At 41.4% G+C, this 72089-nt stretch overlaps 1 protein-coding gene and 1 long non-coding RNA gene across 2 annotated transcripts; one reads left to right on the forward strand and one right to left on the reverse strand.

The window, feature by feature from the left end:
* Positions 1 to 3483: 3483 nt before the first annotated feature.
* On the reverse strand, positions 3484 to 6811 carry C3H2orf50 (chromosome 3 C2orf50 homolog). Its single transcript, XM_048298882.1, is given in 5 exon segments — positions 3484 to 3675; positions 4302 to 4341; positions 6549 to 6587; positions 6589 to 6686; positions 6689 to 6811. Coding segments are annotated over 5 exon segments (492 nt in total).
* A 28351-nt stretch (positions 6812 to 35162) lies between these two features.
* LOC125324236 lies at positions 35163 to 45892 on the forward strand. The gene is made up of 3 exons (XR_007202882.1): positions 35163 to 39506; positions 40672 to 40794; positions 45159 to 45892. It is a non-coding gene; the product is annotated as an uncharacterized LOC125324236 (long non-coding RNA).
* Positions 45893 to 72089: the final 26197 nt, after the last annotated feature.

A 72089-nucleotide genomic window follows, 5' to 3' on the forward strand; every position in this document is an offset into this window, starting at 1 on the left:
AGAGACCCAAACTAACTTTGGAAATTTAATGCTGGAGAGCTAATGCAGCAGGATAAAATAATTTGCATTTCCAGGGAAAGTGTAATAATTTAACAAAATCAGATGTCCAGTTCTAGACAATGTTCCCATATCACACAGATTATCTCATCTATTCCGCACAGGAAACTTTGGTTCTCAAGACATTCCCCCTTAATCATCAGGATGTCAAAGTGCCTAAGAGCTAGCATTGATTTCAGCAGGAGATAAGAATGAATTGGAGTTCTGTGGTGAACAGAGCTGGTCCTATCCAGTTGTTACCCACTCATATTTTAGCGTAATTTCAATTATCTTGAACTCAGACTCAGAAAGTCAAGATAGCTTAACTGCACATCAAAAGAGGCAGCACAGTTGTGGGTTGCTGTGATCTTGCAACACAGCACAGAGCTACATTTTCTAAGGTTGAACTCTGACAATTAAGCCAAAAATTGCTGCATACTTTGGCTCCTTTTCAGATATTCCTACAGACTTTCCAGTTGTCATCTGTTGGCCTGAAGTGACCCGTGCAAGGGAGTACAGCAGAGGGGAGTGCAGGGCTTTTCCTGTGCTGTAAAAACGTCACCACTGCACGTCCCCACTTCAGGAACTGGCACCTCAGTGGCTGCTTTATCTTATTAAGGACAGAGAACTACACATTTTTACTAAAGACTTCCTCAAATTTTTGGAAGAAAATTGGTTTTTGCCATTCACATGACATAATATGCTCTTTGAGAAGTGTCCTTACATGGCTGTCAAGAGGGCACTAAACAAGCCTCTCAGACGTGTGATTAAAAGACACATCTGGACTTCGTGAAAAGTATCCTTATACTTAAATGTATATGATTAATTAGAAGAATTAGAAATATACTTCCATTTTTAAAAAGTGATTAATCTGTATTTTAGAGCTGAAATCTTTTTAAACCTGTTATAATTAAAATAAGAATTTAAAAAAAATTCTTTGTCAATATGTTTGAAAAATCATGTTTGCAAAATTTGTTCTGAACCCAACAGCTCTGGTGTAGTCAGAGAATGGGTGAAAAACTCTTCGGACAGTCATTCAATTTTTACAGTAAAAGACAAAGCCTATTAAATACATCCCTCTTGATGGAAGTATGTTTAACATCCAAAGATGGAGATTCCTCAGGGAATCGATTCCAGTGCTGTATTATCCTCACTACTAGCTTTCCCAAAAATTAACATGATTCTTCCTTGCTGTAACTTAAGCTTGTTATTTTTGCTGTTGCCTGACACTCCCTCAAAGTGCAAATTATTCCTTTTCTCATTCCAGAGCTATACATGTATCTAAAGACTGCTATCCTCTTACAAGACTGCTTTTTTTCCTTCATGTTAAACTTTTAACAGTCTTTTTAACCTTTCCTTATATGACATGTCTTCCCATACCCCAGTTGCCATCGCTGCTTTTCTAGACTCTGATTAGTAGCCCACATCTTTAGGGTAAGATGTGGAAGGTCTTGTCCAAAACTAGAAGTGCTTCAGTTGAAACAATGCCAGTTCTAAGTGAAGTGGGAGGATTAAATCATGCACTGCTTAGACCAGACTGTAAGACTGCTCTTACCCTCCAGTTTGCGGGAACTCTCTGGGAGAAGGATTCTCTGGGTTCACACACAGTAAACAGAGTCAGGAATCTGGAATTATTTAATGTAATTAAAAAGGACTTATATAGCACTGCCTTAGTGTCCTTTCTGGTGGATTACTTGATGTGGAGTGAGTGCCATCTGGAGGTTAGGAAACATGGAGCTCTGTATGCTTTTGTGCTGAAAAACAAAATTGTGCTTTACAAATGAAATGTTCTTACATGAATAGGAGCTTGAGCCTGACAGATACTGGGCATACACCACCCAGTGTAAAATTTGTGACCCAGAGTAAGGCATGCAAGTGCACTGTCTCTTGGTGTTATGCAATCACCAATAAATGTGTAACCTCTGAGTAGCCTGTGAAGTTTTTGGAAAAAGCTCTGGACAGCACAGGGACAAGGAAAGTCTTGATCTGCTCTCTCCTCTCCTGCTTTCAGGTGTGTGAAGAAAATGAGTTCCTGGATAAATGAGTTCTCACAGGAGAGAGCAGAAAGCATTTTAGCTGAACAAGAAGAAGTGTGTTTTAAAAAGAATGTTCCGTTTTGGTGTGTCTGAACTCAGTTCTCCATCATAATTCATGTCTGCACAGAGGAATCAGCCCTCCTCACCTCAGCTGGTTGCATGATGTGGTCTTCCTCCTTTAGGTCACTTAGTGGTCATCTTGAAAGCCCTGATCCTCCAGTTCTTGCTGTGGTGAGGAAGCCAGGAGAACCACTTGGAGTCGTGACTTCAGGGTGTGGTACTTAGCTCTTCTTTCTACAGTGCCTTTTTTTTGCCGGAGACCACTTGGATCAGTGATCACACTGGTCACAGTGGTCACCTGGTGTGCTTCTGAGCTGCCTTCTGCCACTGAAGTCTAATCATATAAACAAATAGCTTTAATTGCAAAGTATGAGTGCACCCATCTCCATCTCAGTCTGGTGAGAGACTGCAGCCTGTTGTGCCAAGGCAGGACTAATGGCTTCTGTGTTGAGCTCCACTTAGGACTGAGCATGATCCTGTGGAAGGTACATACAGTTCAAAGGACAGGTACTGTGTACACACTCTCCATGCTCTGCTGCTTGCTGATTTTTCCCTACAGAACAACAGGCCATAAAATTTCAACCTCTGTAATGAAGATGCACTAGCTGAACAGGCTTTTGGTATTATGTTGATTTAGCTTGAGGATGGTTTCCCTGGGCAACCACAGATTTTAGGAACTATGAACCCTTTAAATTCAAGGTTGACAATTCTGAGGGTGTAAGACAGGTTGCTGAGCCAGCACGCCTTCAGAACAAAATGTGAAAGCCTGCTTCCTTGTTGAGTTTCCATCAGCTAAACCAGAAGAAAAAAAGCATAAGAGAAGGGAATTTGAGAGCAGCAAATCTACAGAAACAAAAATGAAAACTAGTGTGAAAAATATTTGGTCTCCCTCCCTCAGCAGGGAGTGGTGAAAAGCACAGAGAATGGCTCACATGCCTTAAGTATTATTCTTTAGAGCAAGTTTAAACATGCAGATGAGAGAACCTGATGAATCCTTGTCTAACTACATGAAATGCAACAAGCTGCTGCATTTTTGTTGTGCTGGCTTTCAGAGCTGAAAGTGTGTTGTTTATGTTATGACTCATCTGAGCAGATTTATATTAATTGTTTGTTTTCAGGAGATAAAATTCAGGCAAAAATGGTCTTTTGTCTGTAATCTTGTTCTTTCAGATGTTAGTGGCATCCTTACTGTAGATTTTCATGGGAAGGTTGATATGATCTGTAGTGCTGTCTGTATATGGCCTAGTCACCTGAAATACGAAGAGGATCATCTATTATGGCATTGTTGGACAACATCCATTTTTACCCTTGAAAGAACTTGCTTTGTTGCTGTTATATTGTTACTGAAGCACTAAGAAAGCTGGAGCTCACTCTCAAGTTTCCTCTTCTGTGCTCCACTGCTGAAGAAGTAATTAATATTTACCAGAGCCCTGCCAAGCTCAGTATTCATTTGATTGCCAATAATCTGGTTGGTCGAGTTGGGAACTTTGCTTGAGAGCACAGACATACAGCTTGGCAGTAGCTTCTGCTCCTTTCTCTTACCCTGAATAAAACGAAGACCATTAATAAGTTTTCAAAATTACATCCATTGCTTCCTACAAAAATACAAGTTACTGAAATTATTTATAATATCAGCACTTTAACTTATAACCTCAGCACTTCTGCTTTCAAAATTAGAATTTAAATGTACTTAAAAATATCATATTGAGCATACATGAAAGTGTTGTAGAAATAAAGCAAAACAATTGGGACTTTTTTCCTGTTGTCTTAGGATAACAGAGGGAAATGAATAATTTTAAAATGTGTTGCATAAAATGTTATCTGGGACGGAAGTTACCCTGCTCTAGAATGGTTGTGATGTGGGAGGTTTTTTCTTTCATTTTTAGTAAGTGCCTTAGGTTTCAGCAGGATGACATTATCTTACAAATTTTCTCGTAGGAAGTAGGTTCTTCCAACACTTGTGTTTCTGTCAAGTTGTTAACATTGAAACAGATTGAACACACATAGGTAGCAGATGAAGACACTTCAGCTCTTTCAGTTTTCCTAAAGATTTTAGTTATAAAGCATTTGCCAATAATGCCTAAATATGCTTCAATTTGAAATATTAGCCTAGCTCAAATTGACAAAAACTAAAAAGAGCATGGGTACAGTTGAATGTTCAAAACTCACTATTTGGTCATGGTCCTTTAGGAAACTCCAGTTTGGTTACCTTGGAATAGAAGTAAAAAAATGCAGTGTCAAATGTTCTGTCTTTAAATAAATTAGTTAATGTTGATCATAATTGAATGCCTGTTCAACTGCTCAATTTGACACTTACAACCCAGCTCTTATGCCTGCAGATTCCTTGTACTAAAACCTGTCTTTTCTGTGATGGAGCCCAGGGTACTATATGAGGAGTGGGTGTTATTTTTGCGAAGGGAAGTTAAGGATACCATGTCCACAATGTATTCCTTGTGCAAATGCAAATAAATTACTCATGTCTTAAGTCAGTCTAGAAAACATTTGTCCAATACCTTGAGCAAGACACAGCAGCTTATTTTTTAAATGACCAGTACTTTGCTGGCAGAAATATTCTGTGCAGGTAGGCAGCTGTACTAGGAGTGCATGGAGTCAGAAGACCTGAGTTTTTCTCTTCAACTCTCTTCTATACCTGGTGTGGGACTGTAGGGCAAGTCCTTTGCTTTTCTTGGCCTGAAATGGAGAAAACATCAGTTCACCCACTATTGTAAGAGTACTGTGAGTCAAGAGAGGAAACAGTTCCGTACAGCAGTATCTAGAACAGGGCTCAAGGGACACCTGGGCTGACTGAGCTACTTACCTGTGCTGCATCTAAGCTCATTGAACTAGTGCTGAAGCTGTACATCCTTCCGAGCTGAGCGTGTCTGTACAGCACAGACATGTACCATGTGCAGCCAGGAATGCTGGATTTCTGTGCTGCGCTCCCCTGTCCAGTCCAGATATGCCCCAAGTGCAAATAAAATCGAATTTGTGACTATTCTGTTTATCACTATATGTCTTGCTATACCAGCACAGCATTGAGGTCCTAGAATTTTTTATCTTGATACGCAGCCATTATTTGAACATTATCAGACTTGGGTGTTACTGGATGGTGCTAATTAGTGAGAAATGTCACTGTCTCAGGCATTGCCCTGCACCTACTTCAAGTCAGACCATTTAATGCATACCATTCTCCATCATTGTTTTTGGGACGGGAATGTGGAACTGAAGAACAGCCCCCTGCAGGCTGTAGGGTATATAGTTTGATGAATCTGGTTTTAGGCATCTTGTTCTTCACAAGTCTATCATACCCTTTTGCAAGAGTTTCTGTTTTCCTAGCTAACACTGGGAAGCAGAACATGCATCAGCTGTATGATGTGTTACATTACTCATGAAAGTGAGTTTGCACCAATATCCATGACTGAACCCCAAGGACAGGTGCAGAGTCCTTCCTGCTGCCTTAGCTAGGGAATGAGTATGGAACAGGCTGAGCCTGTTGAGCAAGAGCCTGAGTCTCCCAGCACTGGAGAGAGTGACATTGCCCTGGCTTTGCATGCATCAGAGTCCTGGCATCAGCTTGTCCATCCAGTAAATGGAGCCAGACAAGAGTGCAAATGCATCTCTGGGGAAATCAGGACTGTGATCTGTATCTCCTCCAGAAGGCTGAAGAAGGCGAAGCTTTTCAGATGGTTTCTTTTCCCATTTTAAAAAATCCTGAGAGTGATGCTCTTTTTCTTCCTTTTCCTTTAGCTTGGGCAGTGCATTGGAAATAGAGCTGATTTTTATTTTACCAAGGATATTCTTCTAATAGGCATACTGATGTTGTATACTTAAGTATGAACATAAACACTTACTCAAGATATGTGGCAGAGACAGGATCTTAATTTCGGGTTCTTTTGAGTCATGGTGTATGCACAGCCAAAGCTTAGGTCGTATGTGTGCTGCTCAGTCTGCTGAAACACCATAACAATGGTGCAAGTTCAGGAGATTTACAGACTGGGAATACAAACTCATATTTTGGCAGAACACTCTGTTCAGCTTCCATTTCAGCCATTTCCAAGAGTATGAGAAGAGGTGATAATATCAGTGTGTCTGCAATAAATTATAAAGCTTGGCACTTTTATGTCTTCATTGTGGAAATCTCTAAAAGCTAAAAGATACTTAGTGTGCAGTTCTTTGCATCTCTTTTCAGCTTAAGCCCAGCATGCTGGGAGATATTAGCACAGATTTTGTCCAGTGAGGGAGAACAGACATAATGTAACCCTAGAAAGGAAGGTATTAGGATTTGATCCAAAGCCCCTGCAGCAGCAAATTTTGTTTGATAGTGTTGGCTTTGGATCAAGCCCTAATGCTGTCAGGGAGTATCAGGACCATTGTCAAGACAAGCAGAAGAGGCATGAACTGGGACAAGTGACTTACCAGGTTTTCCTTCCTCTCTGTTCAGCCTCCACAGACTCTCCAGATCTTATCCTGTTGGACCTGGTCTGCCTGCTCGTCTGCCCAGGCTCAAGTAGCCAGTTGTGCAGTGGTTGTCAGCTCTGCTTGGTTGGGTGCTGTTGGGACACAGAAGGAGCTGGGGCTGGTTGCCCTGGAGGTGTGGTTGCTCTTTGCTGAGACCTAACCAAGGTATTTCTCCTGAATCCAAAACCCCTTTCCAACTTGTCCGTTTTGAGACTCACCATATATCCAGCCTTTTTAGGTATATTGTGACTTCTCAGAAAGTGAAGCCAATTCTTGTTTGCACTTTCAAAGCTCCTCCTCTCCTAACATTTTCTTTCAGCTGCTGTTAGGAGTGCTTTCAGAAAAGAACATGCACAGCTGCACTGACAGGCAGTGCTCAGCACTGGTTTACTTCCCTCTTAATGCTCCTTTTCTACTGCTTTATGTTGCATCTTTTCTCGAGCACTGAGGGGGTTTTCAAGGTAACAGGAATTTCATGAGAAGTGACTGTAATTGGAAACAATGGGATCTCCAGATGTAACCAGCAAACTCTTAGATTACAAGGTGATTACAGCGACTGCAGCTGAGATCAGCCTCTATTCAAAATCCTCAGAACAATAAAGTCTGGTTTAATAGCAAAGGGTGCTGTGGAGATTGCTGCTGAGTAGTCAGGAGGACTTTTGTTGTGGTTATGTAGCAGAAGGAAAAGCTCCTGAAAGCTGCTGGTTTCCCTGGCATGTTTACTGTTTCTATTGGAAATGTCTGACTTGTGAATATATTCCAGAAAAGGAGCAGAGACCCAGTGTGACAGCTGCTGGGACCTTGAACTCTGTTCGGGGCAGAAATGTTTGGTAAAAATTGTTTCAAGGAATCTGTTCTGAAAGCTTCTTATTTTCAAATTAAAAAATGAGCAGTCAGATCATCAGAAGTCTTTTCTAAGCACTTAGTTCTGTAGAAGGTATTAGGCAACTACGAGAAGTTTTAAAGTAACTTTAAGGGGTCATTAGTATACAAAGTGAGACTTTTCAAAACAGTGTCCAAAATGTCAGTGTTTGTCTTTACAGTCAGCCTGTTGGGCTTCTGTGGTATGAACTCACTTCCTCAAGTATTAGTGACCTTGCAGGAAAACAGAGTATTTCAAGTATAAATTTCCTCTGAAATTCTTCACTGACTTGTTTTTGAGTAGTATGGATTAGTTCCAGATGAATTCTAGCCTCTTGTTTCCTGTTTTTGGTAAATGCTAATGAACTTTGAATCTACTTTTTCAGGGGGCTTTTGGCAAAATTATTTGCTTGCAGTATTGGGAAACACATACTGAATTTGGCAAATCATTTCTTTAAAAATAGTTACAACTGTAGAAAAATCCAAACAGTTTAGACAAGTTTGAGCAAGAAATACTTCTATAATTCTACAATAATTTTGGAAAAATTATTCTGAATTTGAAGATTGTGATAACATAACTTAAGAAAAGGTAAATTCCACCTCAAACCCCAATGTTTGCTTTGGTTTTGAATTAAATTTTAGTAGACTTTTTGTTTCTTTGGTATTTTTGCTGAGATAATTGAAACCTGAATAGTGTTTTTTATCTCTTTCAGCCAAAAAGCAAAAGAGTCATGTACCCACGTAGCATTATCATGAAGTGAAGAAATTAGGTGTTTTCCAGCCTGGACTAATAGTTGTCCCTGTTCTTCTTTTGGAATCTGCTTATCTTGTTGCATTTGTTCCAGGGTCCTCTCCAAGTTGGAGTGTGTGCAGCTGCTTGGAGAATAGTGTTTTAGTGGCATCTGATTGCTTTAAAAGGAATCTGAGGCACGTTTGGATGACCCAATGCATTAATCACAGTGCATGGGATTTTAGCTCCTGATCACGTTGGGAAAGGATCCTGGTGGAAAGTCTGTTACTCTTAATTTTTGTGTACAAGGTTCCTGTATCAGATCAGAATTTTAATTCTGATCCTTCCTTCAAGTCAATTTCTGCAAATTAAACAGTAATAAGCTAAAAGTAGTTGTTGTACTGAGGACAGCCTCCAAATGACTTGCAGCCACCGAATCAACTGGACAGAAAGATTACAAGCAGATGTTTTAAGTCTGTGCCATGGAGTGGTCTCAGCTGACCTGGTGCAGATACTGAACTGTTTCCCCTCATTTTTCCCATTTGCCAGTTTAGCATTTTATTTGCTCATTTGAATTGGTACAACTGATTTACTGTGTACATCTTTTCATCCCATAGGTTGATGTTTATTGTGGCTTCATGCCACATGTATCTATGTCAACTGATTATAGCATCTTGATTTTTTCTGGCTGGGGACATGAAACTTAAGAAATAATTATGAGTGTGTCACTGTTGAAGATGGCCTTTGCTTAGGAGTTTGTTTTGTGATTAATTAATTTGACAAGCAGTGTCCGTGCCTGTCATTTTGAGGAAGAACTTCACTGAGGTTAGTCTTTTGCTTTTACCAGACAAGTGATGATATGCACTACAAATTAATCTGGGAAAAATATGGCAGTTATTTCCCTTGAGTTAAAGGAAAAGACGCCTAGGGAGGCTTTTTATAGAGGAAAAAGTTCAGGTATTGAGACAAAACCTTTTCATTTGACCACAAGAGGGTATTGCAGTATCAGTTATGCAAGACTTTGACTTATGTTTGCCTTTATTTGCTTTGACTTATTTTTAAAATACGTATTTCTCAAAACTGATCATTTATATTAAGTAGTAGTTAAGAAAAACAGGTTTTGTATGCCAGTATTTGATGTCTTTGTCCAAGGGCAATTTCTGAGCTGGTTTTCCCTAAAATTTATAGTAACAAGTTTCTTAAAGCTTAAGAGGTTCCCTTCACTGGACAACAGAGACTTAGACAGGTACTCTGAAACACTGAAAAACTTAATGGAAATGGCTTGCAAGAGTACATCAGTCACAGAAGGGAAATAATAACAGGAGATGAATGTGTTGCTGCTTTGTCTGGAAGTGCCTGTTGCTCCAGGATGGGAGCTGGCATGGTCAGTGAGACTCTGATCTGATTTTTCCATGTGGTTTTACTTGCAGGAGTAAGTTTGGAAATATTTTTTAGCTCACTTGTGTTTCCCAATTTTCTCATTTACACCCAATTCTTCTATAGTATAAATCCAATGTCAGTTTGCATTTTTTTTTATCAGTCAATACTGTGTTGAAATACTTTCCTACAAAAGTTGTATATTCTAAACTTTAAGGGCTGTGTTGCCAAATGTTCATGCCATGTTTTGTACAGCTCAGACCATGGGAGAGGGACCTAGAAGGATTTTTGGATTCACCCACTCCTAGATCTATTGCTGAATTTCGGAGAACATGCATGGGATGCCTGCACGTCTCTCAAAAAGCCCACCTGTAAAAGAAGAAGAGCAGCCATATCACATATTATCTGTGAGGAACACATTTCTGAGGGTTCTGATAGTGGTTTGATGGACAACAAAGCAATTTTCATATAGGAAAGTTTGTGAGATACTGCAGCGATTTAAGTAGCACACACATTTAGAAACCCGGGTGCAGTGCATATGTCGTACGCAAATAAGAGGCAGGAGCAAAAGCTGGAGGAGAGGGCAGCCCTCTGGAGACCAGCTTCTCAGAGCAGGTCACAATTCGGAAGATCTCTGTCACTTCATGAGGAGTGAAGAGATCCCCATGGAAATCTTTCAGTACAAGCAGTGTTTCCTGCCTGCCTCAAATAGTGGCATTTGACTTGTCATCATCATCTTCCTCGTGGAATAAAGATCAGTCAAGTCAGTCAGGGTTGCAGGCTGGGAGGTGGGCCATGGCGATGGCTGGCAGAGCAGGGTGTTAGGTGGTCAGTCAGAGGACGCTGAGCACCCAGCAGAGAAGTTACATTTGGCAGGACACTAACACAGTGCTTTTTCATCAGCCCTGGCCATTAAGCACCGAGGCTCTGGAAAGCCTGGAGGTGGCAGGTCCTGCCGGTGAGCCATGCCTTGGTCTGGGAAGGAGCAGAGTGCCTTGGGTCGCTGTATGCAGGCAAAATGAAAACAAATCCAGCCAGCTACTACTTCGGAGTCAAACTCCTTTTAAGCAATTTATGTAGCTGATTGATTAAAAGCATCATGCATTAAGTTTTGCTGTGGGTTTTTTAAAGAATATACTTATTTCTTGTCTTAGTGGAATTCTGCTGATAGAGCCTGGCAAGTGGAGTGTCTGTTGCGTCGGCAGCATACAAATACCATGGGGGGAATGTCTGCTTCCAGTGACACAGAGTCTGACACTTCAAAGTAAAACCAAAGCTGTAGTACAGACTGTAAGAAATCTGTTGTGATTTTTTTTTATCCCCTTATAAAGGTTGCAAAATATGTTAATTACTGATGTGCAGTTTTCCTTACTTGAAGCAAAAATTATGTATTTGAAAAAGTATTATTAACTTGAAAAAAATATTAAACACCAGCTATTTCACAGAATATGCAGGCCTGTTACATTAGAATCTTCTACTTAAACCTGCCACCTGAGCAAGGTGATGGGATTTCAGGGAAGGAGCATTGTAGGGCTGGTGATGAGTAGGGATTTGAAAGTATCTGGTTTTAGGAGAAAGAAATGTAAGTATGTGTAGTGTTCCTCACTGGCTGAGGAATGTTTTCAGTTGCTATTTCACATAATTTCAGTCTTAGAGGCCAGATCCTGTAAAGAAGTGCAATATTGTATGGACAAAGTAGTTTTTTTAGTCAGAGTTGAGTTCAAGTCACATCCTCACCACAGCAGGGAGCTCTGGTAACTGCACAGTGGAGCTTGGCTTTATTCTGTTCATCCTCACTGTTGGCTCGCACAGTTTGTTAACAGGTCCAGGAGAATTCCAGGATATAAAGTGGTTACTTCTGCAGAGGCTGTGCTTTGTGCTGCCTAAGCACCCACGGCAGTGGTTTGGCCTCTGAATGTGGCGTGGCCCTGATTCCTGCACTCCTGGGGTCTGCAGCTGCTCACAGTGCCAGCTTACAGGGTAGGGAAACTGCTTTGCAAATACTACAGAGGCTCAGTTTTCTCTCTCTGCTACCTGTAGCACTGTAGTACTTATAGAAGTATTTTGTCCTGTGAATTACAACATTCCAGCTGTGTATCATTTCAATGCTCAAGATGCTGCTCAGATTTCGGGGTTTTTTGCATTATTCTCTGGTTTTTAACCTGTCTGTCTCCTCTGGCAGATAAGAGTATATTTGTTGATCTGCATTTTGGTACACTGAATGTTTCATTTGCCATCTGCTCACCATATTCATAAAGGACATTAATTTTCTGTTTTGGTGTGAGAGACCAAAAATTCTCTGCTGTAAGTTATGCAAAGTTTTCAAAGCAGGATACTTAAAATTTATTTTAAATTGTGTGTCACTTTCATTCTCACTAAATGAAAGATTGCACCTGGCTTTTGAAATGTCCTTCACCTTTGCAAGTTTTGTTGGCTGAGAATTGAGCTACTTCCTCTTAGTGTTTTTCAAGGTAACTGTCAGAGTCTAAAATTGGGAAGCCTTGTCTGAATGTGTCAGTCACAAGCTTTGTCTATTTTTTCAGCAAAGCCTTTAGTGTCTTCATTGCAGCTGTTAGTGTGGGTTTCCTTTTTAACTGTAGAAGCTAGTGTTAAATCACACTTCAGGCTGATGTTTGTCCAGCTCTGACTGTTGGGGATTGGAAAGAAGTTCTCCCTGAAGGCGGGATGTTCACATAACTAGATGTAGGAGGGGTTGTGTATAACCTTTTCTTTGAACGGTGGCAGATTTCCTGAGATCATAAGGATTCAGGTCTGAGGGGAAACCAGTAGGTCTCTAGCCCAACCTGCTCCTCAGAGTATGAGCTATGATATCAGACCAGCTGGTCAGGGCTTTATGCTGTTGATCTTGAAAGCCTGCAAGGATGGAGACTGCACAACCATTTTGGGTAATGCATCTCACCAAGTGTTGCCTCTGTGATGAAGATGTTTTGGCTTACATACAGTCAGAACCTCTCCTGTTTCAACTTGTGCCCATTTTATTTCATCCCTCTACTGAGCCCTGCTCTAAGCAGCCTGATGTGTCTTTCCTATGACCTGATTGCAGGTACTGGGACACTGCTCTTCGGTCTCCCCACAGCCTTGTCTGCTCCAGGCTGGGCAGGATTTAATCCCCAGTTGCGTTGTCTGTGTTACACAGATGTGTCAGACCTTACCTGACCCTCTCTGTTCTCTGTCCCTGCCTGATTTGACCATTTACACTGCTCATGCCCGGCAGGGCAGATGCTCCATGAGACCTAGAAAGGAAAATAACAGAGTGTACCTGGAGTGCATAGTCCATTTTGGCATTCTTTTCTTAGATCACCTTCTATAGTCCAGTTCATCCTTATTCCTTCCATGGTTGTACAGAGCTTGATTGTTTTGCTATACAGCTGGAAACTTTTTCTCCCTGAAGAAATGGACAGCCAGAACAATGTGAAATCTTCCTGGATGTGTTTGGAACTTTTTATTTTTAGCTCAGTTGTGCAGCCATTCACATGCGGATGCTCAAACAGCCAGAACTGAAAGGAAAGCAGCTGCATCCCCAGACCTTTAGGCCAGAGTAGCCAAACAGACTTGGAAAAAATTTCAGACTGGATTTTCACTGTACCAGGTGCTTCATTAATGATATTGTTATGGTGTGATGGAGAGAATGGGAGTCCGCCTCTTACAATGGTCTGTATTCCAGTTTTCAATACAGGAAACCTTCTGCTTAGGTCACTGCTTAAGTTTAGAAACCTCCCAAAGCAGTAGACAGCCATGCAACTAAAAGTTGCAGAACTAGGATAAAATCCTGCTTTCTTACATTTGGTCACTCAATGACAAAAAGGACAAGACCTTATCCTACTTTCTGTATGAACTACCCACATAATCTACACATGTACAGTATGAGTATCATATATATCTCTCTTTAAAAATCCAGCTCTGATCACAGTGCTGACATAAGTACAGCTCCCAGCCTTTTCCATGTAGACATCATAAAACACTTCAGCCAAACTGAGATTATGGATAATTGTTGCCCTTTTTGACCTGAAGCATTTCATCTTGAAATACAGTGAGATCAACAAATCTTTAATGAGAAACAGGGCATTCCAAAATGCTTCCAGGTTCTGGAGGCCCAGGACAGAAAACAGAGCAAAGCCTGACTGTGTGAAGAACCACATTTCAGATGAGGTCTTCTACAGCTTCCAGCATTCCTGGTGCTTAACAGCAGGAATCTCAAAGCTCTGAGATATTGTGCTACCTGGGTCCTTGGTTTCTGGGCAGATTACTCAAGGCTTCTGTATGGTTTTTTTTAAAACATACAGAGTGGAAAAAATAGCAACCAAAATAGAGATACTCAGATGGGCTTCTTAATTCTTGATCTACTGCAGCATTCCAAATCCTTGGTAGATTAAACCATGAAAACAAACATTTTTCAAATCTTTGTTCTTGTCTGCTGAGCATCCTAAGGATCCTTTAAATGTACTCTAAATTGTTTAAGATTGGCTAACCTGTGCAAAATGAGTTGGGGTAGTGAGACACATAGAGGCATCTACTGCCATTTAGAAAGTCCTAAGACAGCTGAGAAGTCCATGATGGGCCACCAGATCCATAGCGAAACTGCAAGAGACCTGCATCTTTCTACAAAAGCAGGAGGGACAGGCAACAACGTCTGGCTGTCAGGTTGCACTGGATGACCATGAGTGTGTCAATACTTCACATCTTGACATCCAGTTAAGAGTGTTATTCAACCAAACTATCATTCATTTCCTCTTACTATATTATGGATTGTGCCATGATGTGATCTTGGAACATGCAGCCTGTGGGGACTCTCAGGCTGCTGCTGGGGAAGGTGAGGTGCACCTGCTCTCCAGCTGCTCATGGGTATCCAGCACTGCGGACCAGGGAAGGGCAGGCAGCCCCTGGCCAGCAGGGTGGATTAAACAGCTCTGTGGTTTCTTAACCATGGCCGGTTTCACTTCAAAGATCCACACTTCCTGCTGCTGCACACATGTTCCCTACACCTCCGTTACCTTCATGGTGGCAGAGATATCCTTGAAGGAGTCCTATAGCAGCTGTTGAACATGAGATTTACTGTGAAGGAAAGGTGTAACTACACCTACACTAGGAAAAGAGTTCCAGGGCCCACTCTCTGGATGGGAATCATAAGCAATCCCCACATTATGGAAGAAGTTTGTACTAAGTGACTATGTTATATTGCAGGATGTGTTCTGTTACTTAATTCCTGTTTAAAAATGCACTTAGCCAGGAGCAAAGGAAAAGGCTGGGTGAGGGTCTTGGTAGAAAAAATGGCTTAAATTTACAGTCTTTTTCTCTGTTTGATAAGGTTAATATTCCTAATTTCAGCCATTTTTCCTTCATAAAAGTTTTGTTATATACTCAAACCTCACAATTGGAGGATTGAGGATGTGTTTGGACTGCCTTTTTTGCAAGTCTGATGATGAAAACCACTTATGCCATTAGCATAAAATAAAAAGCCCAAACCTTCTTATACTTGTAGGGAAGCTAAAAGTTTTGCTGGTGAATGAGAATATCCATTTTGGAGCTAGCCCGCATGGGCTGTGTGGTTAAAATGAAATAAAATACTCTTGAAAAAGGCTAATACAGGTATTTTGAATAAAGCATCTCTGTGCTTTATCCATTTGCTCTTTGCCCTTTGTCTGTTTCCACTCCTCCAGGATCCCGTAATGTGAATATTCTCCCAGGCTGCATACCTTAGCTTGCACAAATGCACCATTTTGCAGCAGGACTAGAAAGCAGTCAAAGCAGATTTTTCAAACTGCTTCTTTTTAAAAACACTTTTATCCCCAAATACAGATTAAAATACAATTTTTAATCAAAAAAATTTCATCTTGCTTTTCTATATGTCTTTGTGGTGAGTGTTCAGATTCATCAGCGCCTTGATGTGTGGTGGCTGCTTTACTTTGTACGTTCTGTTTTATGGACTCCACTTTTAGGATTGTTGTTAGCTGGGAGAAGTAAATAGACTTTGAGAAAGAGATCACACCATAGCAACCTTCATCCTCTGTTTATGGTTCAAATAAACGTCTGTGCTGTGGAAATTTATGTTCTGAAGAATTTTTTTAACTAAGACATTAATTGGTTTAATAACGAAAGGATTAATGCAGATAAGTTGAAGACAAATCTACATTCAATATTTAAATGGTGAATAATTTTATTTTTTAAAAGCTGCCATTGGCCCTGGGATTATCTCAGTTGGTCAGAGCATGGTGCTAATACCACCAAGGTTGTGGGGTCAATCCCCATATGGGCCACTTACTTAAGAGTTGGACTCTATGATCCTTGTGGGTCCCTTCCAACTCAGAATATTCTGTGAATCTGTAAATAATACATCACAGGCATTTGGTAGGGAGAGAGTATTTTTCACTTATTTACAATACCAGAAAGTACATGACTCTTTTGAGAGAGAGGTTCATGTAAGGACCCAGCAGAATATGAGTTCTCCAATTAAAATCAGGATTAAAACTCCCCTTGTTTAACGGCAGCAACTCCATGTGTGTTTTGAAAACCCAACCTGTCATTTTTTAATTTCCTCACCTTTTTGTTAAGAAGTAGATTTTACTGAAGCAAAATGTCTATTGGTTGAACTGGATGTTTTGCTCCCCTTTAAACATCCTGGCTGCAGGGAGATCTGAGACCTTTAAAGGATATGCCAGGAAAGGACATTTTTTCCTTCCTCTGACTGATGCTAAGACATTGTTGCTGGCAGTACTTTGGGTTTGTTCTTTTCTTAATATGCAAATTGGCAAGATTTTATTCCAAAGTGTAAGCATTCCTTATTCCTTAGAGATTTCACCTCTATGTGTTTGTCCTTCAGCTTCCTTGCCTTTATAGTTGGCCAGTGGTGCAGAAACCAGGGTCAGGGGAAGGGTCAGTGTGGGATGGAGTCACCATTTGGGAGGATCATGTATCTGGTGAGGCCCTCGTGGGTTTTGGCACAGAGAGTGGCTGGAGAGGACAATTAGGAGGCAGAGCAGGGTAGGTGTGGTTTTAATATCAGGGTATTTCCCTCCAATAGAAATTCCATAAAAACCAATAACTACAGGACATCAGTGGAACATTAGTCTTAAAATCCAGGGATAGGTGATCCCCACAGAGCCCCCAGCATGGTGCTTGCTCGGAGCCCACCTGCAACACACACAGCTGCAGGTTTGTGCCTCTTCTCTCCCAGCTCCCTTATATCATGTGAAGATTAGCTGGGTGAGGGGAAAGCCAAGCTTTTTATATAGTGCTTGCTGCTATAGAAACCACGAGCTCTGTGACAGCGTGCTCGGCTGTGTGGGCACCGCCGGCAGCAGCTCCTGACCAGGGGATGCTGTAACTGCACCCTCAGCTTTCAGTATTCTCAACCAAAACCCAGCTGCCTTCTGAACTGTTGTGTTTCTGTCACTCTGCAATGTGCAGGTCTTTAACATAGGAAATAAGATGCCAAATGTCTGAAGTTAATTTGGTTGTTCAAAAAGAAATCCATCGCTCCCTACTATAAAGGTTGATCTGCTGTTTCAAGTCTGTCATAATGTGTGGATGACATCAAGCCTCTGGTGATTGGAATTATGGCTGTAACTTTGCCCAGAAAATCACTTTCAGCCGTCTCTGTGTCTCTCCAAACATAAAGAGCCAGCATTAAAAGAGGTGATATATGATAAGTATTGTGTCTGCTAAGCTTTTCATGATAATGTTAAGACAAAAAAGTCTAAAAAATTACTAACTGATAGGTATTCCTGAAGTCAGAGGAGGATGGAGCTGTCAGCTGTGAGGGAAGAAAAGTAATTTGGCATTGATCTTTGGTCAATAGGACAATGCTTCTTATCCTGGTAAGTCTGGATTTAGGAAAAAAAAACCAGAAGAAGAAGAGAGTAAACAAATACAGAACATCCCAAAGACATCTGAAGTGCACTCTGCTAAAAGTAAAAAGGAGATTATATTCATGACATGTATTAAAGCAATAGATGTGCTTGATTCTGTCAGGGTTACAAGATCTCTAGAGGAAGAAAAAAGGATCTGCTTTTTTAAAATCCAAATCCTGGATGTTATGGCTGAGGCAGTATCTCAAAAACATTTACCTGAGAGACAGATCTGAAAAAAAAGTACAAAAAACCAACACAGAAGATACAATACAAAATAAAAAATTTAGAAGCTGAACTTGGTTTGGGTTCCAAAACAGTCTTCTCAGAGGAACTCGTGTCCCATTGGCAAAGTATTGAGTGGGGCAGAGGCGAGTCAGGGGCTGTGTATGGAGACTGGGGAGCTGCTGTGGAGGGGAAGGATGAAAGCTTTGAGTCCTGACCTCTACTTCTGCAAGTTAGAAGCTAATTTTGTAAGCTTTTACATGATTTATCCAGTTCCTCTCCTTTCAAACACTAGCACAGGCTATAGTATATGCACAGCAGCCTCCCCTCTGAGGAAGACATGTCTCAGCAAAATGTTGCTGCTTCTCCAGGTCCCATTTTGTGCCTTCTGCAAACCCAGAGTTTGAATTTTGAGATAAGTAGAACTCAAAACACAGACAGCAGACACATGGGGTTGACAAACTGCATACCCCATCTATTAGAAAGTGCATGCTGAAAGAAAGGTGCTGACCCACCGCCTCTGCCTTGAAATCAGTAGCCAGTCAGGTGCTGTCAGAAGTAAAGATGCTCTGGAAGTATTGGAGTTGGGATAAGGACTCTAGACAAACTGCAAAACCAAGTCTTTCCAGAAAGACTGCATGATTTACACACCCACTTCTTCATTTTGAATAATCTAGGATTGTTGCTGCCAGACAAAGTAAATTGGTGCTGTCATAAGCTCTCAAAGCCAGGCAATAGCAAAACCAATTCAAGGGGCTTTGTTTTTTTCTTTGATTTTAGGGCTTTGAAAGCTGTGAAAATGATGAAACACCTAAAACAGTGTGAGAGAAAAGATTGTTTGGGATTATACTAAGTAATCTTTCTGGTGGGAAGCACACAATTATGTACTGTCAGCACATGGAGCGTGATGGGACTATAATTTTACCTATGTTATTTCCCCAGGCTGCCAAAGAAACCATAATAAGAAAAGTCAAAGTGCTCCTGTTCTTATTGATCTTCTTAACAAATTCTCACAAGCAGCATCAACTGTTATAATTATTTTCTCTTCTCTAAGCTGGTATCTGATGTCACACATACCACTGTCAGAATCAGCTGGTTTGCCAGTGCAGAAATCTAGCATAAAACTCTATACAAAAGGCTACACTGAAGGAAATTGAATGAGCACATAAATGTTTTCCTTTGCTGTTTCTTTAAAAGCTTTATTGATGTTGTCAGAAATGAGAAAAAAAGGCTGCCAAGCACCAGAAGACTAATCCTTGTCAATTTTAAGGTGGGTGAGATGACAATGAAGGTCTTCTTGATGGCTGGCAGCATGCACGCCGTGTTCAAGGAAGAGCAGGAGCTCTTTGGAAACATTTCTTTCCAGCCATAGGCCAAGGTAAGTTTGCTTGGCAGCCTTAGGAAATAACAGTGGTGTATCTTGGGTGGACTTTGGGAGACACAGGACAGGGAGGAGAGTGGCAAGGACCTGCTGGAGAACAAACAGTGCTAGGGCAGTAGTAGCAATAGGGAAGAAGGAAGCCAGAATGGCTTTTCAGCCCCAGTCCCTGTGGAACTGGTAGCTAAGCAGGTGGCTGAAGGCTTCCTCCTCATTCTCGTCCTCCTCCTCTTCCTCCCTGGCAGAGTCCCACAGGGAGTGGGATCTTTGGGGCTCTGTGGAGGAGTGAGGCCACACCAGGGGAATGAGGGAAAGCTGAAAAGCTGGCAGATGCCCAGAGTTAAAATTTTAATATGATTTTTCCCCTTTTCCTTTTCTCTCCTTTGAAAAGTGGTGCTGTGGTCCTGAAGTATCTTCATGATTGATGCAATCATATATTTTATCCAAAAAACTGAGTGTACAGATAAAGAGAGAGTGATGGCTAAAATGAACCTATAAATTGGAGTGTCTGCAAACACATCCCATGCTGTTTCTTCAGTCTCTTGTAGCAGCTGCCTGTGACCACACAGCTGAGAAGTTCTGCTGAGTAGTAGATGCAGACAAAAGAGATTTATCATTACAATATAAATAAAAGCCCAAGCAGGACAGAAAGAAGTTTATTCTGTAGAGGAAGCTGAGCTAAAATATTTGGGCTTTAGTTGTGAGACTAGAGAGGTTTTTGGTCATTTGAAGCATGAAATACAAGGGTGTTCCCTTCCTGAACATTTTTGTGTTCACTTGCAAAGTCTCTGTGTCCCCTGTTGCCCTCAGATGATGAGCAGTGACTTACAGATGTTGGGGGATGCTGGGCCTGGGAAGGCAGTTCTCTCAGATCAGGAGAGTGCATGGCAATGACAAGTGTAATGTAGCCATGGCTGGTCTGCAACTTTGGTTGGGAAGATAAAGCAGTTGTTCAGATTTATTCAGGGTGGTGAGTGCAAAGCAAGCCCGAGCACTTGGAAGCTCTTGGTGAAAGCTGAGAAGTGGACAGACAAGCAGAAATGTTAAAGTTGTGTCCATGTGGTTGTCTACCTTTTCCTAAAACTAGGAAATCCCAGGTTTTCCCCTCATTTTTGAAATAGTTTTCTCAAGTAGGTTTAATAGTATATGGAGAAGAAACGACAACTCCCTGCCTAATTGGCAGCCTACAGCTAACTTTTAATGAGCCTTTCTTAATAGCATTTCAATTATTCTCCTTCCTACTGACGGTGAGTGCAAGATATAACTTCAGTAAAATTATTACAGCCCTGTTTTTAATCTCTCTGTGCAGAGCAATAGTTGGAGTGTCAAGTAGCTCCGGTGTTTGGAAATTATGTCTGACAGCCCCAGGAAAGTGTGAAAGAGAGCTGCCCTCTCAAAGCCTGTGAATAGTCATCCCAGTAACTACTGTGTCTGAGAGCCCTTTAGGGTCCTTTGTTGCAATGGAGATTTGATGAAACTGAAAAGGAACCATTTTATGTAGGTGCTTGAGAGAACAGAAAACATTTTTCTTACTGTATCATATAGTTAGTAGATGAAACAAGGTGACCCCACTGGCCAACCTTCCCTCTGTAAATCATTTCCATCAGAGCTTCAAAAATATCTTGAGAAATCTTTCAACACTGAAGGAAAGTCCCTAAAGATAATCAAGTGGTTTTTGCATTACCACAGGGGCTTCTAATCCTGAGAGCCACTTAAGGAGTGGAAGTTGTTTTCAAATTATTTCAGCCTGACCTCGTCCCGTGCTGGTTTAAGTCTCTTCCCAGGCATCCATACCCACCACTGAGTGGGCAAGGCAGGATGGAATTACACATTTACTGCAAACGGGCTTCTGTGTCCCATAACACATCAAACAAATCATCAGCCACAGGACTATGGTCAGTGACTGCTGAAATTGGATCTGAAATTATTGCAGGATCTATCATTAGAAGCAGTTATTTCAGCTTATAGACTATCCTTTGCATACACTATTTTCCCATTTCAGTCTATCTGCTATGAAAAGTGTCTCTCTGTTGAACCATGGCATCTTCCCAATCGACAGCCCCATCCATTACGGCCATGCTTTGCAGTTTGCCTATAAATGGTAAAAGGATCATAATTGTGTGACTTGTGGCAGCAATCAATGTGGCCAGCCTTTTATCTTTGCATTCCTGTGGGCTTTTATGTTGGTGTTTGATTGGTAGCTTAGCTATGAATTTGCATAAACCTGATAATTTTCATGAAAATTTGTTTCAAACAACCAACACAGCATTTTGTACTATTTTTCTTTTCTTTCTTTGTTTCCTTGTAGATAGTGGTTCTATTTGGTGTTTAGATAAGCGGTGAAATTAAAGTTCTCTGCAATTTCAGTATAGTAAATATCTCTACATCAATGATTTTAAGAAAATTTCATTTACTCATTTATATATAATGGAACACATACCTGTTCTATGCTATGAGTACATCATGACACATGCATTGTGCATGAATGCTCCCGTATTACACACAGTGTTGAAACAAGCCAAGTTTTGACCAAAATACAATGAGATTCCAGAACCAAGGCAGCCTTTATTCTCATTTCCCTTTGAGTGTATAAAGTTTTGTGCCTGTGCCTGTTTCTGTTGTAGATCTGGGCTCCCATTGAGAAGTTGCTCACTGAACAGTGGGGGTACCTTGCCTGCAGACCACAGCAGGTAGTTTAGGTGCAAGAAGAAGAAAACCATGCAGAAGAAAATCAGCCCAGGTGTGTTCCCGGGCTGCAAAGCTCTGCCAAAGGGGAGGCATCTGGTCCTCCAGATAGAAAGTTGCTCTGAGAGACACTGTTCCTGGTATGTAGGATAGCTCTTTGGCTGTTCTTGTTCTCCAAGGTGATGTGTTGTGATGAACAAACAAACTTGTAGCTCAGGACTGCATCTCTGCATCTTCGGAAGACACCTTCATCCTGGTTGTTTAAAAATTTTAAGAGTCTATTATTCAGGGCATACATAATTTAATGCAAATAATAACAATAATATGAGTAATGGTAAGCAGATTTCTTTCTTGAAATTGAGCCAGGTAAGTGAGACTTTTTTATTTTTGTGATATGAGGATTGATTCAAAGCAGACCTCCTGTACTTAGAAAAAAAATGCCCTTCAAATATATAGTGAACTTTAAGCACTTGCCTTACTAAAAAGTCCTGCCCATCTCTCATGAAGTCAGTAGCAAAATCCCCATGGTCAGAAGAAAACCCCCAAATCCCTAACCAGGTACTGTAAAAGAAAAGGATGCTTCAGTTATAAGTGTTATTTAATGATACAGTCAAGCTTTGAAGATGCTGCCCTTTTCTCAGGATGTGGGTGGAGAGCAACTCTGGGCTCCTCATCTGGGCAGTTCCCTGCCAAAAGCACTCGGAGCTTGGCTGGGTGGGAGGGCTGCTGTCACATGTTCTCCCAGCAGGTCTGTTGAGTTGCTGTTGTCAGTAGGAAAGGTGTTATTACCTCCTTTAAGACAGTGTTTTGAAAAGATGCTGGATGTACAGTCTCACAGGAGTACTAAGCGGTTTGCTGCCAAACTCCCAGATCCCTTGCTACTCATGGGCAGAGAGGCACTTTTTGATTCTGAATTTTATGGCTTGGGTACATACGTTCTAGCTGCTGGTATAAAGCAATTCCTGAACATACAGTGCCAAATTTGAAGTTACATTGAAATTGTAACAAAAAATTTTTCTAGAAATATTGCAGGGAAAAAAAAGAAATTAGCAAATGACACGGAGGAAAAAAAAAAAGTACATTCCCTATATTCATTTACAGGAGTTGCTGAGATGTTTTGGTAGAAAGTTGAAAAGAATCAGGCTGAGGTCAGACAGGGAAATGTTCAGGCATGATGATTAAGGTTTATAATCACAGAATTTATAGTCACAGAAATTTATAATCACAGAAAACCTGGTGTTTACAACGGGAAGGTCAAGACATCCTCACCCCAGGCAGCATCTCCAGTCTCCCTACAATAAGTTACCAGTCTCAGCATAAAGAATTTGTAAAAATTGCTGTCACCATTGCTGTCAGCTTCCCCTTGCACAAAGTCATGCAAGGGCTGATCACCTGCTGGGAAAAACATCCCTTTGTGATTATTTGGGCAGTTTGGGGCCTCGTTGCTTTTCAGCTGGCGGGTGAGGGCCGCGGGGGAGGTCTGGCCACGGCTCCCTCCGTGCCCGGGGACCAGCCAGCAGAGGGGAGCCGACAGCCGCGCATCCATCTCCGCCTAGTGCAGGAGAGCACACGCTGCCAGGGGATGAATGAATGAAAGAATGATTGAATGAATGAACGAATGAATGAGTGTCCTCCTTTGCATTTCCAGCTGCTCTGGTTTTAGTTTCCTTCTGTGTTGTAGAGATGCTGGAAGTGGGCTTTATAGTGAGTTAGGATATTTAAAAGTGGTATGTTGATGAGATAAATATATATCAATTCCCAAAACAGTGAGCAGTACATTTTTTCCCCTGAACGTTTTGTACTAGATGACATGATACTGTCTCAGAGCCTCCAAATGAGTCTTTAATATATCAGCAGGTTAATGAACCAACATTACAGACAAGATCTTGAGACAGAACTGCATATTTGATAATCACATCCCTAGTAATTTTGTTTTACTAGAATATTCCAAGTATCTTTTTTCTTCACAAGCTATAAAGGGACAGAAGTAAACAGGCTGGAAAATATCATTTAACAATGTGTTTCTGTGCCTTGCTTATGCGATGACTCTTGCCTTCTACTGAGTTGTTTGAGGGAGGTTCTGGTTTGTTTTGCTGGCAGATTAAGCCTGCACAGAGCCACAAATCACTCACTAGATTTGAAGGGTGACCCTGCTCTGCTCGTATGTGCTGCTCCTTTTCCCAGCAGGAGCAGAGGAAAGGAAGCCAGCATCAGGAAAAGCTGCAGCAGTGTGGGTGGGATAGATGGAGAGAAGAGTACTGATTAAAGGTGAAGAGGGTGCAGGGTCAGTAGTTACTGTGCAGTATCAAAGGAGAAAGGAAGGGTGCACTTTTTGCAATGCACTAAAAGCACTTATTAAGGTGAGAGAGATGTTGTGGGAGAAGGGAATGACACTTAAAAATATTGGTGAGAAGAGATTTTGCAGTGGGGCTCTGGCGAGGGTAGAGAATGTGGATTAACAAGGTTAAAAGTGGAAGGCTGGAAGGAGGCAGATGAAAAATCAAGAGGGAGTAGGATGGATAATGTCTGTGAAACAGGAGAAAGGTGAGCACCATTCTGTGTGAGTTCCTGGTGATGCCCCAATGCCTGCAGGCAGTGAGTGTTCTCAGCTCTCACTGTTCTTCAGTTTGGCTTCTATAAGGTGATGGCTTTGTGGGTTCACAGGATTATTCAGGTTATTCATGGACAGGGCCTCATGAGATTATCTGATCTTTGGCATCATCTTCCCTTCTCCCTCTCTGCCTCATCTGATTAAAGCTTTTCTGTCTCTTACATGTAGTGTTACCACAATGGTTTTGAGAAGATCTGCTATGTTGCAAATAATAAAACTCCCTGTTTCCAGAGACCTCAGGTATGTGGATGCACAAGATCTCAGCACCTATGCAAGGGAAAAAGAAAGACAAACACGAGCAAAGAGAGTGTACCTTTTCCTCTGACTTTAATGAGGTTGCATCCATGCTTGCAATGTCTAAATTCCCTGTTGCTAACTAACTTCTGAGTTGCCTCCTTGAAGCTCAGCTCCTGGTCGTTCTGTACAAGCTTCATCACGGATGTAATGCCAGCGAGAGGTGAAGTGCTATACACATATCTTATAGCATGGAGGAGCTTTGCATCACAGCCTCTGCTCAGACCCCAATAAATATGATTCCTGGAATGTAGCACTTGCTTTCTGAGAGCAAGCAGTCAGCTTCCCTAAATTACCCACCACCTTCAGGAGAGGTGTGTTCCCTTTGTGTTTTGTATTTCTCTTCTCTTATTTTCACACTAACGTTTGCTTTCTGAGATTTGATAGGATATTCCTGTTAAACACCACAATTATTGCTTTAAAAACATGATGCCCTGCCATAGTCAGTGGGGCAGATGGGTTTTGGAGAAACCAGCTGTGCCTCGAAGGTGGAAAAACTGCTTCACAGGAGGAAGGAGGGAAGTGTTTCAGAAGGAATAGGGTGTGCTTCACCCTAAGATAGCAGGGTCATCAACATGGAGAGCAAGGTGGAGCAGTGATTGTCCTCTCAGCTGGGGTGGGGGCAGGAGCGGTGACTACCCAACCCTTCCCTTTTCCCTCACCAGTCCCATGGGAGGTTGGCAGCACTTCTCTGTCCAGACAGCTTTGCTGAAGGACCAAGGCAGTCCCTCTCAGGGCTGCTGGAGTTGTCTTGGCAGCCTGTGGCACAGTGCCCAGCACCACAACCGCTCAGATCAAGGCCAGGAACCAAAGCACTGACTAACCTGCTCCTGATTGCCTGGACTGCTGCATGTTTTGACCTCATCAGGGGGGGTTCATTGTGCCTGTTGGAGAGGCTTTATTGCTGTAAATTATGCACTGGAAAGGCAAAGTGTATATACTGTATGGAGAAGAAGGACACTGATCTTTTGCTTTCTGACATTTATTAATTTGTTAAATTCCCTTTTTCTCCTCAAAGTGAGCTTTGGTTAAGCGTGCCCAAGAATGAAACAGGTAAACACATGCATATGTGTTGCAGTGGGGATCCTGCAACATGCATATATCAAACCAGGAGTCCCGTGGAAAGGAAATATATATGGACAGACAGATTCTTGCTAGCTGTTTCAGAGATGTTTATTTCTCCAGCCGCATGGCCGGGGCTCTGCCCAGGAACTGTTCCAGTCACGGGACCAAGGGTCCTTCTGCCCGCGCAGGGAACACAAACCAACCAATGGGAACGAGGCTGAGCAGGGACAGGGAAGCCCCGTGTCTGTGCCCTCAGGGCCCCTCTCCCAGGGCTACATGGCAGGGGAGGGACCCCAACACATATGCATATATAGAAATAGTACCAGTGGTCATACTCATCATTCTTTCTGAAATTTTTAATTCCTTTCTCCATCTGCTATGGATGATTTTTAAAGACAAAATGTAATTTGCTCCAGGCAAGATAAAAAGCCTTTCTCTGTGAGTTGACTAAGTCTTTCAAGTGCCTTTGGTGGGCCACAATTAATGAAGCACAAAAGAATAATCATCTGGTTGTTTAGAGAAAATGGAATTATAGGCTGTTATGAGCCAAAGTGCTATGATTTTCTCAAACTCCCTCCACTTGATCAGAAAAAAAAATCTTGGTGGAAGAAAAAGCTTACACTTGAATGTTAGCTGCCATGACTGCTTAAACCTGGATGCAACATGCACACAATTTTTCATATTAGAAATATATATTCCCTTCCACCTCCTTTTCCTCTGTTATCTGCAAAATGAAAAGGAGATGAAGTTAGCATCAATTAAAATTTTGAGGATTATTAAAATTTGGAAGGATGGGTTCATCTACCCTGGGCATTTTTGGCTCAAATCCAGGAAGCACTGGAAATATCGGGGCAGGAAAAGAAAGACCCCCAACAAAAGGAAAAACAATGTACCAAAACCCAACAAAAATCAACCAATCAAACAAAACCAATAACCAAACAATCAAACAAAACCCTCAAATTCTTAAGGGCTTTCTGCCTGATATTCCATCCCTAACTGTGAACAAGCCTCTGGAATGAATTTTTAGAAATACAGCCCTCTTTGGGCTGCTCTTCACTACTCAGGGAGATTTCTCCAAGATACTTCATTATGTCAGGCAGGCAAGTGGCTGAGCAATGACTGAGTCACTGTAAAACATGAAAAGACAATAACTGGGGTTTATTGTAAAACAAAACCATTTCAAAAGTAGAAAGATACTGTTTGCATGAACTCTTATTGAGAGGGTCTTTGCCTGAGAGCCAGGCTCCAGCTGAAGGGCAGAGGATGTCATTGCACAGCTATAATCTCAACTATAATTTATCATCCAGATTACAATAACATGAGTGACTGAGAATTTTTGTTCAGTGCAGATTTACAGCCACAAAAACAAAATTTTTTTAAAAATCTTCTGTCAGCATTCCCTAAGGTTCTAACTCCATCTTTTAAATTTCACAGGTGTATTTCTTACAGGCAGCAGAAATGGAGTTTGGCCTTTGCTGAGAAAGAATACTGGTACCTCTTGCCTTGACCTTGACCTTTCTGTGTGATACATTCATCAGTTTACAGAGGTGTACTGAGATGTCTCTCTGCTTCTCCTTCCTAGCTAATCCAGTTCTGCATCAGTACCACTGTAAAACTTCTCTGCAGAGCCAGACTTTACTCATCCAGAAAGACTTTCTTTGTCATGCTCCACACGTCTTCATGTGTGGCTTTTTTTGTATTGTAGCTTTAATAAACTCTCTTAGGAATACACCTGTCAGTTTGGACATGTCCCTGATGCCAGCCATCTAACAGTAATCTCCAGTATTATTCTGACATCTGGAATGACTATTTACTGCAGGAATATTTGAATTTCTCCCAATCCCATCATTCTGGGCCAGCAATATGGGAATGTGTTACATTCCCCAAAATATCAATATCAGGTTAAAAGACAGCTGTATATTATTCTGTGTCTTGACTTGGGGCTGGGAGCTCAAGTGTTTACAGACTTCCACTTTATAAGACTCTTTCCATTATGGAAATAAGATGTGCAATTTAAAGTAAGTGCAAATTAATGAGATAAAGAGCTCAGAATGTTTCTCCAAATAAAGGAAGAACTAAAATTTTATTAGGCATGTAGGTGCAGTTAAAGTTAGCAAACCAACACAATTTTGATCCAGCTTGATGTATCCTTGTTATCCAACCACAGAGCACCGAGCAGTCCAGTGTGCAATGGGACTAGTCCCGTTTTGCCTGAGTTACAATTCCTCTTGCATATCTCTTAAGCAGTCATCTCTCCAACAGCTACTGAGGATTATGCAAATGTAGTTTTGCTTGATTGGAAATCCAGAGGTCCCAGGACATGGTTGCATTTTGGAGCTAACAGATGATCCAGAGATACGATTAATATGAACTCTTCGGCTGCATAATTAATTTGGTAACGTTCAGAAGGGTTTTTTTGCATCACATCAAGTCTAATTTTTCACTGTGGACATAGTATGTCTTGTGAGTCCACCAGACCTTTATCTGAGCTCCACTCCTCTTCAGCCCTTGCTTTATACCCCACATAAGTTTCTAACTGTGATAGTCTCTCTAAATGGACTTGGAAGTAATTGACTGACCAGTAGGTGGATTAAGCTAGTTTTTAGCTAAGTCCCTATATATCAAACCAGAATATATCTTTACTAATGTGTTCTACACCTTAGGAAGAGTGTAGATCTGAATCAGGGGGATGGGGAAGCAGAGGTTAAATGATTTACTTAGAAGTTGTTTGTTAGAAGCAATGCATACCGCTTGCCCAACACTTATTGTGCCTACCAAAGCAGAATAAGAAGATATGAGACTATTGATAAAGGGAAGGAATCTTGACCAAAGATCCTGTTTTTAACCTAAAGCTAACTCAAACCAGTCTTGGACTTAGCCCAGGGGCATAAAGAGCATGCACAGGGAAGAAAGGTGAAAAGTTCAGGATGAGAAAGACCCTTTACTTCATCTGAGGAAGACTCTTATTTCATCTCGGAGCCCCCCTGCGACCACCAGACAGCACTGCGCAAGCACAACGCAGATGTAAATGACTTTTGGGCTCATTGTAATATGAATCAAGGCTAGGCAGGGCTAAGTAATGAATATGTATAGGCGTATTGGGAAACTCAATGAATATGGAACTTGTAACCCGATACATACCAAGCTGAATGCAGCTGTTGGCACGCATGACTTTGGAGGAGCGATCCCCAGTGCATCCCATGGAATAAACACACCTGCTTTACTACTTATACCAGTAGTGGAGTCTTTCCAATGCATCAGATGGACTAACTTTGTAATGATTGGACATGCCCAACCTCATGCCACTGGCCACCATCTTACACAGGAATCTCCTGAAACAGTTTTCCCGTTTTGAATTCTGCTATGTGGGAAACTCTCAGAACCTGCAGAAATAGAGGAAAGTTTAACTAAAAATACTTGTCTCCTAACCAAACAGTTCCCAAATTGAAGGACTGGAACACATTGCCCAGAGAAGCTGTGGATGTGCCATCCCTGGGAGTGTTCAAAGTCAGGTTGGGTGGGGCTCTGAGCAACTTGGTCTAGTTGTCCCTGGTGTCCCTGAATGTTGCTGCCTTCCACACCTGAAAGGTATCCCTGCCTGTGGCAGGTAGGCTTAGAACTGGATGATCTTTAAGGTCCTTTCCAACCCAAACCATTCCATGATTCTATGAAATGCTCCTAGGAACAACAGCAGCAGTTGGGAGGAAGTCCCAGATGTTACTGCTCTAGTTTGTTTTGATTCAACCTTGTACAATCTGAGAACTTGCCAAACCGCCTTAGTTGTCTGAGTTTCCAAGGAGTGCTATATCAAAATTCAGCCTTCAAATCCCCCGTTTGTTACCAACCGTGGAAGTAGCAAGGAAAAAAAGAAAAAAAAGAAAACAATGGGAACAAATCCTGTCACCCCACAGCTGGATGAGCAGTCATCTTCATTCCCAAAGTTTAGCCTGCTGGAATAACAAGACCTTTATTGCCTGCAGCCTCTTCTCTGGGGAAGTCCTTACTTTCTGTAATCCAGACAGGAAGCTGAGAGGGGGATCAGTCTGATTGTGTTTGTCCTCTTATTTTTCTCCCATTATCCTTTATATTGCACTGCCCAGGAAAGGGAATTGGGATGTTATCCGTTCACAGCCTACCAGAAACACACTGAAACAGGTTTGGCCACTCAGAAACATGAACAGAATATTCCCGACTCTTGTTATTTTTTGTATTTTGTGGCCCACAGAAGGCCAAATCTAAATGTGAAATATTAAATTAATGTGGAAACATTTAAAAAAAAGATTCAGTGTGCCCTTGCCATGCAAATAACAATAAATGATCCTGTAAGCATCTGAGTCATTCAGGGTAGTTTCTAACATCTTTCTTAAGCCCTACAGAGGCTTATATTTATATCAACATTCTTAGTGTTAGACCAATCTAATCTCACAAATAATCTAATATTTTTTGTTTCCTAGATATGAAAACACTCTTCTGATCTTCCAGATTAATTCCAATATAACAAATTAACGCATCTTGGTACTTTTTCTCCTGTTGACTTAACTTGCTGAGGTTTGTTTTTGTGACAAAGGCAAATCATTCCTCCTTCCACTGTGATAATTAATGGTGTCCTCCACCAGTATGGGCTCACAGCAGTCCTGTCATTTTCTGTGACTGGTACAATTATGATCAGCATTAGAGAGTACATTCCTGCTTTTCTACTGGGACTGCTGAGGATGAATGGATGCTATTAAAAACAATAATTGATATGTACATTACTATTTATTGGCATCTGTTAAATGCTTATTCTTATATATTGGATAGCTGGTGATATTTTAAATTCTGCCTTGAACCTTTGGATGAAATGTCACTGTTTTTCTGAAAGCCTGAAGAGACACATTAGCCAAAAACTGCAGAAAGTCACACTTTAGCCAAACTCTTTGATAGGTATTTTGGGATTTCCCTGGTGTAGCCCCACTGGGGTCCTGTGGAATCAGGCTTGCTTTGCAATGTCCCTCATAATTTACTGGAATATGACTTACCGTGTTTCGAAACATCTGTAGGCTGTTAAAATCTGCTGCTGTTATTTCAAACCTACAATCTTAGATCCTGGAGACCTTCCTACGTGCACAGTATGGCCTGTAACTGCCCTCCTGGCATGGTCTGTCTGCAAGGAACAGCTCCAGCGGCTGCCTCCTTCTTTAGCAGCTTTGAAGTTATGATTTTGGAGGTATTATGCCCTCCTTCAGAGGGTCTATAAGGCCTTCCCTTCTTCACTGGATGTTCTGTAGTTTGCAGTCATGGCAGAACAAGACGGTTGTGTCTCTGGATGAAGTTATGGATATTCGGGCAGGGATTCCATATAAATTTACACTTTTCTGTGGAAGCATCTATAGCTGTACTAAGGCTGCTAAGTTCCAAATTCCCAATAAGCTCCCAGCAGAAGCTGGTAGCTGGAGACTGTAGCAAACTTTCCATTTCTTAGCTGCCCACGAGGGCTGGGGAAGCATCTCCCATTTCTCTTTGGATGTTTCCTGAGGCAGTCTCTGACTGCAGCCTGGAGCAGCCTGTGCACAGCTTCTTCCCTGGGTCCCAGGGCAAGGTGTGGGTCTGGGATGGGAGAAGGGTCCTTCTCCAAGTACAGCTAATGCCAGTGGGGAAGGAGGCCTACCCGAGGCAGCAGAGAGCACAGAAGTAAAATGCTCAGCCAAGAGTTAGGGAAAACCAGTACAGGCACTGATGATGGGTGTGCAGGACTGGAAAAGGATTTACAGGGGTTTATCATTTCTGTACAGAAGAGTATTAGCAAAGGCTTATTTTCTGAAGCTGTGATTAGAGGGAGACTCCTCAGCATTTGTTGATGGTCCCTTGGGTCTGGAATGATTCCCAGGCTTTGAAAGAGCAAAGAGGAGATTACAAAGAGAGAGACCTGGTGGAGACCTTGACAAATTGTTCAGCACGTGGTCCCTGACACCCGGGAAAGACAGAGGACATGGAACAAGCACTGGCTGAGCATTGCAAGAGGAGACACACGCACCCACCCCCAGCCTGTTGCAGTAAGAGCCATCATAGAAACAGAGCCATGTTCCCCAGAGCTACACATCACTCAGTCCTGCACCCTCAGACAGCACAAAGCTCTTCCTATACCTTATCCCATTGCTCTGAGCTGTCTGAATGGCTGCAGCACTACAGCATTAAATCTGCCTGTAGCTAGGTGCAGATTTACAATTACTATTCCTTTTTTTTTTTTTTTTTTCTGTTGGAGGAAATGGTTTCATAGGGAACAGGTTGCAGAGAGCAACTGTTGAGAAACTGTCTTGACAGCCATCCCAAATATATTTTTGGTTATGTTTATTTCAAGTAGCAGATGTGATCTAAGGTCCCATTCAAGTCAGAAAAAATGGCCCAGGAGAGGAACTGGTAAAACACATCTGAAGGCATACACAGAAATTGCAGGGATGTGATGATCCTGAGAAGGCTCTTGAGATGTTCCTCTTTCTGTAGGTGGTGGTAGTGAGGTATATTACTGTCCTACCCATATCGCTGATTCCATAGGGGTTATTTCCAGACTTTCTACTGGAAAAATAACTTGATGTGGCACAACTGAGTGCTTTCAGTCCAGAAAGATAATATGGCATGATCCCCAAGGACAGCACACATGAGACCCAGACCCCTCTATGAACCTCTGCTTCCAGCGCACCACATGTCTGTGGCTGAATCTCTCATCTTGCTGTGCTTCTGTCTCTCTTTGTATATTTATTTCGGCCTTTTTTTTTCTGGGTTAACCATAAGCTCCTTAGGATTCACAGCCTTAGGCTCGCCAGCCTTGTGTCTATACAGCACCCAGTGTAGCCTGGTCCCATCCATCTTCAGGGTAATGGTGATGGCACAGTAATGCCAAGGGGATCTGGAGAGAGAGGGGCTACTGCTGCTTTCTGAAACTGAAATCTGTGTGTTGGAGTCTCCTGCATCTCCTTTATTTTAAACTGAATGCTTTTCTGACTCTGCTGTGCTCAAAAATACATCAAGTAAATGGGAAAAGGAACTATTTAAAGGCATCCCTAACTTGTCATACTTCTTCATCTCAAACTGGATCACCTTGAGGGTACCAAACCCATGATTTATTTAGGTTTGGGTCCTACTGAAAGTGAGATTTCCTAGTCTGGAAGTAGAAAAGATGTTGGGTGACTTAGGTTCTTACTCACAGAATTCACACATCCACTTCTAACCCTGAGCAACAACGGGAAATACAGTAATTTTAAAATATAAAATACACAAATTTTAAAATGGTGAAACAATTGCAAAGAGCAAACTGCAAAAAATATAGCTAGATGATTCACAAATGGGAATAAATAAATGCACAACATAAATTATGTATTGCAGTCATTTGTTCAGCCAGTAATAATGGTTTTGGGGGCAGGGATAGTTACTCTTATAACCTGTACAAAAGAAAAAAAAAGTTGTACCCTAACAAAAACATCCCCAGGAAATTAATGTTTATTCAGATTTGACATTACAAACCATTTTATGGAAACCTGGAAAACTTTTAAAAATCTATTCAGTAACACATTTCTTTTAGGAGCTAATAATGCAATTTTATTGCCCTCGGAAGGTACGTGGGATCTCTTTAAAAGCAACCACAACATTACAGTCCCCCTTCCCAGCCCCAAACAGGGAACCCTGGAGGCAGTCCATTAATAGTGTAAAAATATCTTGTGTAAAAGTCATAAGTCTTTCTGAATCTGTGTACTAGTTTGAAAACAAACCAGTGGGAGACACCAAGTCAGAATAACAATTTAATGGAAATTAAAGAAAAAAAGGTAAAAGAAAACACTGTCAAACTGACAAAGTCAAGGTACAACCTGACACCCTGTTAGGCAGGGTGGTGGTAGCAGTCTGGTAGAATGGTGGCTGCAGTCCTCTGAAGCAGTGATCCTGTAGTAAAACAGTCTGCTCTTCCTTCCTCAGGAAGTCCAATAGTGGCTGTGTAGCTCCTGTCCTCTGGAAATCCAGTGGGAAGCCAGTGTCTCTGGTGTTCAGCCTCAGATTATATCCACGATGGGATGCTTGGTTCCTCCCTCTGGGTGGAGCATCTCACAATGGGGTAACGAGTCATGAGGCAAAGTGTTGATTAGGCTCATTAACAGAAGATAGTCCGGAGGGAGTTATCTCTGAGTCATGTGGCAGGACAATGATGGGCAATTAACAGAAAGATAGTCTGGGGGGAGGAGGCAAGGAAACACTGCCCCACCTGGTTTCAACAGCTCCTGAGGATGGTAATAGAATACACTGCAACCCAGGACAATCTGTGATATCAGGTCGACGCTACAGCTTTAGATAAAAGTGTGAATTGCCAGATTCTGTATTGCCATGTCGTTGCTGAATCTGAATTTTTTATTAATTTTACTTAAAATTGTGACTCTAGGTCTCTGACACCATCAACAGTTTTGCTTCCTATTGTGCCCAGTTATTGCCAGTGTTGTGCTGGGTGGAAAGGGTTTTAGCATGAGCAAGCCTAAGTCAGGCTTCAAAGAGGAAAAGAAATTGAATTGTTTTAAACAAAAAGCCTTGAAAATGTACCATCCCTGCAAATGTGGCTTGGCAGAGCCCCACTGTGTACAAACAGTGGATGCTTCACGAGCTGCCTGGGACCATTAATCCTGTCAACCCCGCAGTGCCTTACAGGAGAATTGCCCTTGCTCTCGCATGATGGCCCATCTGGGCTGCATAGGAAAGGATTCAGATTCAGAAACCAAGTGTAAGCTTTGTGCAATCCTCTCACAGGGCTGTGCACACACAGCTCTCCTGCATCCCACACTGGCTCACTAAACCACAGTCCTTTGCTACTGCAGCAGATGGAGCAACACTAATAACACTTTTTTTCTGCAGCAATGTGTTTTGTTTTGTTCAGGGAAAATCAGGATAAAAACAACACTTGTTAAAGAGAACGCATAGGAGAAAATTTCAGAAACTACTTCTGATCAATTTTTTTCTGGGCCTTGTTCAAAGAAAAATTGAAAAATGTTAAAGGAAATATTTGACAATACTGAGAAAATATTTATTTCTTCCACTATTCTTTCTGTAGGCAAACTCCAGTAATTTCCCTCAGGTGTTGTCTACAATATGTTCTGTGCTGGACCAGAGTGAGAGGACAGCTGCCCATGTTCTGTGCAGAGCTCCTGGTGGCGCAGTGCCAGGCGTTTCCATCAGCACGGCTGTGGCCTTGCAGGACACAGAGTGGGACCCACTATGGCACAGTGCTGCCGCTGCCCAGATGCTGAAGCTTCTTCTTCCCCAACAGCTCATCACCCTCAGCATCATCAGTTTCACCTGGTGGTCACACATTCAGCTTGCTCCTCCCTTGTACCCACAGAGTTTCCAGTGTTCATAAGAAAACATTTCCCTTCCATTGTAATAAAATAGAGGGCTTTCATCACTGAATCCAAACAGTGAACAAGCACATTAAGAGAATAGATTGGCAATAACTGAGGCCTTAATATTTTGCAGCAAGAATTAAATACCATAACTGCCATTACATCGAGATCCCATTTGCTACATCTGCTTATCAGCTTGTGTCTGAGACACTAAACAGAGCCAGGACCAGCTTCTCTGTGCCACCCTGGCACCGACTAGCCCTGTGTCTGGAGAGCCAGTCTTGGAGCAGGGGAGTGCAATAGGACAGTATGGCCTGGCCATGTCAGTCATGTCATGCTCTCTTCTGCTTCAAAATAGGCACTCCACTGAAATAGAAGCTGCACTGAAATCACCTGCTGAAAGCAACTCCAGAAGATCCTTCTGTGTCAACCCATGAACACTTCAGAGGAATTTCTTGGGATGATAGACAGAAATGCAGCTGTGACCCTCCTACCGAGGTGACCTTCCTAACATTGTTCAGTTTACTAACGCGAATGTGGCTGGTTTTGGCAGAAGAAAAGTAAAGAAGAATCACTGGCAAAGGACACAACCACTGTGGCTAAAAATGCGTGAGAGGGTGGCAGTGAAGGAGAGGTAGACACTGCAGAAACTCTAGGTGAAAGGAACACAGCAACAGGGTTTGCAAAGGGCTTTAGAGGAGTACAGGCTGCCATTGATAAATATAACAGATATTGAGGAAAACAGGAGATTTTTCATGTAAATGTCCTTGGGATCCAGAGGCAAAATTTTTTAAGCCAGGAGTCTTTCCCGTTTGCTTCCATCACTGCCTCTTCCAGTCACACCAATGATTTAGATCAACTGCAAATAGTGCCTCATGGATTAACTCTGAGCATCGGTGTGACAACGAAAGCTCTTTGTTAACCTTCAGATGAGCAGCTGCTGAGAGAAACTAAGCTGCTGCTCAGCCATACAAGTTATTTCCCTACCAGTAAACTAAATGAGATGAGGACATGGGGCAGTGCTAGCATGTGTCTGTCCATCCTGTGGGATTGCTGGCCCATCCTTGATACAGCTGTGGGGCAGGACTGGGTACCAGAGGGTGGCTGAGCAGGATCTGTCCCTCTAGGCAGTGTGGGTGCTGGGGGCAGCAGAGTCAGCTGTATAGGTGCAAGCCAAGTCATGCCAGTCACCCTCCAAACTAGACAATATTCTGAGTGTGAAATCAGTTATTCACTAATGTGCATGGAGGATATTTAGGAAAAAAGCTTTAATTCATATTTGCATGTATCAGGACAGCAGTGAAAGGCTAACTCTTCTTTATAGACGGTTCTCTGCTGCCTACAAAAGCCATGCTACAGAAAGCTAGTTGAACTAAAGTATCACAAGGACACTTGATTCCTTTGGTCTTCTTGTATGGCTTTCACCTGGGTAAAAAGAGTCACTAAAACCTTTTTATTCCCCGCCTTAGTTTCTTGTAATGAATAAAAAACCCCATAGAAATGCCATCCACTGAAGGTAGCATCTCAGACAAATCCTGCCCTGTAGGAAAAAACTTCAACAACTTACAAATAGAAAAAAATTAACAGTATTTATTTGATAACACACAGATTGTTTTGTCCTACTTTGCGCAGCTATTTTTCTCCAAGAGTAAGTGATACTGTATTCTGTATATGGTTATGTTTTTAAAGGAGGCTGTAACTATTCACCCATCCTTCCTGTAACCTGAAAAACATAGTAAAATGTTTTTACTTTTCCCAGCAGCTCAGTGTTCACAATTTTCACAATGCTTATGATATTATGTTGCAAAGGTTTTTTTTATTATTCCCAGTACTTTGATTAGAAAAGCTGCTTCATACATAAAGTTGCAAGAACTTTATATGTTATTGGTGCTATGTCAACAGTGGAACACATAAGATTTTTTATGACATGATTTTTCATTAAAAATGCAGTGCAATTCACTGCACTTAAAGGAACATGAATATCAAATGAAAACTGATTATTATAATCAAATTTAATATTCATTTCATGAGGAGAAATTTCATGACCAGCAATTAATTATAAGCAGGAGATGAGAACATGCAAATAAACATGGATGTGACTGGGATACAATACTTGTGGTCTCTGTTCACCTAGACATGACATTTGAACTTTGTAACCAAGTCCTGATCTCTTGCACTTAAACTTGTAGAATAAACGTTAGATAGGGCAAGAGAACTTGCAATAAGGGATATTTTCCAATTGGGAATTGAAGGTATGCTGCTGTACCTGTGTGGTAGTTACTATTTTCCAGACAGTATTGATGAGCTCATCAACATAATTTCAACAGACTCAGTGGGGATGAAATGGGGATGCTGACCAAAATGGGATACTGACCTGCTGCTCACTAACACTCAGTGACTTATATAAAGTTTCACAGAGGAAGCATAAACATATCAATGTCAATAGGTAATTCACAGATTATCAGCAATACACCAAGACTTTTTTTAGGTCAGAATGCAAACTGCCCCAGCTGACTTCAGTTAGCACCTAAGGCAAGCACTGGAACCTGTTGCTGCACATGGAGAAGTGTTAGTCCACTTCAGCTGGTCACCTGTCATTTGATTTGTGCTGATTCCTGAACCCAGGCACTCTGCCTTCACTTGGGCCAATGAACACTGTGCACTGTGCATTTCTCCATGTGTCCCTATGCCTACCTTTGGGAAAGGCCCAGGGAGCAGACCAGGATGCTCTGAAAGTGTAATGGGCTTATGCAGAGCTTCCTGAGCATGGACGTGGGTTTCCCTGCAGCTGGTCCCTCTCACCAAAGGACAGAGCCCACCCCAGCAGCAGACCAGCCCTTCCTCACCTGCCTGCTGAAGCACTGGGCAGGCTGAGCTGGCTGGTGGGATGGAGAACGCTGCATTCATCTGCAGCCGGTCTACCAGTCTCCATTTCTGTTGCCATGGATACAAGAATGAAGCAATAACTTTATTCAGGAGTAGCTATTTTTACTGTAATTACACCACAGGAAATTATTAGACTATTCTTCCCTTCATCTCACCCATATTTTATTTATGTTATGATGCTGGTGGTGGGGGGCTGCTCCCTGCCGTGGGTGTGGGTGCTGACGGTGCCAGGCTCAGAGGGCTCAGCTTAGCTGGGCAGGCAGCACCAGTCCATGGGCAGGAATCCACCCAGCAGCACCACACAGTTGTGATGGAGCCCGGCACGGCAGGGACTTGCAGTTAAGAATTAATGTTGATACATTTTTTGCCATGGAATAAAGTGAACTGCAGAGTTAGCAGAGGTTAGGATCAGGCCTGTCTGTATTCTTGAACCCCTCTTCAGGAGGGAGGCTGGAACTGCCCCTGAGCTGCCAGGGCACAGGCTCCTGGCAGGACAGGACATCTTACTGCCCACTGCCTGGCCAGTGTGGTGTGAGCACCCAGCTGTGGCTCTCACTGATGGCTGCTTAAACCTTAGACTGTGAGCACCAGGGCTTGCACAAAGCCACTGGAGCTGTGTCAAGTCCGCTTCTGAAATTTGGTGTGGAGTGCCACTGTGCACACTGCTGCATGGCTTCTTAAATCCTTCTCTGGACATGGTGGCACATAGCTGGAGGAGTTCAGGTCAGTGGTAGGCAGTAAAAACAAGGACTTAACCCCAATTTTTTTATCACTGCGATTCTACAGGGCCTTCTCTCTAAGATCCCTATGAGACAAGTCCTATAGAATGTTACAGAAAGTAAATTATAGATATCTGTAAGTTTTTAGTAATCCTGTAAGATTTAGGTATGGAATTGCACAGCAAAGCAATCATTAAAAAATAATGCATTTTTGTTTGCTTCTGTTAGGCTTTAAGGATGTTTTGCTTATTTGCTGCCTTTGTTTTTCTAGTGGTTGTGTGGCTGGTGGGTGCAGCAGCCTGTGTCTGTCTGCTCCTGTAGCACAGGATCACTAGCAGGCCTGTGTGCAGACAAGTCCATGAAAGCAGAGTGGAGGGAAGAACCTGTTAGGCAGTTAGCATTAGGAAGTGTGAGTTTGCCAGCATTGATGGACAGGGCCGTGAACACACTGAATGATAACCAGATGCTGATGAGATGCTCCAGAAGGGAAGCAGAGGAGTGTGCAGGCATCCTGGGGCTGGAGCTGTAGTCTCCAACCCAGATGGGGAAAATCATGTCAAGGAAATAAAGCCCAGACTCTCCAAGCCTCTTGATCTGTCCGGAGGAATCCAGCCATAGGTTAATCCATACGTCATCCTGCATCAATGTAAGAGGAAAGAGTGCTACCATGTAAACCACAGCAGGTACCCTCTCACAGCTTGTGTCTCCTGCAATCCACGCATCTCTGTTCTGCACTCCACATCTACCTTGAAACTCATAAAGAGAAAAGTACTGTAAGAAGGACTTTATAAAGAAAGAGTGGGAAACCCCCCATCACTGGACATGAAGAAGTTTTGCTGTTTCACCTGCTGCTGCTACAGTTCAGAAGTGGTGAGTTTTTCACTTTCTGCAACACTGATTCTTTTTGACCATCTTTTGGCCATTAGCTACATTGATCTAACAGAGAGGGGATGTTGAACCAGGATTTGAGAGACCTGGATTAAATTCCTGAGTTTGCCCTGGCCTCTGAGGGGCCATGTCTCACTCACTCAGTTTCTGCTCTCTGCACCAGTCTATCTCCCCGCACTTGCCACACATGGCTGCACAATGGGGACCTGTCTGAAGCCCCCAGAATTTTCTTTCCTTTCACCTCTGTGGTGCATTTGGTCATGGTTCAGGGAGAAGACTACATGCTCAGGAAGTCAGGTGGATGCTTTCCCTGATCAATAGTAAAAATTATTTTTAGTATTGCCCCCATATAAGGAGAGTGTAATAAAAGGACATTTTAACTGATGAAAACCTTGGAGAACTGCGTGCTTTATTTGATGCTTTTTACTAATGAAATTTCTGGTCTCAATGTAATTTTTGTAATTTTTCAACAGGCCATTCTTTTGAATGAGAGTCCTGCTCTAGTACTCCTGCTAGCTCATAGGAAAAATTTTGAAGAATTAATAATTACTCTCTAGTTTTATAGAGAAATGACACTAAAAATATGAAAAGTGTTGCATTAAAAATATGTTTTAGATTGGTATGTGGAAGAACCAATGAAAGAAATAGGAAGGTAATTTAAGAAATAATAGAGGCAAACTGCTAAATTATCCCCATTACTCACTGAGATGTGTGAACCACATCAGATTATGGGAAACTCAGAATAGGGTCTGTTGCCTCTGGTTTTTTGTTGCCACAAACTAGATCTGTCCTAAATCTTAAATTTCATTATTTAATATTAGAAACTGACTCTGTATTTGGCCACGTGAGTAAGTGTGACCTGCTTTTCTGATTTGATGAGGACCAGTTAACTAAGCAGAACAGAGAGGGAGATCCAGCTACATTTTGGTGATAAAATTCAGGCATCTTATGTTTGGCATTTAGCTTTCACTTGATCAGAACTATTTCACAGGACGTGCTGTCCTTCCCTACTAAGGCACATGCCAGCATCCACTTTACTTCCTTTAACATCTCACTCTTAATCAAAGCTGGTGTTCAGATCCCTCTGCATGCTGTCAACCTGCCAGTCATTAATCTCTTCACAGGAGTACATTTCTTTCCCTCTTAGTATGCCACATATTTTTGCCTGGATCCTTTGAGACCCTAATGAGACACATCCTTGGTTTCCACCTGCTTGCTGAAATCTGTGGGACAACAGTTCATTTGCATCCCTCTGCAAGATCAAACACTGGTGAGAGTCTTATCTCTAGTAACAAACCAGACCTTTCATGGCATTAACAGTAGGACTAAGCAGCCAAGCCAAGCAGTTATGAGAAGCCAAGCTTGACAGTGCCCTTAATCCAATTAAAGCTATGTCTGAAAAACTGTTCTCATTTTGGCCGAAGTGACTGAGCAGTGTTTGGAGTCTTGTGCTAGGACAGTCAAGAAATATATTGTGATTAGAATGTGACAGAAAGATCTTGGGTTTTTAATCAGATAAGGCCTCAATCGATTAAGATTTAATTATGTCCAAGACCAGAATTCTTAATTTTCAAAAGACCGGTCCTGTGATTTAAGTCTGTTATCACTTTGTAGCAGTGGATGTTAGTTGAGTAATATGAAGATTTTAATTAGAGCCAGAAGCTTTTACATGAAAATATTAAATTAAAGAAGCAAAAATGGGCTTTTAAATATATTTTATAATTTTTAAGAGTTCTCTTAAAACACTCCATCTCTCTTTCCTCAGATTACAATTGTAGATTTTTCAGAATTTTATCTTCATTTCTCATTTTGGGAGCAAATTAATTTTTTCAAGGATACTCTTTTGATTTATATTTGCCAATGTACAAAGCCACAGACCCACTGCTGACAACATTTTCCCAGCTTGAAAGTACATTTTAATAACTGAACTCTACATACCCAATGGCAAGGAAATTTCTGCAAATTCAATTTTGCTTGACAAGTACAACAAGATTATAACTATGTGGAAATTAATGGTCACAGATTTGGTGTGTTTAGACAGAAAGCTAATCTGGAGGAAATCTTTATGGAATTCAGTGACGATAAAAATGTAATGTGAACCACAATAGCATCTGTTTGGAGCTCCACGTATGAATTTAGCTCTTTAGCATTTTGGATGTCAATTGATGGACATTCTCATGGTCAAGTCTCTGTGAGAGTGCAATTTATCTTGGGCTGTGGAAGAGCCATTGCAGGGAAAACCTTTGGCTGTGTTAGGGTACAGTTCCCCTGGTCTAGAGCAGTTGTGAGACCATATGGTCCAAACAAATTGGATAGGACTGGTATTATTACTTCTCACAGCAAGGATTTTGGTCATATTTGCCCATATAAATGGGCAATTGGTTATCATGAGCAATGGCAACCACCACTGGTTGCCAGCAGTTGTTGCTAAAAAAATGTAAAATCTTGTGCAGATGGGAATGTAAGGTGTGGGAGGAAGATACAGAAAACCAGAAAAGGACAATGACAGGCCTGGAAAATATGAGATAAGGAAGAGTTTGGAAGGGCAAGAGCATGTCAGGACAGTGAGCAGCTGGGAAATACTGCATGAGGTAAGGCCAGGGAAAAATATAATGGGAAACTGAAGGGACCCTTAGCAGGAACAGAGAAGACCAGAAAGTCTCATGGATGCAATCAGAAGCAGATGAGATTTCCTTTCCACGGAGGAAAACGTGTACATATGACACACTGAAGGCAGATTTGCAGGTAAATGTGACTCAGATCTGCAATCAAGTGACTTAATCTTCCCCAAGCTGAAGTTCTGCTAGCTGCAGCATCCAACCATCTCTGTCTGTCTCTAATGCATTTGAAAGGCATTTCTGAGGCTGTCTGCATTTACCTGCCCTGTATCAGGCCAGTGGCATGCAGTGCCTAAGATCTGTATGGGTCCAGACTCTCCCTGCAGTCACATCCTGTGGGACGTTGGGTGGATTGCCACGTTGGGTGCCCACAGCCTGATCAGTGTTTTGTTCTGCAACAGCTGGGATTCACAACAATCTGGTTTTGGCTCAGTTTGGATGTACAGGTCAGTGCCAGGCCTCACACGTCTCCCATGGCTGGCCAGGTCACATACAGCATAGACAGGGATCCTTCCTTTCCCTTTGCAGAGCAGGTGGAGAAATGACATCACTAATTTCTTCTTCTGAATGTCAACCATTTTTTTCAGTCTTCTGATGCAGAGCTTGTTTTGGGAAGTTTTGGTACAAACCTCACCATGAAATGTTAAGTAAAGTTCACATCTCTCTGCTGGGGCAATTAAAATATACTTGGCCCAGGCTTGATCTGAAATCACTGTATTTAGAGGCACCTTCTGGTAATGCTTATGTTATGGATAGCTAGGGCATGTGGGGTGCTCCCAGGCTGGACTTTGGGGACAACCTACATGTGCTGAGTAACATGCAAAGAGATGAGAAAGATGAACCTCAAATTGGCTGCCTAATGCAGATTAGATGTCCAACTATATGGTTGCAATTTTGTTAGATAAAGATCAGTGTATAATAGACATACACATTTATTTCTTAATTAGAGAGTTTATTTCAATTTATGGTAGTAAGGGTATTAGGAAAAGGTGTGGTTTTATTCCTTACTCTGGCATCAGAAACAGATAATCTAACCTTTTAATGGAAACTGCTGTTACATTCAAAATTGTGGAAAATTACATTGGATCTTCTACAGAATTATGGTAATTTGTATGAGTCCATTCTTGTTTTAAAGATTTGCTTTATCTATCTATCTATGTATCTATCTTGCTATAAGTGTGTGTATATACACATGCAGACACCATATATATATATACATTGTCTCTTTGAATGTATGCTTGAATTTTGAAGTCTTATAACTCCTGAAGCATTTTGCTTGTTTTTTCTATGCAACACGCTATGTATGAGGCTGAAATCTTTTCTTGTCTTGGTGAGATGAAAAGCCCTCATTTCATACATCTTTATGCAGAACCAGAAATCATCCCTGCCTCAGAGGAGGGAGAAAGGAAAGAAGAGCAAGGAAGCTGCACAGATTCAAAGATGTGACCACATTGACTGGTAGCAGAGCTTTATTTGAGGCAGATGAGAGGGAAAAGCCCCTCATGATCAGGAAACTAACAGTTGAATTGAACAATCTGAATGCAGATTTACACAGGAATTCCACTGGAAAGCTCCTGTTATGCTTTTGAACTGCTTTGTCCTACCAAGGACATAAGTGCAAGCCTTGAAGTGAACTTTGAAATCAATGATCAGTTTTGTCTTCTATCCTCAGCTTTTTAAGCAAGACTCGAAGCACTATAGGATAATGCTACATTTTTCTGGATTGCTTTCAGACTCTCATGACTGGTACTGGATTTGGGATTTTCACTTTTTACAAGTCAAAAAATATGTGGGACATCTACTGTTCATATTTCTCTTGGCATTTATATTGTATCTATGGAAAAAGGGGGTGTCCAAGGACACGGCATCTTTCTTCCTCCTCTGGCTAGTTCATTCAAAGATATAAGGAGAAGGGAAGCCAGACTAGGTATTTATTTTCTTTATAGAGAGTTCTGTTACACAGACAATTAAACTAAATGCCTGGATATGCAAATGAGTCTTTTTTCCCCTCTATCTTTTTAAGATCTACCTATTCTTCCTCTTTTTCTCATATGTCCAGATGGGCAAATAATTAGTTGCCTCTGTCTTCTCTGCTGAGGTTCATTAGCCAAAAATTGGGATTCAACACCATGGTTTTCTAAAGTCAGAGCAGGCTGAGTCATTAAGAAATGGCTGTGTACACAATGTGGTGGGATGTAATTTTCTGATCCTGTCACAGCTAAAGAGTCCTTTGTAACACTTACTAGTGACTCAGTATCTCTGCAGTATCTTTGATACGTGGAGTGTTTGTGGCCATTTTGGTTACTGTTCTAAATACTGTCAGTTGGGAGTGCTTGCTTTCTTCATGTTTAGCATCTTGACTGAAAGGTCATATTTTTCTGGAAAAGAGCCTGGAGGACTGGAATCTCTCAGTTTTTAAAAGCAGATGATCCAAAAAGCCTCTGGTGGTGTCCTTTCATTGCATCAGGAGCAGACACCCTGCAATGAGTTCAATCTTTCCAGCCAAGCACAAAACCAGCAGAAAGGCCTGAGGCATGCCCCTAGAAGTTGTTGCAGAACCCAAGCAATCACTGGCTGGTGCTGTCTGCTTCTGGAGTGCAATTAGTTCTTGTCCTCAGCAATGAATTCACAGATCCACCAAGTTTAATGCATCACACATTAGACTAGGTTACCTGGCCGTCCTCACTGACCCCTTCCGCCATTTTTCTGTCTCCCTGTACTCTGTGTGACATCTCACAACATCTCACTCTTTAGTCCAATTTGCCTCACGTACTCGATCAGCATCTGTGCCTGATCACCTGGATCCAGCAGGTGACATCTCAGGGCCAGAAATGCAATGAGGTAGCAATGCCTGGAAGGAGCCTATCTGGAAAAGCATCCTGAAGTTATACTCGTCGCCTCAATTCTATAAATCAGGTTCTTCAGTGAAGGAAATTGCTATTGTAGAAATTTTCTTTGGCTTTCTTAAGTAGTATTTTAGTGTCTAAAATAGCTTTTTTTTTTTTTTTTTCACTAGGATCTACATTCCTTACACCTGTGTTTCCCTACCATCTGAAGCACCAAGCTCTTGTTTACTTTCTCTTTGCCTGTAAGCAGGCAGGTGAGCAAAAAGATTTACTAAAACCACAAAGAAATCGAAACCATTGAGATGATAGAAAACTGTGGGTTAGATAAGGGAGCTGAAGAGACCAGGGAAGAAGAAAACTGGAGATAATCTCCTACTATATCCACCTATCAAATCCTTGAATCCTTAGTTCCCTATCTTTTTGGGGGAAAGATGTAAGGTAGGTGGTCTCATCCAACCCACTGCTAGCAAGAAGTAACAGGGACAAGAAGCCACCACCCTGTGTCTATTTAAACCTGTAGGGTGAAACAAACCAGAGAAAAGTGGATGAAAAAAACCTGTAAATACCTAAAAAAACCTCCATCCCAATAACTCTTGAGCCTCTCAGCTAACAGGAATAAGAGAAGGGACCTGAAAGGGAATAGAATCTGCTTCTGAAGAAACCATCATGGGGATGAAAATGATCAGTCACTCCTCGGGTACCACTCAGAGTATCAGCTACTCCTTCCATCATCACCCCAGCTGTCCCAGCTCCAGCTCAAGCCCAGCCATATTTTCTGCCTTTTTTAGGCCTCCTTTTTCCTTGGGTGTGTGGATACAATATTTCTGCTAGCAAGAGTTTTCTTGCTGCTTTCTAAGCCCATGGGATACTTTTCTCTCTCACAAAGAGATTAGCAGAAGTTCTATAAACTATGAACACCTGCAACCTTGTAGAACTATGTTTATGGTACAGTAGAAAAATATTTTGACAATGGATGTTTAGGATTTTAGCCAATCCACCCAGGGGGTGGCTGATCCTTTGTCCAATTAAACTATGAAGAAAAAAGTCTATAAAAGAGTTTGTAAAATAATTAAATAAATCAATCTTACTGCACAATTCCTGCCTGCTGGATCTTCTCTCCTTCCTACGGCTGTGGAATACAGTAATATTTGCTACAGTAATATGGGTGTTTCAAGGTTTCATGTGACTATATGCCAAGAAGGCAGAAACCCTCTGCACAAAAGCTTGAAGGACGCAGAAACTTTGGGTCAAGGAGCTGGTCTGAAGGGAAAATTTGGAGGAGTGACAAGAAGCAAAGTTTTGGGGAAAAAAATCCTTCTTAGAAGAGCTCAGTGAGATATTAGATAGATGAGAGAGCATCCCCCAGACCCATGGGGCTCATGTCTTGCTCCTTCCGCTGCTTGTGCTCATCCCTGCACTGAGCATGAGACACGAGCTCAGGTTCCCCTGCACTCACAGCTCCTTCAAGCTTCAGGGGATTGGGAGAAAAGAAATTCTGTCCTGTAAAATGAGTCAATGCTGGTTTTGGCTGGGACAGAGTTAATTTTCTTCCTGGTACTGTGTTTGGGATTTAGCATGAGGCTAATGTTGATAGCACACTGATGTTTTAGTCGTTGAGTGCTGCCAGTGAGGAGGTGCACAGGAAGCCATGAGGAAATGTGGCTGGGACACTGCTGACCAAACTTGCCAAAGGGATATTCCATACCACAGATCATCCTATTCAGGGGATAAACGGGGGAAGGTGGTCGGGGTTGGGGGGAATCGCTGTTCAGGGATGGGCTGGACATCACTCAGTGGGTAGTGAGCAATTGCAGCATGTACTGCTTGTCTCTTGGGGTTTTTATTCCTTTGCCTCTCCCTTTCATTACGATTATTATTAGTACTACTAGTAGTAGTAAATTTTATTTTTTTTCAATTATCGAGCTATTCTTATGTCAATCCATGAGGTTTACTTTTTTTTTTTTATTCTCCTTCCCACCAGGGTTGGGGGACTGTGTGTCTGTATGGTACTCAGTTCCAGGCTGGGGTTAAACCACAGCAGAGCCTCACAGCAAAGCAGCTGTTCTCAAGGTGCTTTTTTGATGTCACTGAACTCCTCTCATGAAGTCATTGCTTAATGCTGGTTGCTATAACAACCTGTTAGTCTTTTTCTCTATTACTCATGCAGCAGAAATGCCTACAGGTATGTCACTGTTGTGAAATTCAACTTTAAAGTGTTCACTTAAAAATATTTCTCCTCTGCAATAATCTCGCTGGCACAAAACACATAGCTTCACAGAATTTTTTTTTTTTTTTTAAGAGAAGTCAGCTCCAGCTCATCCTGGGATGTCTGAAGAAAAAAAAGAGTAAATCTGAGAAAGATCTTACAGTGAACCAGCATTTTAGCTGAAAACTTCCCTCTTTAATGTTCAGTATTTCCAAAATCTTTTTCAAAAGCTCATTTTAATCTCTTAGATTCTGTTTTTAAAACTCTCATTCTGTAGAGGAAGCACCTACTAGTATTGTAGTCAAACCTGTAGCTTTCTGTACATGTATTTTTATTAGGAATGGGAATGAACAGAGAAAATGCTCTAAGAAACAGTGTTTATCATTTTTCTGAGCATTATTAAGCTCATGTGCAATACCATCTCTTTGGTTATAGGAAAGATTACAAGGAAAGATGTCAATACAAGAGGTCATACTGTGGATGGGAAAACCCTTTTGGTGGTGTTTGAATTACTGCTGCTGGTTCTGGACTAATAATTAACTCCACAGAAGAAATAAATGACAGTAAACCACACATATTTAACCATCTTGGAAATATCTTCAAACATTCTGGGATGTGAACAAGCTCAGTGAAATATTTACAGTGCTTCATTGTCTCTCTGCGGTGGAGTATGACAGCTGAGGGGCTCCATGGCCATGACCAACCTCAGCACCAGGCACTCACCTCTTGCTCCTCTCCCAGTCACCTGTTCCAGCAGCAGACACTATGCAGACTGGTAACAAAAAATCTAAAATAAATATTGCCAGCAAGCAGGACTCAGTCCCTCCAGTCACCTTTAGTGACAACTCTAATTTTGGGGCCAGACACAAGTGTGCAAAGCTAGATGGGAATATCCTGGCCTTGGCTTCTACCTGTGGTATGGAAGCAGCTATGACTGTGCTGCCTTTTGGGGCACCATGCTTTCATTGATGCAGTGGAATATTACTGTCTGAGCATCAGAAGTGTGAGGGACAAGCACTATAAAGTAACACCTTTCACAAAATGTGCACAAGCTCACAAGCATTCAGACACAGTACTTTTTAATGATTCATTTGTTATTTTGACTTAAGCATTTTTCTTCTTCTTTTTTTTTTTTTTTTTCCCTCCAAATTTTAAAATGTGTTTTGCAGTTTTGGAAGCTTTTGGAGCTCAAGCTCAGTTTTCTGTAAAGGGGAGCTATGAGGTGCTGTAAAGGGGCATCTCAGTGTCCCAATGAAGCTGGGTATGTATGTACTTGTATTACACTGGGACTCCTCTCCTCCCTTGCATCCCTGGGGGTGCAGGTCACTGTTGTGGTGACACTCAGACCTGGCAGGGGATGACTGACCCACAGGCAGCCCTTTGTCCCAGCACAGGGGAGGGGTCAGCCTGGAGCTCTTTATGGGGTGTTGTGCAGATGAGCCCTGCCTCCAGCATCCTTCACTGTTACATCTCCAGCGATAGATTTGACTCATGTTTTGCCAAATGGAAGTGGGCTAAACTCTCCAGAGGGGATTCTAGGAAACATCATAAACAATGGAAGTTAAAGCCTAATTCTTTTGTCTCAAAAAAAGAAAAAAATTTTCAATTTCTCCAGAATTTGTGGAAGCACTATGAGGGAGCACTCAAGTTTCTACTGTCCAAGGTTCATGCTTGGGAAAGAAGTCAAAGTAAGGATAAGACACACTTAAAGATGAATTTTATTTCAGAAGGATAAAACTAACATTGTTTAATTCTTCCAGCTTACAGTCAGATACATTTACTTTTGAAGTTTAAAGATGGTGCTCCAGTCAGGGTTGTATAAACTATGAATCCTTTCTTCTACTGTTATAGACAGATATTTTAGAAAAAAAATGCCATGGAATCAGTCCAAAGAAACATACTAAATATATGAAAATATCAAACAAGTGTACAAAACATTCTTATGCCTTGGTAAAAACACAGAGCTCAGCTTGCATCCCCATGCAGTCATATTCATATAACACCAGTTTAGCTACAGGATTCATGAGTCAGTGTTTCTACTCTCAGGTTTCTGAAATGTGGGCTGCCGGAACTGAGCTTGGCCAGTACAGTATCACAACATCCAGAGTAAATGGCTGCTGAATTTTTTTTCCCTTAAGAATAGAGAAAAGATCTGCAGGAGAGCTGGTATTGCCTGATTGCCTCATCTGAGATTAAGGCTTTTAAAACTATTGTCTCCATGTCACTATTGCTTGAAGACACTGCTGTTACTTCCTCCATTTTTCTTGAGTTCCAGGATCTGACCTAAGTATTTTGTGGTTAACATTGTTAATGCCATACCTTGTCTGGGAACTGATGAGGATGAGATTTGAATGGCAAGGAAAGAGAAGCAAAGTACTCAAGAATCCATACATTGATGATCTGAGAACACAACAAATGGTTGTCTGAGTTGGGCACATTTCAGCCAAATTCTTCTCAAGGTTTTACACCCCACTCCAAAATGACCTCTGTCTTTGATTAACTGACAGAATTGCCAGGAATTTGCAGCACTTCTTTGCTACTACTTGGGAGGCAGCAGTGGCCCCATTGCATCTTTGAAGTATTTTTCATCATTCTGGACTTGAGACCTCACAGAGATATTAGGAGACTTCATGAATAGGGTTTTTATAGAGTTAGGGGAGAGGAGGAAGGAAAATAGTAGCTTTCTGTGGCTTAAAAAAAAAAAAGTGTTTCAATATTTATTCTCCTGCTTAAAAATGTAATAAAACTTGAAAATCTGCAAACTGGTATTCTATACATTTTTTCAAGACGTAACATCACTTTCCCAGGGCTGCTGCAACTGTTCATCCTTGTGCCATCTGTATGTATGGTTCCTTTCTCTTCTCTAAAGAAAAGGAATTCCTGTTTTCATCCTGCGCAGCAGGTTCGTCTTGCACAGTATGGGATTACCCTGTCAGTTGAATCATTGCCATGTTTTAGATATATTAACCCACCAATGTATTTCTCTCTGTGCTGGTAGGCTAGCAATGTTACCAGCCTCTAAGCAATCCTTGCTCATTGATGAAAAATACACTCTTCTCCTGAATTTTGAGGAGAATCACAGATAATCAGAGGATGTTTCTGCCAAACACATAACAGGCTGCTTGTCTGGTCTGTCAAATTATCAAATTCCCCTAAGAAGAATCAACTGTCTTAAACAGATAAAAGAAATCGTATTGTGCTAGCAGAAAGGTTTACATTCCCAATTACTAAACAAAATCACTAAAGAAAAATAACAAAATATAGTTTGGGGTGGGTTTTTGGTTTTGGTTGGTTTTTTTGTTTGTTTTGTTTTGTTTTGTTTTTAGTATTTCCCATGGCTGGGAACAACAAAAAGGCTTCATTCTTTTTGGGCTTGATTCCCTGGTGAGTTTTAAAGTTACCTGGCTGTGCTTTTGTTTAGCTGGAACTACCTGACTTGCTAAGCTCTCTTCTGGAGTTCCTCCAGTGGAAATCAGTGTTATGAAGTGAGACAGGAGAGTTGCTTTCAACTTGTCATCTACACTTGTCTGTGCCTGCAAGCCTCTGAATCAGATTTCTTCATTTCTCCTTTGTTCTTTGCACTGGAGTTTTCTCATCTTCTTTTTTAAAGCCTTAATGAGCCCAGGCAGGAGCCCATTGGGTGCTATGAATGAAGTATTCTGGGTTTTTCTGGAGGTGGAGATATCACAACAGATGCAAGACTTCTTTCAAACTATCTAAATTATGCACTGAAAGCAGTGTTCACTGTATAAAACATTCATTATACATGGATCTTGCCAAACTCATATTTTCTAGCTTATTACATCCTCTTCTCAGAGATAGCATGTGATATAGCAGCAATTTGAAATTTGACACTTAGGCCACTTTCTAAGTTACTCTCTCCCTCTCCAGTTCTTCCCTTTATATCCAAAGGAAGAGACAAGAAACCTTGAAATAGGTAGCCTAGGATAACCACTTTCTAGGGAAGATTCCAGTAGAGACTGACTTGAAGGATTCAGACAAGGCTCAGTCACAGAAAGGTGAAAGCAGTCAGTGATCCACAGTTCAAAAAGCCCATTGGCCTTTTCTTTCTAAGAACACATGAGGTTCACCTCTGAAGCAATACAAGTGCATTTGCCTGACTCATAGCATCTTTGTCTCTTAGTTAAAAGCATAAAGATACTAAAGAATTCCCCAGATGTCAAAAATACTGGGTCATTTGGGCAGTAAGGAGCCTTTAGGTGTTATTGAGTGATAAAAATATTATTTAGCTTCTTTTAATATTCCTTTCTTTCTCTTTTCTTTCTGCTTTTCCTTTGCGTTCTGTACAATTGCCATCTGGATTGCTTCAAGAATGTGAAAATAAGTAAATGAATGACCTGAGTACAACAGTGAAAAAATGTTTCACACAAGATTTGGATTTTCAGATGAAATTGTTGCCTCCAAAAGTAAAGCTCCATTAAGGATCTGCCTTGCACAAGGCTTTCTTTCAGATTTAGGAGAGATTCACTTTCATCATAGGATCATTCAGGTTGGAAAGGACCCTAGGATGTCTCTAGTCCAGGCCCCTGCTGGAAGCAAGACCAGATGCAAAATCAGACCAGATTTCTTACTCATTTAGTACTTTCTGAGAGTTTATTTTTTCATGGTAGATAGTGGTGGTGGTAGTGGTGCTCTAAAATATTGTGCCCTCGCTGTTCGGAATAGAATAATTTGCGGTTTCTTATAGATTCCCTTTACAACTTACATGTAACTTTTCACAAATGCCCTGTGTGTTTTTGGCTGTCAGATGTGGCAGCTTGAAAGTTCAAACAGAACATCTCAGTTAATGCTGAGTGACAATAGGATTATCATTGTAATGGCCAAAGGTTGCAGGGTAGTGATGCCTGTAGGTACAGGTAATGTCTACTTTTAACATCTTATTAGACCAAGCAACACAGCAGAATAAAGGCATCAAACTCTCTGGTTGAGTTCCTTTGTCATCTTCACTTGAAGAACTCAGAAGAAAAGAACTTTTAAACCAGCTTTAATATTTGGTGAATGGAAGAATATAGACTGAAGGAAATAGAAGCACCATTTCCAATGGAAAATTGCTTTGAAATCCTTCATGGAAGATACTGGAAACTGTAGATTCCCTGCAGGATTTCTCAGACATCTTTGACCTTTTAAATTCCTTTAACTCTAAGTAGTCCCCATGTCTTGGGGTGACTTGATGTTGTATTCCCTATCGCTGCACTATGCCCAGAAATTAGTATATATGCCTTTCTATGCTTTTAAACTGAGCCTGAGAGGGGGGAGGAAAAACTGAGCAAAACTTTTTCAAAGCAGTTTGCAGCTTGTTCAAGGTCACACAGAGACAGAGACTTTTTTCCAACTGCAGCAGGAGAGCGAGAGGGGAGAGAAGTATCCAGCTTGCTTTTCTTTCCAGCCAGTTTTTGGCAGTTTTTTTTTCCCTCAGCTCCTTTTCCTCCGGAGAGTTGAACTTTTGTTTTCCTGGGAGTTCATTTCTTTTCCTTTTCTCTCTGCTGGACTGTTTCAACATCAGAATACATTGGGAGGACTTTCCACCGAGGCCTTGGCCCTGGAGGTGGGCCCACCACCCCGTCCCAGCTCCAAGGAGGGAGAGGGAGATCTGCAGAAGGACTCTAAATTTTCCCCCAGGTTTCTCTCAGCAGAGCAGGAGGTTTTATTATTTAGCATTATTATTCTTTTCCCATGTGTTTGTTAAATAAATAGTTTTTATCTCTTTCACTTTTCTTCGAGGAAAATTTATTTTTTCCTGAACCTGGTGGGGGAGGGATGGTTGTAACCTGCTTTCTCTCAGAGGATATATTTCTAAATTTGGCCAAACCGGAACAGATTCTTACATAGAAAGATGAATACTGAAGCACAGTAAATTTAAGAAGATGGTGGGTATAGGAGAAAGTTTCACAAAGGATGTCTGGACTTCAGGCGGCTCTCTTGAAAGCTGTTCATTGCATAGGTGAAGTTACAGCATTTCAGGGGTGGGTATCCAGAGCCAGCCCTACAGCTGCCAGCTCCAGCTGTAGGCATACCTGAAGCCACTTTCTGTTCAAGTTACAAAGCATTTTATACTTTTCTTTGCAGAGTATCTTAACACATAACAACCAGTAAGCACCATACACAATACCTTTACATTTGCCTATAGCCTATCATAGCTACTACCATTACCATATTATAGTCATTGTTATCCAATCACAAGAGTAAGTTACAATTTAAGCTTACAATGGAAAATGCTCAGACTTCTTTTCTTCTTGGTACAATGACATTTCTTGTTTGCCTGCAATAGCTCTCTATTTGGTAAAAATGTTTTCTATTCACTTATGCTCTTCTTGAGACTTATTTACTTGGTGAAAAACATGTCTTTGTTTGTAGTCACATACCTTTGTCCTATTCATAAAAATCTCCTTCCAACTCATCTCCAGCCTTTGCCTTCTCAGTTATTCAGTGCTCAGTGTTTCAGCAAAACATCTTTTACTCTACATCAAAACTTGCTTTCATTTCTATCTGTCATGGGTTAGCAAAGCATAGTCCCAGAAGTGATGTTCTTGCAAAGGAGTGCTTACAGCTTCCTCTGTGACCTGACAGAACCTATCAGCTGGCCAGTTTGAATATGGTCAATTCTTTAAGCCACTTAAAGTTGTGACCGCCTCTGTGATGCACACTTAAGAATCGGAAACTCCGGGGCAGAGTCTCTGCCTCGTTTCCGGCGCTGGGACAGGTGGCTGCGGGTCCCGTGCGGGGGCCAGCGGGCCCGGCCCAGGCCCTGCTCAGGCCAGGCCGGGCCAGACCATGGGCATCCTGGAGCCGATGGGCCCTGTTCCACCCACGGAACCCCCTCCCCCCCCAGCCCTGCTGTGAGCAGACGGCCGGCTCCCCCCCTCTCCAGTGCGGCCAAGATTCAGCTGAAGCTGCACCGCTGTCCCGAAGAGCTCATGTGACCAACAGAGATAAGCAAAATTCCAGCTGCAAGGCCTGGGTGAGATTAACCCTTTTAGTGCTGTGAAGAGCTGAAAACCTGAGAGAGAAGAAAGAGGAGATGCTTAAAGCTGAAATTCTGTTGTAAAGCTATGATATATCAGAGTATCTGTTGTAATTTCATGAAGGCATGGGGGGTGGAGCGTTCAACTTGTACTTGTGAGCAAAAGCACCTGCACTGAGATAGGCAGATGCTGACGCAGCTGTAATTTCATGAGAAATTTGAACAGGGAGAGATGGAAACGATGAGGACTTTTGCTCCAAATGGGAAAGGAGAAAACCTCAGTTCCTAGACATGCTCCCAGAGATAGTCCTAAAGATGAAGATGAGGAGGACCCTTTGCTCCCAGGGAAGAAGGGCCTCTGTTTTTAGAGATTAAATGTTCTCAGAGATGGGTAAAGAGAACTTTTATTTCTGAATGGCTCAACCTTAAAATTGTACCCCAAAAAACTTCAAGAGTGGACCCTCGAAAGCAGTTGTGGGAAAAGCTGCAAGTTGGGGAAGGGACTCACATGCGAGCAGAGAACCAACCTGGGCAGCTGGCTCATTGTGATAATGTTTTCATAGCATGGACAAGAGAGACTCCTCTTCCTACATGGACTGAACAAGGTTATTATGGAAGTGGTAAACAGACTGAACATCTCAAGGGTTGTCTTTTTACATTGTCACTGGGAGAAGGGCGGGGGGGGGAGGAGAAGTGTTCTGAAGGTGTGATATGATTTTTTTTTCCTCTTTTAGGTCTGTTAATAAACTTCTTTATATTCTTTCAAGTTTGGTGCCTGCTTTGCGTTTCTCCTAATTCTTATCTCACAGAAGGTAAACAGTAATGAGTATTTTGGACCAAACCACTACACTATCTCATCCTCAGTTTCGACATTCAGAGATCTTTCTGCCAAGCCTACATATCTGTGAAACTTTCTTACTAAACTTTCATCCTCTCCAGCAAGTGGGAAACTGAGAACCTGAGAGGACTGGAAACAGCAAAGTTACACCAGAGGAGAAATAAAATTGAGATAATCTGTGTTTCCCATTCTGTATTTACAGATTTTAATAAATGGAAGCTGTGTCAATTGTGAGAAAGAATGAGAAATTACATCAAATTATGCACAGTCAGATCAATCATATGTAAATATAAGAAGCTTTAAGTTGCAGTAACCCTACCTACCTTTTTGCAGATTATGCAGAGATCTACTGCCTTAAAGTTGGAAGTAAAAGGTAAAACTATGAGAATAATGAGCACTTTTAGCACTGAAGGTGGCTATTGTAAGCTACTAGAAAAGAACATGAAATTCATCACACTTCAGTTTTTGAGGTAGAAGAACATCTCTCTTGCTGATGTGTTATATAGCAACCACTTTGAATGTAAAAGGGAATTACTGGATACAGTTCTTTTTTCATTTAGGACCATTCTAGCATGGGAACTATCACAGAAGGCCATGACAATAATAATTATCCTATCAAAGACTCATTCAACTGCAACATCCACCCAAACAACACTCAAGTAGACTTGTGAGAATGCCTGCATTACCCATTACCACTTACTGTACTCACAGAGTGGTCTCGCCTTGGGGACAACAAGGGCCAGCTGCCCCAGGGAGACAGCCAAGCCAGGAGCTGGGCATGAGTCAGTGCCAACTCTGCCCTCACCTATAGTCCCAGTCCCACAGGAGCAGATAATGGGGGTCTGATAGCCCTTGACTTGGCAAGCAAGGGACCAGGACCAGGATCCATCCAAGCCCTCCAGCCAGAAGCAGAAGGACACTAGGCCAGAAGCAGGGCTGGGAAGAAGCTGCAACATGGCTCTGAAGTCCATCCATGTAGGTACACCCACAGTACAATTTAGGCAGGGGTTGACATCTGAAATGGGACTAATCATGTGTGAGTGCACAGTTGAGCAAAGAGGGACAGGTAGATCTTTATACCACAACAGTTAAATGCTCATTTTGTTCTTGTAGTACCAAACAGCTTTCATTAATATTCCTCTAATACTGAGCTTTCATCATAAGGTCACTTGCTTAATCCTACATAGGCAGTGACAAATGGCAAGCTGTGTCTGACTCAACCGTTTCTCTCACACCCTCTCATTACATGCATTTGAATAAAACTGCTCTATACCCTGCTGAGTAACCTTTCCAAACCACACTGGTGGTTGGGTAGGGCTAGGGCTCAAGGAAAGACAGAACAATTCAGCCTTGGCGTGAACAGAAGCCAACTTTCAACTAGATTGAATTTCCACACTAAGGCTAATAATTTTGGTGCTAAAATGCAAATAATTACTGTTGTAATTGCTTTCTGGCATCCACAGGTGTGTTGGCTGTCTCTCAAGCTGAATAAAAGGACAAGGACTCCTGTTTTTAAAAGCTCACAATGTTCCTGCCTTCTGCAAAGTTCACTGAAAACCAGTGGGAATAATTTTCATAGGTGCATAAGTCTCCTTATGAAAGGTCACAAAATTTACATTCACTCAGATGTCTTGGAAAATTTATTCAAGGTTAAGTGAGCAGGCAAAGAACTTCGTCTCTGTGAATGAGCTGGAATTTAAGGCAGCCCTCCTGTTCCCATAAAATCATGAACAAGTCCTACTGGTTTGGAGCAAATGTCCACCTAGCCTGAAAGTGTCCATAAGTACATACCCATGGAATTGTAAGAGCAGGAGAAATCTGTGTGGTATTTCTTCCTGCTGACTTAGCCTATATCCACCAATTTCAGACCAACAGATTTCCTCTGCCTGCCCTGGTTTGTCTGTTCAGTAACAGGGATCTCTCTTATGGAATTCCCTGTTTTCCCCTTGAGATAGATGTTTACCTCATACATTCATTTCCTTTGTTTTTTTGGCTTCTACCAAACACTGAGCTGATAAAGAAACAGGTGCTATTTTCCAAGGCCTTAGTCCTGAGGGGTTCTGGTCTGTTCAGAAGCAGCATTTTATGTGTGAATCATTTGCCATCTTGTGTATCTTTTTATATTCATCTCTATCACACTTCATCTGGTATCTTACGGCCTTAGCAATCATTTTCCTAAGGTCCTTCCTACTGACACTTATCTCTCCTTGTTTGTACCATTCTGAGCAGCTCTGCATCACCAGAAAACCTTTCCCATGCTCTGACATCCCTGACCTTATGAATATGTGATAGAGTTGGTCTGGAGGGCTTTGGGGCTGGGAACTTCTTAGGTGCTTCTTCTACCACCCATTCACATTCTCCCTGCATGCAGGACTATCTTTTCTTTCAAGCACACTCCCTGGATAAAACACGTGTAGAATCTAAAAACAGAAATTTCCTTTAAATATTTATTGGCTTTTCTTTTCCCCAGATGGACAGGCATCTTGGTTTCTCAATGTTTATTTATAAATATGGCATCCACTTTGCCCAGAAGGGAAATGGCATTACCTTCCCAAACAGTAGGGGTTTTGTATCTTCAGTATGTGTTCATTCTCAAATGAGTGTGTAAGGAAATACTGAAATTAATATTTAATGTGAACACATTTGACTCCAGTTTCAGAAGGCAGCAGTCTTTCAGTAATTGTTATACTCTCAAATGTGGCTAATGTCAGAAATATAAGAGAAGAACTGAACTACCAACTCAACATTTTGCCTGTCCCATGATATTTTGGTTATTTTCACTTCATAGACAAAAGAGTGACTACAGGGGCTAAACACACAAGCTTTCCCTTTATGAAGTTATAACATAATGGACAAATAAAGCACAAAATTGCTTCTCTTGTATTAACTACATTTTTAATTTTTTGAAAAGTAAGCATATCAAGGGTTGAATTAACTTATCATTTACCAGTGCATTACTAGAATCAAAACAAATGTCCATTGTCCTGTATATTCCTCTTCATGACCATTGCTGAGCTGCATTAAGAATGCAGTTTTTCTCCAGGCAGACAAAACGAAGACAAATTAACTTTCTTTAAAGTTCAATAAATCCTAGAGCCTGGCAAACATTACTGATCTCCTTATGCTCAGCATAAGGAGATCAGTAAGATTTACTTAAGAAGTGAGATACCACTGTAATGGATTTTTTCAAAGGAAGACTGAAGTTAGTTCAACAAAGATAAAACAACTTGGGATTAATTAGCTGACTCACGCCAATAAATATTACATAATGAGCCATTATAAATTATGTCTTATATGGTTTAGCATTCACACAAGTTTCATGCAAAGATTATACAATTTATTATATTATTAAAATAATTTTTTACTCACTACCTCACGAAGTTGAAAATATTCTTTTTTTAAACATTCTGCATTAAGATTTTAACTACACTAGCTGCCACCATGTCCAGCTTGCAAATACTCTCCAAATGTCTCCAACTTCTGAAGTCAGAAACTTCTACCAGTTTTGGCTAACCCTAATTTAGTAGTTTTAAAGCACATATAAGATACAACTTTGGAAGCTGTCACACTTCATCAGACAGCAAGGAAATGCTGTTCCAAAATGAAAAGGGCAGTGGTCCAGCCCAAAGACTGGAAACATATAAGCTGAAGACCAAGATTTCAATGTGATCAGTTCCTTGAATGGGGACAGTGTTGCAAAGCTTTCATAAGAAGGGTTTCCCACAGCGTATGGTAATGCTTTTATTTAGGAATGACACTGAACATCATCTCTACTGAAATATGAGACCCTGTCTCAGAAATAGCACAGTGAATCTTTGAAGAAAGAAACTTGATGAGAGTGTTATATTCAAATTGTATAATGGGTAAATTTTATTCTCTTAAGACATAAATTTTAAGGGTAAATTTTATTCTTTCAAGGTTTCACTGCTAGCGCCTTCTTTTTAGTTAGCTACATAAATACATATTTTATCCTAAAGATATACTTTTTGCATTTAGCTAGGTGATGATGAAATATAATTCACATGTATGTAACTACATGGCCTTAGATTTTTATCTCCTCAAGCATACTCGGATGCTCATGTCTACCCATAAGAAGATAATCTGTCTTCAACCATTATGTCTTTACTCCCTCAGTTAAACAGGCTGAGGGCACCTGCCTGTGGTGAGAACACCTCCTGAGTAACCAGGGGAGTGAGTTTGTGGAAACCCAGACAGAGTGTGTCCCTCCACATCTACTTGGTCACCTGAGGCAGATGATGCTACATCATTTGGGATCTCATATCAGCATTGCCAATAACAAGGAATTGATGTGAGCTTCTTTCACACTAATTGTGTTAAGTATGGAGATAACATGATCAGTAAATATTTCTGATCTGAGTCAGGTGAATCTGCCTGGAGAGTGTCTGAAACAGCAGTTGGGGCTTAAAATGTCATTCTGAGACTAAGCAGGCACCGAAAAAAAAGGCAAATAACCCTTCAGTCGTGGCACTAAGCTTTCCCTGAAGAAATGCAAGATGCAGGTGCTGTTTGGGGTGGCCGATCTCCCACACAACTTGTACTTTCTTCCCAAAATGTCATTCCCTTTAGGGCCAAGGTGAGGGGGCTTTGACAGGCTGATGTATGCTCAGCAGTGCTGCTCAGGTAGAACCTGTGTCCCCGCTCTCATTTCCCCAAGCTCTGAGGCAGCAGATGGAGGGTGGGCATCCTGCTGAGCTGAGGAACTGGCCCCTCACTGCTCGAGCCAGTCTCTGGTGCTTAGCAGAGAAATTGGAAGTATTCAGTGGCATTTACATATTGAGGTGAGTTCAGAGTACCTAGAGACTGTTCAGACTGGAGTGCAAAACTCTGCAGTTTTCTCTGATTCCCTTGCCTTTGTGGCTGCAGTTAATAATTTTCTGGTGTCCCTCATACAGTGCCATTGTCTAATATAATCCAAAAAACAATTAAGTGTATCAGAAGTCTTTCCATTCCCTCTTGTGTTAGCTTATTATTCCATAACGTGGCCGTTAAAAACACCCTTTTTGTGTATTTCCTTAGCAAATACTAGAACAAAACCCTGCATTGTCCCATCACAGGTTTTCCTGCAAGCACCATAGTTCTGCAAGGAGCAACATTGGAGGTGGACCAACGAGTGAACTGAAATTGATAAAATTATCTAAGGTAATTACCAGTGTATATAGAAAATTGATCGTTTCTTTGGAAGTTATTTTACCCACAAATGATGTCAGTAACTTCTGTCTAATACAAGTGAAAAATACATAAAACATAAACTTTCTTTTGACTCTGTCATTTTACAGATTTGTACATGGTCACAACAATGCTGTGGTCAGTTTCTCCCATTCTATCACTTACTTTAAAATATTTCTAGGTATGCATGCACAGGAAAAGGATTAAATCAAGACATGTCTGCACAAGAATATGGGATCGGAGGTGTTTTAAAAGATACAAAAGCCCAAAAGAATTTTTGGACCTTGAGGACAAAAATTCTCGAGTAAGGCTATTCTATTTGAAAATATTATTTTTGTTTTAAAAATTTACTGGCTAATTTGATACTTTAGAGCCTGGATGTTAAAATCCAGTACACTTCAAGTGGGTTATGGCTGCTTATCATCACTTGCTTTATTAGTGGTTACAAAGTCCTTTAAAACCCCCAGAGGACTCCTGGGGAAAAAACAAGCAGACATGGCTCTGTTTTGCAGAAAGCTGTAGAAACTAAAACGTGTTTGGTACAGAGCTGCAGGTGAACCTGAGGCAAAAGCACCTAGGACTGACACCTCTCAGGGTGTGGCAGACCATCATTTTGGTTTAGTTTGATCTATTTTCTCTCTTTTTAAATTTATATTTCAATTGGCTCAGTCTTATGTCTGGGATTGCAAGGTTTAGAGAGAGAATTCACCTGTACTTGCCTCAACTATATTTGAAGGAAAATCTCTGGAGCTCTAAAGGAGAAAGACTGCAAGGAGTTAATGCCTTTGAGACCTCTGGATTAATGGATTTCAAATGAAGGTCTAGGGGAAACTGAAAAAAATGGTGAAGTAGCATCCAGCAAATAGGTGTGATAAACTGATTCCTGGAGGTGAAAGTTTTCTCTTGCCTGACTCTGGCTGTCTTGGAGCAGTAAAGGCGGGCTGCTCCTAAGGGAAGGGGAGCTGGGGGTCCAGAGTGATGCAGGGCCGCCCAGGGTTTTGCCAAGTATCAGCAGAAGTGCCCAAGGAAGCCTTATCTCCCTTATACTAAAGCTTGTGGTAAACCCAGGAACCATGGATAGGTGGCAGGGAGGCAGATGACATTCTCCTCACAAGTTCCCATGGCTTCTTATTGCTTCAATCACACAATTCAAATGCACAATGCAATTGTGTAAAATATGCACATCTTAAACCTATTGACCAAATTTTTCATTTGTGTGAAATATTACTTCTCTCTGTGTTCATTGGAACCACAACAGGTTATGGAGGTCTGGTTTATTTACTGGTTTCAGGCTCTACTGCAGCTGCAAAGAGCTGTACAGTATAAAAGCTGATTTTTAAAAAAAGAAGAGATACCATCCCTTCAAAAAACCCCAGCACTTCTAGAAAACATGCTTAAGCAAAGCTTTATCAATCTGTTTCTATCCAAAAAGTAGATTGCTAAATAAAATGACATGTCAGGAAAGTCAACAAAAGGTTTTACCCCAAGTGATTTGATGGAATTTTGTATTGACTGAATGGTGACCTCTGGGACTCTCATTCTAAAATATAATAGAGATTCTCTGAAGTAAGATAGTTTTAGAAATCTGGATGGAGAGAAAATGTGGAGCTCTATAGATTACAGAACAGCATCTCCCCCAATCAGCCCAGCACCACTGATCCTGACATTTATTATACTGCTTTTATCTGAAAGAAACAGCATCTTGCAGCAGTGCAAATAGGTCTAGTGTAATGCAGAAGATAATATTTCTAAGGTGCACAATTAATGTTTTAATGTGCACTTTTTCTTTTGGACAGATATCTTTCAGACTGAGAGTCCAGGTGTCTCTCTTGATTATGCCAATCCTCTATCCTATCTGAGTGTCTTTCTAGGCAGCTTTACAGACTATTTACAGAGTGCATACATTACTTGAGACCTCATCAACAGTAAGGAATCCAACTATGTGAGCTGAAAAATGGGTTTTTTCCATTTTATATGCAGTGAGACTGAGACAGTGCGGCACTGTAAAGGGCATGAGTGAAACCTGACCGTTGCTAAAGGAGTTAAATCCCAATTTGAAGGAGAGGTGTGGTTGCTCTGCCTCAGGACCTCATCACAATGCAGGAGAATGGTACAGGCCTGGCAGGCACAGAGCACCAGGCTGGGGTATGCAGATCCAGAGTACAAAACCACGGTTTTTCCCTCAGTATTTCCAGTTTCACCATAGCTCCCAGCTGTGGGAAGTGAAAACAGTCATCAAGAGACGAGCCTGAAAACGAGACTCTGGGTTGTACATACACCTTTTCCCTTCACACATGCACTTGCAGAAGGCAGTGAAATAAATTTTGTCAAGTTATAAATGGAGACTGGAAACAGCCTTACTCGAGTCAGAGAAGGGAGCAGCCCTACCAAGAACTTGTGGAGAAGGCTGTCTGTGGGAGAGGAATGTCTCAGTAGGGATGGGTGCTCCAGCAGGCAAGTGTCTGATGTGGTGCTGCTCCGCAGGGCTCGGGGTTGGGGCCAGCACTGTCTGACATCCTTGTAAGCAACACAGACAGTGGGATCGAGGGCACACTGAGCAAGTCTGCCAATGACACCAAGCTGTGGGGTGCAGTCACACACTGGAGGGAAGGGATGCCATCCAGAGGGACCTGGACAGCCTCAGAGGTGGCCCTGTACAAACATTATGAAGTTCAACAAGGCCAAGTGCAAGGTGCTGCATCTGGGTTGGGGCAATCCCAAGCACAAGTACAGGCTGCTGGCACATGTCACCTATACCTGGAAGGTTCATGTTTGCAGCTCCACCTATTTTTCATGCCAAATCACCACATCCTCTCTAATTTTATGTCCTTAATGGGGCAAGCAGCTTGGCCTATGCCGTACCTGTGACACCACATCCCACCTTTCTGAGGAGCTTCTCTGAATTGTCTGTTTTTCTGCTCCACAGGGATACACAACTCTCACAGTTTGTGTTAGCAATACGTAGAATTTCAACAATTATTTTCCTTCTACTTCTTTCTGTCCACTTTTCCTTTTTCATTTCCTTTGTGAGTGAGCCTGGTTCCTATGTGTGCTTTCCAGCTGTACAAATGAAATAATTAGTTGGTGAAAAGGTGATGAAACCATTAGACATCATTATTATCTTTCATGGAACCATGAAGATAAAACTATATGAGCCTTATTATTGGTATTGTATTCACAGAATATACAAGTGTAACTGCAGTGAACTATGGTTATTTCATGGAAAGGTTTCAGTGGAAATATTAATGGTTTGAACAGTGTATTCAAAAAAGATGGAAATGTCATAGCATTAAAGATTAATTTTATTTTTTTCTGAGAGGAACTTATCTCTCTGAGTATGGTTCTGGAAACATTTTAATTAAGTCTATAAGGTGTTAATCCCTGCCCTTTGTTTCACCTCTTTCAGACAACACAAGGAGAGTTGTAATTGCTGGCAACTTCTAAGTCTTAAAGATCAAAAATGCAACATTTCTTATGGCAAAAAAAGCGAAAGAAGATCATTTGGAGGAATATCTATATATTCCTCTGACATGAATTCTAAGAATTCTTTGTTTTCTTTTAGGTAAATCTCCTTCTGGGAATGAATGGAGTGACTCTTGGGGAATGTATTATATGTAAAAAAATTGTGACTCTAAGTTGTGCCTGTATTAAACTTATTTTAACCAATCAGCTGGTGAGGAACCTTAAAATATTCCAGTGAATGATTAGGTGAAAAAAACATTTTTCAATTTTCTTTTTTTCCCCTATCTCTTGCCCCTTCTGTCCTTTTAAAGACAGATATTTATTATTATATTTTAAAATGAAATTTGCAAGCTTAGAAAAATAATTCTTGAAAAAAATTCTGCTTCTTGTTTCCCCCTTCCCCCAAATGTCTCTGTTTATCTACAAAAGTGGGTCACATTACTTGATCAGTTCAGTGTCCAGGGAGTCATGCCATGACCCTTTCAGTCACATGTAGTCATCAAAGATGTCTTGCAGAGGTAATCTATATCTCTTCATTCTTCCTGTTGGAATATACATGATCTTTCTTTTAGACGTGTGAACTCCTCCTAGCCGTGGCTATTCCCCAGGTGAACCTCCAGACAAGTGGTTGTGAATTATAATGCCTACATTCAAATGTGTGGTGGGTTACCACTGGAAAACTGTGGTGATTTACGAAGGAACTCTGCCTGTGCCTGGGGGGAGCCCCAGCCCTGGATTGGACCTGCGGAGCGGACCTGGTCCGGAGACGGTGCGAACCGGCTGGCCCCGAAGATTGGCAGCTGCACACAACTGCACACAATCCCCCTTCCCCGTTCGCCACACCACCTTGACGAGAAGTGAAGAAAGCAGTAACCAAAAAGACGCCATCCCAGCAGAAGAAGCCACGAAAGCCACTGCTGTGAGAACTCAGCCAGTACCGATCTCCAAAGACAACAACCAGCTGCATCATCCATTTTGGTTTAATTATTTTGCATTATTTTACCATTTTTCAATTGCATAAAAATGAAGCTCTTCCCTTTTCATTTTAAATTGAAAAGGGTGAGATGTGGTAGCCTGTTAACCTCGTGATTCTATGTGTTCACCTGCTCCCTCCCTGGCCTTGGCCCCTCCCTCAGTTTCTCCCTATTTGTTCCTGTGCCCCAGCCCCGCCCAGGGAGCGCCCCTGGGCCCCTGACAAAACCACCCTGCTCCCAGACCACGCTGTCCCTCTACCTCTGAACATTGTGGGGACGAGATGTGATTAAAGTCATCTCAAACCCTCATGAGAGACCCTTCTCTGCCTTCTTTACCATCCACTGCGTTGTGACGCTGCTGGCTGCCGGAGCCAGATCGCGGGGCTGTCTGAAATGGGCTCCGGGATGCGATCAATCGCATGGCCCTAGGAAACCATCACTGAGCTCTCAGGGAGCAGCAGCCTGCTAGGCAGAGTCCAGCGGTTACAACAGAACTCTTAAATATCTGACTTTCTAACAGAACCTTCTTTCAATTACAGTGACTATGCTTCTGTCTGGTATTTACAGGTCTTAGAAATGTTAAAATAATCATGCCACATCTATAGATTTTGTGTTACATCTGCCGAGGAATGTGCAAATCCACCTACAGTTTCATTGCAATGTTTCTAATTTTTCACTTGCAGTGTTTCCTTCCTGTGATGCAATTACCTATGAAAAGACATTATGGCATTTTTTGAATGCACACTTTACAAACTGATATTATATCTGTGCCGTCACTGTCACCAGTGCAATAGAAGCTGTGTTTGGAATTTAGTGGTGACTCAGAGCATGTCAGTGATTTTCAATTTCCCAACTAATGACTTGCTCAGTTACAAAATATTATCTGAAATTTGTCCTCTATGTTGGAGACACTTTTGTGCTTCCTGGATGAAATGAAAGTTCTAGATGATGCTTTTCAACTGTAAGACAATAAATATCTCTTATGCAAACAGCAGTGTAGGTACAGTAATGTGCCACTGTGTTATCCACAGCCTGTGGCTGGGTTTGACTTTACAGAGAGTGCCTGGGACAGCCTCTGTCCCTTGTGCTCACACATGGTCTGTGAGTGGCATTGGGAATCATCCCTCACAGTGATAGGAGAGGCACTCCCAGGATATGCTGTATTGAACTCAAAATTGCATTCACCAGTGAAGGAGTTAGAAGCAAGGTCAGAGAAAGAACTAGTACCAAGACTGAAAGGAGCATAGACAAAGAAAAAACATTTTTCTTTTTTTTTTTTTTTACATTCTGCTAAGAATAATTTGGAGATGATAACCTAATTTTGTGTGATAGCAAATACCTACTCTTATTTTTCTGAGACTTGATTATAAGCATGAATGAGAAGATTTATTTTAAGGGCTTTTGATTGATTGGGCTGGGGGTGGGAGGAGGTGCAACCTGTTTTAGAGAGTGCGATGTAAAACTGATACAGTTATTAATAAGCATTTGTGTTGCATAAGCTTGAAGCTATGGCTGCTGGCCTGAAGGCCACTCTGTAAGGGGCTATAAAATGTACAGGGACTGACAGCCCCTGCTTTGAAGAACTGACCTCAGAAATTAGGTGTCCTCTTATTTTTTTTTTTCTCTGCCTTGAGCTGAAGTTGACCAGTTGGGCAGCCTTCCCTGTGATTCTATGCTTCTAACCTTACTGTAGCCAGTTTACAGGGCCCATGTGTGAGGATTTGTACAGCTCTAAGGTCTCTTGGTATTTCACAGAATGGTAGAACATGCCCACACAGAGTGTGGGGGCCCTGCCAGAGCAGGGACTGTGCTTTTGTGGTTGCTTGCCCTAAGTTAGCAGCCCATTGTGGTGTCTTGGCTTTTGGTGTAGAGTTTGACTTGTGCAAGCCAAGATTTGTGCAAGACGAGATTTGTGCAAGACCTGCTGCACAGATCCTCCCAGGATGTGGAGGACCAGCACTCCCTGGCAGACCCTCTACAGCACCTCTGGCAGAAGACAGTGTGCTGTGGTCCCTCTGGAAGGGATGTGCAGAGCAGAGGACTTTTGCTCCCTCCCTGGTCATCACAGCTCCTGCAGCCTGGCTGTGTCTAAGATGCATCAACAGCTGAGAATGATTTTTTAAGGTTGGGCTCCTGTGAAACTGCTGGGAAAAAGAGATTCTAAAATGAGCTCGTTAACCTTTGCACACACTCCTTTGTAGCCTTATATCTGTAGAAATGAATCCGAGGGACACAAGTATATTGTGACATACAAACTCACCCTCATAGCTCAGTAAGTCTATTCTTCCACTGCAATGCAGCACTGTGAAATCAGGATATATTTCTCATTCTCAAAGCAATGCTCTTCTTTGTTGAAACACCTTTTTCTGAAGCACCTACTCTCTCTTCTTTCCTTGCTTTTCTTTTTAATTGACTGTCTTTTGACAGTCAGAAACAAATTAATGCCATTTAAGTTCAAGCAAACAATCAAACAAACCCACCCCTTACACCAATATGTAGCTGGTTGAGGTGAATTATTTGCCACCTATAAAGAGCAGTTTCTATTTTTCCAGTGTGATGAAACACTCGCTAAAATCGTGCTCTAGGTGTTTTAATATTTTTTTAGCTTAATATATCTCGAGGAGATTAAACAGAAGAGTATCTGAAAGTAAAAAATCCAATGTCAGTAACAGATAGAAGGGCGTGATTTGTCTCAAATTAATCCCCTTAATCTTTGACAGGTTTATTCCTATAGGTAAGTTTTTCTCATTTCCATTGATAATGCTGAAACATAGGTTGATATGATCTTAGCATTCAATCCACAAGGAGGTATCTTCCTTTATCTCAGTCACAGTACACTCTTAAGTTAAAAATGTGAAAAAGTGGTAGACAATGCATGAGAAGTGGAGAGCTGGTGTCCCTGGAAGTCATTTGAAGGGTTCACACTGGTGTATTTGGGCAGGACTGAGGTGCTCTGTGGCTCACCCCTGAGCCTGGCTGAGAGTGCGGCTGTGCCAGGCTGGCAGGGAGGCAGAGTAGTGTAACCCTGGCTGTGGGTGCCAGGGGCAAAGGGGCTGCAGCCACCACCCCTTCGCCCAATGGCTGACATCAGGTATCTGTTCTGACCTCAGAGAGGAGGAGGGCTTGAAGAGGAAGTTTTCATTACGCCCTTCTGTAGGTAATGGTGGTTTTTCATTTTCTCATCATGATCACATTTTTTGAAATCACTTTTATATTTGATTTCTCTTTCACTACCATTTCCTTATTAGGTAGTGTTAATTTCTCCTTTTTAATTTTGCTTCCTCTCATCCATCTCAAGATTTCCTCTAATTCTCTCTGTCTTTCCATATCCCTTCTCTAATTTAGTTTTTATTCTCTTTCCCAAGCTCTCTTCCCTCTGCATCTTGGTCTGTGCCTCCTTACTGAAGGCTGGGTATAGTGCTCCTTGTATGCATGATATTGCTACGACAGCTTTGGGAATCCTCCTCCTCCATTCAGTCCCTTTGCTGTCTTCATAGTTTCTCCAGTTACTGGCAGGTCAGATAGAGGAGGGACTGTATAATCTATCACACAAGTTACCTCTGTAAACTAAGCTCAGACTTTAAAAAGCAAGAAAGGAAGAAATAAGGTGAGCTGCAAAATGGAAGTTTTGTAACTTCCCAGAATTAAATGCTTGTCTCTGCAACAATATCCTAAAACAGATTTGTAGGGAAAAAATAGGAATGAAGAAGCATATTGGATTTCCTCTGAGAATTTCTGACCTCCATATTTCATTGTTTGAAACCGTTTGAGCCTGAATTTCCTTTATGTGTTTCTCCTAAATGCATAGAATATGCTGGTGACTGTAAGGCTGAGGAAGAAATGTTATGTCCTGAAGGAATCTCTGCACAGCTTAGCTCAGGTTTTGTGTCTTCCTGTATCTTTCTACAGCTCACATAGAGTGTCAAGGGCAGTGATCAATGATCTGAACCATTTCCCAGGTGAGGAAAAGGAACATGATTTGAATCACTTCCATGATGCTTCTATTTCCATAAAGTTAATGCAAAATTTTCAGGGATAAATATGGCAGGTAAATTGTTGCTGCTTCTAATCTCTGATATTGCTTGGGTTGCCACTGCAAAAATTGGATAACCTTTTATTTTAACTGCCTAGTTGAGGATGATTAGCCAGTTCCCACCTTTCAATATCACAGCATGGCAGTGTTCCAGAATGCAGAAATTAGGCACTCAGTCCCTAATGCCTCCCATTTCCTCTCTGGCAACAATTTAGATTCAGCCTTCGCTGGCACTCTACCAGTGGTAGAAGAAAAATGTTAGAATCTAGGTTTTAAGTGGTTCCTTCTAAACTCCTCTGTCCTGTGGGGTTTTTTGCCACAAGATTTTATTTGTTAAGAAGAAATACCTCATAACTGTGTGTGAATCTAAGTATTTTTTTTGTTTGGAAAAACATTTTGATTATTACTATTGAAGCCTTGTGCTTCTGACCTTGGTTATATCCATGTATTTTCCCCTGTACTCACTAGACACAGAATGATTAGTCACTCAAAATGTACCAGCTGTGGCTTAATTTTTTTTTTTTTGTTCCAGTTATCCTTTGTTCATCTCTTTGAATACATGACTGGAATACTCTATGGTATCAGGATATGGTACAGTTTTATGGCAGAAATAATTTTGTGTTGTTTGACTTTTAGCATTCCTTTTCACTTTGAAAACCTTTTTGCTGGCTTTTTCTTTTTAATTTTTTTAAATTGGACAGGTCTTTCCAGAAACTGCTTTTAAGTGTTTTGTTTTGGCACCTAAATTGATAAAGTAATTACTGTCCTGCTAGGTGCTTTCAGATGTTGTTTACTCAAACAGCACAATTACAAGTACTTTTACAACCTTGAAATGCTTCTGCTTTCTGCTGATCTAACCTTCCCAGGGTGCTAAAATGCCGATTAGGCCAGAACCCATGACCTATCAATCTAAATGGGAGAGACTCCTCAAAACCCATGACGACCTAGGCCCTCATGACACCAGTTTTATCAACTCCTTGGAGTGTAAGTGCAGTCAGCCCTGCAAACCCTCCTGATGTTGCGCTGGCAGATGCCATCTAAAGTTTCAATCCTCAAACCCTGCTCTACTGCAGCTTTTAAAGGCAGAAATGGGGAGGAAGAACTGTCTTGTTGCACACTGGATTCAAAAGCTCTTTGGCTTTCATGCATCAGCAGCTGTTGCAGCTGTCAAAGCCACAGTTCCAAGAGCTATCTCCACTACTGTAGGGGATAATTGGGGATCATGCAGCTGATCAGGATACTCCAAGATGAAGAGAGATCTTCAGACACAGTCTTTTAAAACTCCAGCATTCGTTAAAATTTTGGTCACATTATATATGACATTGCAGGTGCTTGCAGATTCATATACCGGAACACTTTCCCTTTCATGCTCTTCTGTCTCTCTGTGAGAGCCAGTAATGTCAATACAATCATTTTCATGGACACTGAAAAACAGGCAATTATGGAATAAAAATACTTCTGCTTCTGCTGGCGGTGGGTGAAGTGACAGGAACATTAATTATGCTTGAATGCACAATAATATAATATTCAGGAAGTGAGAAAATCATCTGGGCATGAAAAAATGGGCTTTTTTCTTCTTTATGATACTGTGAAATTGTTGTGGACATGGACCAAATACACTTTTCAGTGATGCTGATGCAAATGAACAGAAAGGATGTTTACTTGCAGTGAAGCGTTAGTTTGCATCAGCGTAATAGGAGGCTGGATTTGCCACAGACCCCAGCAGGAAGGTGATTTTGACCACCTGACTAATTGCATGTAAAGCAATTGGACAAATTGTCTTCCCTATTTTTGAAATCTGAATTCAGGGCCAAAGCTGAACTGTGGTCTTATCTTACTGCTGAAAGAGCTGCACCAGGCTAGAGAGAGATGCAGGTTCTGAATATCTTTGAATTTCAGGCCTTGAAGTCTGTAACCAAATGCCATGGTTTGAGTCTCCCTCAGAGGGAGGGAGAAGAAACTCTGCAATCCAACTAGGAAAACAGCATGAAACTCAAATATAGCCAAGCAGCCAATAACTATATCAAAGTGAGTTAGAGTGATGCTGATCAGAGAGTTCCATCTAAAAAGCATACTTCAAACAGCTATTCATTTTTGTCTGATCCACATAGCTGTAGTAATTTTCTAAACCATCTTAGTTTATTAAAAAAATTGGACACTTGACAGTTTTTGAAGTGTGAATTGAAATGTACAGGGCAACTTTTATACCAATGAGTGCTCTGCAAAGACTGCAACTGTATCTGCCACCATGTTTTTACTGGGTGGCTTTTGAAAGTGCAGATAGTTGACCTCTGAATAGAAAAAGAGAAAAGCAAAAGTGAAATGTGGTGGGATGTTCAGAGCTGGGTTATTTTCTTGGGTGACATAAACAAGTCACTTCAGTTTGGTTCAGGTACTGGAGTTCTTGTGCGTGGTATGTGCATGAGATCAATTAATAAGTAATTATATATTATTATGAAGTATAGATATAAGCATAAAAGTTTTTGTGAAGTGGAATGGCCTGTGAAAAACTACCGTATACAAAATGTTCCTTACAGTATCATTTAATTAGGGTTTTACACTGCATTCCTGGCCTTGTCAGCTGAATGTCTCAGTGAATCACTTCAGAATTACTAAAATGCCCATTGTTTCAGCAGTTGGCTGATGCTGGGAAAATGTAAATTTTCAATATATTCAATGCTGGATTTTAGTAGGCATAATTTTATTCAGAACTGCTCCTAATTTCCAAGCTCAAAAACTGTGATCCTGAAGCCAACTGGAGAAATGTAAGTTATTTTTATAAGGAAAAGATTGGATGAAAAGAAAAACAGTGAAAAATCTTGTCTCATTCATTTAAAGCATGTCTTTTCTACTCCATTTTGTCCTGGTCCTATCTTTTTTGCTTTATTTGGGATTATAATTGGACTGAAAATTGGAACTGTTTGTGCAGGATGCTGGGAGTGCCTACCTGACTGATCCATCCACTTATTTATAAGTGAAAACAAAAGGAACACAAGATATTTTTCACTTTAAAAAGTTAAGAGTCGTCAAAAATTAAATGTTTTCTCTAAAAAATGACATAGCCTCTGTTTTCAAATAGTTTTCTGTAAAAGCCCTTTCAAATGCTCTGTGTTCTCTAAGACCAAGATAATGCAAGCCTTTAGTAACAAAGCTGCTGGTTCTGGCTGAACAAAACAATGCTTTATAAAGGTTTCTAAAACCGGTTTTGTCACATGACCTTTGAAGAAGAGACAAATATAAGACAAATTATATAAACAACAAAGAGGGAGAATTTAAGATGACAGAGCAAGCAAAAAAAATTATCACTTGTCTGACTTGTTTTGGTGTCTTTGCTGAAAATCTTAAATGGCCTGTCAATAACAAAACTTCAAATTCTGCCCCCCCGATGTATATTTGGGTAAAATAATGCAGAAATACTG

The sequence above is a fragment of the Corvus hawaiiensis genome, chromosome 3 (genome assembly GCF_020740725.1).
Source record: "Corvus hawaiiensis isolate bCorHaw1 chromosome 3, bCorHaw1.pri.cur, whole genome shotgun sequence".
NCBI lineage: Eukaryota > Metazoa > Chordata > Aves > Passeriformes > Corvidae > Corvus > Corvus hawaiiensis.